The sequence below is a fragment of the Hevea brasiliensis genome, chromosome 7 (assembly GCF_030052815.1).
Source record: "Hevea brasiliensis isolate MT/VB/25A 57/8 chromosome 7, ASM3005281v1, whole genome shotgun sequence".
Lineage (NCBI taxonomy): Eukaryota > Viridiplantae > Streptophyta > Magnoliopsida > Malpighiales > Euphorbiaceae > Hevea > Hevea brasiliensis.
Window position 1 is genome coordinate 93,472,097 of NC_079499.1, and position 72,089 is coordinate 93,544,185.

The 72,089-nt window shown below is 35.3% G+C and overlaps 2 protein-coding genes across 5 annotated transcripts; one reads left to right on the forward strand and one right to left on the reverse strand.

Annotated features, from left to right (window-relative positions):
• Positions 1 to 22,672: 22,672 nt before the first annotated feature.
• On the forward strand, positions 22,673 to 33,335 carry LOC110647362 (uncharacterized). Of its 3 annotated transcripts, none has more exons than XM_058150179.1 (8): positions 22,673 to 22,882; positions 23,057 to 28,310; positions 28,418 to 28,668; positions 28,748 to 28,892; positions 30,016 to 30,214; positions 30,303 to 30,629; positions 30,743 to 31,443; positions 32,238 to 33,335. In XM_058150179.1, the coding sequence occupies exons 2-8, from the start codon at positions 23,235 to 23,237 to the stop codon at positions 32,898 to 32,900; spliced, it is 7,362 nt and encodes a 2,453-aa protein (XP_058006162.1). In that variant the 5' UTR covers positions 22,673 to 22,882; positions 23,057 to 23,234; the 3' UTR covers positions 32,901 to 33,335. The 3 variants fall into 3 exon arrangements, with proteins under 3 accessions (XP_058006162.1, XP_058006163.1, XP_058006164.1); XM_058150180.1 differs by having other exon boundaries at positions 30,746 to 31,443; XM_058150181.1 differs by having other exon boundaries at positions 23,057 to 28,301.
• Positions 33,336 to 34,665: 1,330 nt separating this feature from the next.
• On the reverse strand, positions 34,666 to 37,509 carry LOC110647369 (caltractin). 2 transcript variants are annotated; one of them, XM_021801165.2, is made up of 7 exons: positions 37,369 to 37,509; positions 36,661 to 36,787; positions 36,546 to 36,582; positions 36,430 to 36,457; positions 36,029 to 36,181; positions 35,852 to 35,954; positions 34,666 to 34,917 (listed from the first exon to the last, which is right to left on the reverse strand). In XM_021801165.2, exons 1-7 carry the CDS (start codon positions 37,390 to 37,392, stop codon positions 34,853 to 34,855), a joined length of 537 nt encoding a protein of 178 aa, XP_021656857.1. In that variant the 5' UTR covers positions 37,393 to 37,509; the 3' UTR covers positions 34,666 to 34,852. The 2 variants fall into 2 exon arrangements, with proteins under 2 accessions (XP_021656857.1, XP_021656858.1); XM_021801166.2 differs by having other exon boundaries at positions 37,390 to 37,445.
• Between the last annotated feature and the right edge of the window lie 34,580 nt (positions 37,510 to 72,089).

Consider the following 72,089-nt stretch of genomic DNA (forward strand, 5'->3'; position numbering starts at 1 on the left):
ACATATTATGATTATGAGATTTGGCAGATTAGCAATAGCAATAGCTTGTTTCAACCCATAAATGTATCGCTTTAACTTGTATACTTTAGAACCATTAAGTCATTTGGTTTTATAAAAAATGAGGATGAGTCATGTGTATATAAGAAGGTTAGTGCTATCACATTCCTTGTCTTACATGTGGATGACATTTTGTTGATGGGTAATGACACAGGTACATTGACAGCTGTAAAGTTGTGGTTGTCAGATACATTCTCCATGAAAGACTTAGGGGAGGCAACCTATATTCTTGGGATTCGCAACTATAGAGATAGAGCGAAACGAATAATTGGTTTATCCCAAAGTCTATACTTAGAAAAGGTGTTAAAGAGGTTTAACATGCTTGATTCCAAGAGAGGATTGTTACCAGTGAGACATGGTATCCACCTTTCTAAAGAGATCTCTCCAAAGACACCTGAAGAAAGAGATAAAATGGCCAAGATTCCATATGCTTCAGCTATTGAAAGTTTGATGTATGCAATATAGTGTACTAGGTCGGATATAACATATGCTGTTAGTTTGACTAGCAGGTATCAATCCAATCCAGGTTTGGAACACTGGATAGCTGTCAATAATATCCTTAAGTACTTTAAAAGAACTAAGGATTTATTCTTGATATATGGAGGTTGTGACTTGCAATTGGATGGTTATACTGATTCTGATTTCCAATCAGATATTGATGATAGAAAGTCTACCTCTGGGTATGTGTTCATTTGTAATGGAGGTGTAGTCAGTTGGAAGAGTTCTAAAAAGAGTACGACTGCAGATTCCACTACAGAGGCTGAGTATATTGCTGCATCAGATGCTGCAAAGGAAGTTGTTTGGATAAAGAACTTTGTGACAAAACTTGTAGTAGTTCTTTCCATTGAGTCAGTAGTTCCACTCTACTGTGACAACATTGGAGCAGTCATACAGGCTAAGGAACCCTGGTCTCACCAGAAATCCAAATACATAGAAAGGCACTACCATATTATCAGAGAGATAATTAGGCGAGGCGATGTAGCTATGTAGAAAATAGCATTAGCTGAAAATCCAGTTGATCCATTCACTAAGCCTATGTCACAAGCTCAGTTAGACCGTCATCTTGAGAAAATGGGTCTAAGATATCGTAATGAATGGCTCTAGTACTAGTGAAAGATTTTTAGTAGTATGCCCTAGAGAATATCATTTAGTATGTATTTTGTACATATTTTATTAATAAAAGATATTTTCACTTTTCCGTTTACATAATATATTTATGTGTAATAGAAAAGGTCCATTGATATTTTGTTAGAAATTCTATTCTTAAGTTGTTAAGAATATGAGTGACAGTATTTCTAGCACAAAGTATCATAAATTGGTTCACAATCGATGGTACTTCACAATAAGGACAGGACTTATCCAGAAAGATTGTAATCATGTTTGTTCCCAAGTTATTTATATGAAATGTAAATAAGATGGAATGGTGAGTCTCATGCCATATAACAAACATGATAGGCACTTATGCATGATAAGTAGGCTAAACCAGTGACATTTATAACAAGCACATAGAGTTTACTCTTGTCAATGCATTGTCATAAATCATATCAGTGCATATAATCTTTAGACCTGAGATAGCATAGTTATTTTGTATATAGGTGGTTTGAGTTTGATACTGCTTTCATACTTGTACTGTGTATGGGTATATGGGCATGTGTTGGCTTCTACCAGTTGTATATGGAAATAGGTGTTGATCAAAATGGAATCTGTTACCTTAAGTAAATAGGGATAATGTCACACCCTACCCCTCAGGAAGATGTAATATGATCTCGTAGTACATCTAATGAATTACCGTACTTCACCTACCGGTAGCCCATTAATATACTACAAGGGATTTTAAAACAATTTTCTTACTTTTTCTAAGTGGTGAGCTTTTATAGCAGGTATTAAAAATATTTACTTAAAGTTAAAGACTAGTTAAAATTTTTGTCCATTTTTATTTTTATGCAAACTTTGAAAAATTTGCAGCAGAGTGCCGTCTATATTTGGGAAAAACAGTTCTTCAAACATTTGTAAAAACACTTTCAATAATTCATTTCATCAAAATCAACTACTACCACAACACAAATCAACATTATTTCTCCCAACTCCATAATTCAAAATAATTCTCAATTCAATTGTCTTCAAAAATAATATTAAATAACTTCATTCATATTCCACTAAAGAAAAATTAATTTACATTCATTAGAAAACTCAAAAATAAGTTTGAACATTACAATAATTTGCATTTCATTACATACCAAAATAATATTACAAGAGTTTTTGTACAACTGCTTAAACAATTTACATACATATAATTACATGCATATATCAAAATCTAATATACAATGGTATACCTATTATATACCCGAAGCTAGTCATAAGCAGTCTTCAAGGTGTAGCTGCAGGAATCTCACTCAACTGCTCTATCTCTACTCTCACCTGCGACAACATACAAAACTATCGCTGAATGGTAAACTCAATGGTGCACAACTATAATTTAAAATGTAATACAATATACATTGACAATAATTATACCAAAAATTTTGGAATCTTGAAATTTAACCAATTTTCAAATGTCAAAATTTTCATTGCCAATAATAATAGTCACTTGTTAAAATAACCTTGATCAAAATTTCAATTTGTCAAATCACAATTGAACAATAAAAATAGTTCCTGCAATTATGGAAATAAACAATTATTTTAATAAAATCATTTATGCACAATCTCATTTAAAATCACAATTTCTCATCAATCAAAACCTATTCTTTATCTCACTAACTATGCAAGACTAATCCAAAAGGGTCATCTTTGGGGTGATTCTAACTCCCTACGATCAGGGAGATCAAATTGGGATTCTAACTCTCTATGGTCGAGGAGGTCGAATCATCGTGCACAGTATACAATACAATAATGAAACTTCCGATGGCTCCATAACAAAAAACTTAGATCTAGCCTCTAATAAGAGGAGAATCTAAGCCTGTGCACATACCATGGTATTCAAAACAAAACAAAGCTAACTCCATTGTCTCATCAAAAAATGATATAAAGACGAGTAATAACCTAGTTAAGCATCTATAGTGAGATATAAAACCATATCATGCATTTTTTTGTCCTTTTGTGAGCATAAATCACAACACAATATTAATTCAAGATCAATTCCAATATTCCATAATTTTTTTATGCTCGTCACAATCCAAAACAAAATTTTGTATTTGATTCATGCAAATTGCCGTCATAATTTAAAACATAATTTATCCAGTCCAAAACAATATTCAATAATTGTTGAAATAATATTTCACAAAACTAAACTCATGCTTGCTATACCAATTTCAATAATCATTGAAATAAATCCCATAATTGATAAACATGGTGCATAAAGAAAAATAAAATCATTTAATTACGTAAAATATTCAAAACAAATTCAATAAAAAACTAGTTGTGCACAAATCTCTTTTGTTGACTCAATTTACTCAAACTTTCGTGTCTCCTTCGAAGATCCCTTTCCAACTGAAACACATAAATTTAAAGTGATTCAGTATCCATTTCTAATACTTAAATTCCAATAATATCTTTGCAGACTTATCCAATATCCTACCTATTACGGTTTATAATTTTCAGGTCTTTCATATTTTAGTGTATGGTGGCACTATTCATGGCACTATTCAAGTCAAAATATTGACTTTTCTATACTTAATAGGTTTATTAGTTCTAATTGCACCCATATACCACATTTTGGATGTCAATTTTATTGGCATTGATTACTAATTCAATTTCTAAGTCTCCTAAGAGAAATTACAACTTTTCAGTTTTAGTGTCCTATTTTGTATTGTTCAATTAGTCAAGTTTTTATGGGAATTTGGCTAAGTGTCCTTCATTAAAGTTATTCTTTATTGTCTTAGCTTTAATTCCCTTTTTTAATCACTCCATTTAGAGTTTTTTAGCCCAAGTTATGCTTATTTGAATGGGGCTGGCCGGATTTGGTATTACCTGGAATTCTTGACATTTTCTGGATATTGGCAGTTTTTGGTATGCTGACTGCATGTGAGTTTTTGGATAGGTTATGGTCAAAATTTGGGTTTGTTTTCTTCATCAAATTTGCAGTTCTATGTCTCAGATTTCCATCGGTATAAGATTCAGGTCATTTGGACCTTCCTAGACCAAGTTATGGTCATTTAAGTAACTACTGTTCATTTGGTCATTTTTATACAGGGCAGTGTGCCCTAATTCAGATTTGGCCTAATTGTTCACTAAGTTATGGTCATTTTCTGGACATGATTCCAAAATGAAAAATGTGCCATTTTGTGTCTAGTTTCATTCTCAATTGGCCTCACACCAATTGGGTTGGTAAATTTTTAGTTTTGATCCCTCAAAGGGATCTAGGTCAAGATGCCTGCAGATTGACCCTCACCAATCCGAATTAGAACTTGTTTCCAACAATTCATACACATCACAAATGGTCACAATTAACCATTTCTCAACTCAAATAAGGTTAATAACATCAATTGACCAATTCTCAACTTTTTCTCTAATTTTTCATAAGCTCAAAACCCTAGCCACACATAAAGTTCAATCTAATGCATTCAAAGTGTATATTCATGATCTATTCACCTATTTCACATCAAATAACCGTTCAAACAACTCAAACTCATTCATTTCAAATCCTAACCCTAGCTAGCCAAAACTTCTATTTGGTCCATCAACAATTGTTTTTGTTTGATTTTAAGTTAATTTCTAATTTAATTAAGCTACAAACACAACAAATAAACTAAGATTTTCAAATTCAATTACTTACCTCCACTTGAACTACAATTTATCAATTTCTTCCCTTTTCCTCTTTTCTTTTCTTCTTCAATAGTTGAACTAAAGTGCTAGAACAAGTTTTAATTTAGTGGATTGGGAAAATTATGGCCAAAGTGAGGGTTTTGAAAAGCTTTAATCAAGCTTCCATGGAGGTTTAGTGAGTGAAGGGAGAGAAAGTGAGGGTGGACGTCCAAAAGAAGAAGAAGAAAACAATTTTATTTCTTTTGAATTTTCAACTTTATTAATTCATAATTATCCCAAAAGTTCAATTTTTAATATTAGATTTACTGTATCATGCTTATGTCATGCATGATGTAAATAAACCTTTTTCTTTCTTTCTTTCTTTTTTCTTTTTACATTTATTTTTTTTTTTTGCCATTAGTTCTTTAATTTAATTCTTGGTCCCAAAATTTTCCTTTCTCCAATTTTATTTGACAGTTAGATCAGGAGTCAGCTCTATGGGTGAATTGACCAAATTGCCCCTCGCCAGTTCAATCCGATTTGCAAATAATTCAATGTTTCTTCTGGATCCCTAACCTAATTATTTGACCTGCTTAATAATTTTTTTTTCTGTGATTTAAAACACTACATATATATATATATATATATATATATATATATATATATATATATATATATACACACACACACACAAATAGATGAGATGCAAACAGTTTATCAAACATACATCAAGATTTCGAAAAAAAAAACCCATAATAAATAAATAAAAATATAATTATATAAAGAATAATTAAATTATCAAAATCAACAAGTGAAAAGACAGAGATCTTAATAAGCACTATATTTAATATCCAAGAGAAGTAACAAATGAATTTATTTTATAATATTAATAAATTTTATTAAATTTTAAAATTTAAAATATAATAAAGAATAGATTATTTATATTTTTTAATTAGTTTATATATACATGTTATTGAATAAAAGAAAAAGTAGAACCAATATTCCATATTTTTCTTTAATTTAAAAAATTAAAAGGATAAATTGACTTAAGTGAATTTTAAATAATTATTATCTCTATATTATTATTTGTATATTAATTAATCAATATCTTTTATCACGTAGTATATTAATTAATAAATATCCTTTACTAAGTGGCATTTATGAGCTTATTTGTAAGCTTCCGTCTTAATATATATATATATATATATATATATATATATATATATATATATATATATATATATATATATATATATATATATATATATATATATATATATATATATATAAAGGATAATGCAATGGCTTCTTTCAACTAATAAGATACAAATTAGTATCAAATTTAATTTTATATGAAAGGTGCATTGTGTAAGATTTTGCTCGAGCCAAAACTAATTTTTTTTAATGTGATCCAATGTTAATTGATATTTACTTTAATTAAAATAAATTCTAATTTTAATTATATCATATTAAGTCTTGGATATATATATATATATATATATATATATATATATATATATATATATATATATATATTGGTCCTTTCTCTATCAATAATATCATTTTTTTTTCATAAAGTCAGAGATATTATGGTTATCTCAAAAAAATCTTCCATCACAAAAGTTTCAGCTTATTAAATTAAAGAGTCTCTCTTAATTATTACCGTAAATCAATTAAACTCTACATCAAGTACGTTTTCTAGATCTATGAAAATTTATTTGTTTAAGATCTATTATTATGGTGATAGTTAAATCTTATGTTTATTATTTACATTATATTTACATTATTATGGTCTATTAAGAATTATTTTACACACTAAATTTAGTTATATAAGGATTCTTATGTCAAATTTTTAGGGTAACGAATTATAATTTTGTTTAATTAATTAAAGTATTTTTCATCTTGCAAATCAAATAGCATAAGTCGTAAATGAAATAGATAGGAAGTTGCAATTGGAGGTCTAATAAACCTTGATTCTTGACTTAAGTCGACAAATACACAAAAGAAGGGAATTGGTGGGACCAAATATAAATAGTGCAAAGTAAAGGGGAAAAAACAAGAAGACAAAAAAAAAAAAAAAGGGAAAGCCATCACTTATTTTGCTCTCGTGCTCTAGCTGCCCTCCATGTTTCGCTCTCCCTCCCCCTCCTCTGTGTGTGTGTGTGTGTGTGTGTGTGTGTGTGTGTGTGTGTGTGTGTGTGTGTGTGTGTTTTCAGTAGGGCTTCTCTTTGATGTTTCTCTTGTACTCCTTTCTCTGCGGCACATGTCATTATCGTCGTCTCTATCTTTCTCCCCGAATGTAAGCTACACACCCCATCATTCCTTCATTTCATTTTGATCTATCTCTTCCACCTGAAAACTATAACACTTTTCTGCTTAACCTAAAATTTTGGCTTTTTTTTTTTTTTTTTTTGGGGTGGGGAGTTGAAGGGGAATCTAAAATCACAAGATTGGTCACATTTAATAGATCGCTTCAAAGTACCTAGAATTCTTATAAACAGTAAGTTGGATCAGAAAAATATGCGGTGTCCATTTATATGGGTTAGTGTTCACTCTCAATCAATTAAACAGAAAGATCTATTGTTAAATAGTGTTAACTCAACTCAACTAAGCCTTTATCTCAAAAATTTATTGAGGTCGGCTATATAGATTCTCTTTCTCCACTCTAAATGATTCTGGATTAAATTCTCGGAAATGTGTAATGCTTCTTGGTCATGTTGTACTACTCTCCTCCAAGTCAATTTAGGTCTACCTCTTCTTTTCTTTCTATCATCTAACCCAATGTGCTCTACTTGTCTAACTGGAGCCTCCATATATTTACGCTTCACATGACCAAACTATCTCAATCTCCCTTCTCTCAACTTATTCTCAATTGGCATCATTCCTACCTTTTCTCTAATACTCTCATTACGGACTTTATCTAGTCTAGTATGGCCACTCATCTACCTTAACATTCTCATCTTCGCAACTCTTATCTTAGACACATACGACTCCTTCATTGTCCAATACTCACTACCATATAATATAGCTGGCTGTATGGTTGTACGGTAAGATTTTCCTTTCAACTTATTGGAAATCTTGCAATCACATAAAACTCCCGTAGCACATCTCCACTTCAACCATCCAGCTTTAATCCTATAACTAACATCCTCCTCCCATACCCCATCTACTTAAAGGATTGAGCCAAGATATTTAAAGTGATTACTTTAGGGGAATACCACTCCATCCAAACTAACTCCTTCTCTATCACTAACTCGGCCTTCACTGAACTTGCAATGCATGTATTCTGTCTTCATTCTACTTAACTTAAAGCCCTTTGACCCTAGAGTACTTCTCTAAAGATCTAGTTTTCTATTGACTCCTTTTCGCATCTCATCTATCAAAATTATATCATCCGTAAACATCACGCACCAAGGGATACTCTCTTGTATATGTTTTGTCAATTCATCTAGAACTAATGTAAAAAGGTAAGGGCTTACAGCTTAACCTTGGTGTAATCCAACTGAGATAGGAAAATCTCTTATGTCCTTTTCCACTGTGCGTACAATAGTAGTTGCTCCTTTATACATATCTTTTAACACTTGTATGTACCTAATAGATACCCTCTTTTGTTCTAACACTCTTCATAAGATATCTCTTGGAACATTATCATAAGCATTCTCTAAATTGATAAAAACCATGGTAGATATTTCTTCACATCTTTATATTTCTCCATCAAGCTTCCAATGAAAAAGATCACTTCCATAATTGAACGACAGGGCATGAAGCCAAATTGATTGGGAGAGATAGAAGTGTCATAACGTAGTTAATGTTCCACAACTCTCTCCCATAACTTCATAGTATGGCTCATGAGTTTAATTCCCCTGTAGTTTGAGCAACTCTGTATGTCTCCCTTATTTTTAAAAATAGGTACTAAAATACTCCTCCTCTATTCATCAGGCACTTTCTTTGAGTTTAGAATCTTATTAAATAATTTAGTTAACTATCAAACTCCCATATCTTCCAAACACTTCCACACTTCAATTGGTATTCCATCGAGTCCACACGCTTCATCCACTTTTATTTTCTTAAGTGTTTCCTTTATTTCTGAAGATCTAATCCTTCTAGTATAATTCACATTCTTTTTTATTGCTCTATAGTCTATATTCATGCTATTACCACTTTGACTATTATTAAAGAGATCATTAAAATAATTTTTTCATCTTTCTTTAATGTCTTCATCTTTCACCAACACTTTTCTTTTTTTATCCTTAATGCACCAAACTTGATTGAGATCTTGACATTTCTTTTCTCTCCTCCTTGCTAATTTATAAATATCTTTCTCCTCTTCTTTAGTTCCAAGTTTCTCATATAACATTTTCAAGGCTTGCACTCTTACTTAACTAACTACCTTTTTTACCTCTTTCTTTGCTATCTTGTATTGTTCATACACCTTATTATTATCACACTTAGGTAATTTCTTATATCATTCCCTCTTTTTCTTCAGTGCCTTTTGTACTTCCTCATTCCACCAGCATCTCTCTTTTGAGGGTAGTCCATGTACTCTAGACTCTCCAAGTACTTTTCTAGCTACTTCTCTAATCTTTGATGCCATCTGTGTCCACATACCATTGGCCTCCACATTCAGCTTCCATGCTTCGGACTCGAGAAGCTCATTTTTGAACTTCACTTGCTTTACTCCTTTGAACTGCCACCACTTTGTTCGAGCTATAATATTTCTTCTAGCCTTACTTGAATTGTTCCTAAACTTGACATCCAAGACCACTAACCGATGTTAACTTGCTAAAGCCTCTCCCGGAATGACCTTGCAATCCTTGCATAGAGCTCTATTTGTCTTCCTGGTTAAGAGGAAGTCAATTTGGCTTCTATGTTGCCCACTTTTGAAAGTCACTAAATGTGACTCTCTTTTTATAAAGTAGGTATTTGCTAGTATTAGGTTGTATGTTATAGTAAAATCTAGGATGTTTTTCCCCTCCTCATTTCAACTACCAAAACTAAAACCTCCATGAACATTCTCATAACCTCGCCTATCACTTCCTACATGTCCATTCACATCTCCACCGATGAAAACATTCTCTTCATTCGATATGCTTTGCATTAGATCAGTCATATCTTTCCAAAACCTTTGTTTACTTTTACTATTTAGTCCTATTTGTGGGGTATAAGTACTAACTACATTTATTATTTCTCCTTCTAGTACTAGCTTTACTAGTATAATTATTTCTCCTTCTAGTACTAGCTTTACTAGTATAATTCTATCTCCTACTCTTTTCATAGCTATTATGACATCTTTCAATGTCCTGTCTATGATTATGTCTACTCCATTCTTGTTCCTCACATTTCTAGTAAATCACAGTTTGTATCTTGAATTACCCACTTTTTTGCTTTACTTTCCTACCCAGTTAGTCTCCTAAATGCAAGCAATATTCACCCTTCTCCTTTCCAAGGTATCCACAAGCTCCATTAATTTTCCTGTAAGCAATCCAATATTTCAAGTACTAACCCTGATTCTCTGCCTATCATGTTCCTTCCTAATTAATCTCCTTCTATAATATCTTTTATTATTCTCTATGCCTATCTTATGTTCTGTTCCACTATCTATTCATTAAATAGTGTTAACATGTGCACGAAAAGCCCTTGAGGTCAACAAGCCATAAGAAAACGAAACTTGTATTTATGATTGTCTACTCAAACCAAGAAGTAATAGACATCCACCAAATCTAAACCAAACTCATAAATTAGCGTATAAGGCATAGCATATGAAAATGAAAAGAAAATAAGAAAGTGATAGTATTCTACTTTACAATTGCAACTACTTTGGTAGAACTAGCACCATTTTTAGGGCTCAAGGCCCAATTTCAAAAGTATTTTGTACAAAGCAACATCAAGTTTGCCCAAAACTTTTAACACTACTTGAGGCCTCTGGAGAGAGAGAGAGAGAGAGAGAGAGAGAGAGAGAGAGAATTTCGAAATAAACCAGTTAACCATAGCCATTGGAAATATATAGAAGTACATGCTGATTATGCAATTAAAGGCAACAGATGTCATCATGTTAAGTCCTACAGAAAAAATGGTAGTGTTACCTTCTTCATTGGTAACTCATAATTAATCAGAATACGAGCAGAAAAGGGCTACTCCCCAGAAGCTAGAAGAAGAAGGCAAGCATGTGTTACAACTATCATATGAGATTTGTCCTCATTTTTTTCAATTTCTTCATCTCCAGATTGAATAGTGACATTCTAGTTCCACTTCATTATTGCTTGCTTAAATTTCTCTAATACTACGGTTCGATATGATTTAGCTAGGTCACCGTACTAGCATGAATAATATATTTGGAAGCTGTATTATCAAACATTTATAGTATGGAAACATTATAAAATCCAAAACAACTACCCTCAGAAGAAGAGCCCTGAAAGTTGCATTCTAATTGGATGGAAAAACAGATCCCTCCCGAAAACAACGCCATAGGGAGGGGGTGGCCACTGGTCCATGGCCTCTTTTTTTCCAAATTTTCCTCTTAGTTTTTCCACTTTGGCCTCCTCTCATTCCACACCCATAGATCATGGCCCCCTTTTGTATGCCACCTTTGATCATTTGTTCTTTACGTGATTACCACTACACACATTTAAAAAAAAGAAAAAAAGAAAATTTTATGCTGCTCTCTTAACAAATAATGCTAAATAAATTGATCAGAAATTTTGTAGAGTGAAAGACTGAAAGGAGAAGATGGAACCAAATTATTAAATATTTTTTCTCCATTTGTTCCTTAAATTTCTTTCCCCCCTGGGTTCCCTTATGATGTTTAAACTAACATGCAAAAATTCAAACCTAAAATACAAACCTCCATTTAATATGAAATGTGATACTCCCTCCATTTTGCATAAGGATTAAGAAAATAATTAGATAGCCTCATTTTATAAAAAAAAGTACTAATAATTAACTAAATTATTCTTAAAATACATCAGAATGTAGAAAAGTGATCAGAAGAAATAAATGCACTGGTAATAATAATAGATAAGGGTAAAGTTTAAAAAAAATAATTAATACTTTATTAATTTTCTAAAATGGCGAATAAAGTGGGACAAAAAATTTTTTCTAAAACATTACTTGAAACGGGCTAGGGGGGAGTATCACTTCATTGTATTTGGTAGTTTGGAAAGTCAATGGAGCTAAGCTGTATAAAGAGAGTAGTCTCTCTTCCTTCCCTATGCCACCCCCACAATTATTATATCATTTCATTTTAATTAGAAGAGTATCATAAATGCTTTTAAATCATGTACAGGAAGAGGAAAAAAAAAGAATGGTAGAATCTAAAAGTATAATAAAAAAAATCATAAGTTTGCCTATCTACAATCTCTGCTCATAAAAACTTCAAAGCTATACAACATTACCAAACATATAATACAATATCAATATTATGCATTCATGGTATAAAAAGAGGCTTCATTACAATATCACCAAATTCAGAAAAAGAAAAAGGATATACATTACAACACTATAAGCCTTTTTTAAGAAAATGGGTCAGACCTAACTCACCTAACTCGAGGAGTGTCCAAGACCTTATACACATTACCCTATCCCAAACTAATACCCAGATCAAATACATGAGAATTAGTTGGAGGCTTTGATACCATATTAAGAAAATAGGCCGATTTAACTCGCCTTAAAAAAGCTAGCTGAGGGGTATCTAAGGGGGCATATTACCTTATCAAAATAATAATACAAGATCACCAATTTTAAACAATTGGACCATGCGAACAAGCTTAAGGCACAATAAAGATTAAGGAAATTAAACAAGAATCTAGGCACTCAATTTACAAGACTAGCAAACTAACACTACTACATAGAAATAAACCAAAATGAACGTCATATACAAATAATACTCTTTACGTACTAGATGATTGGCATCATTATTATATTGAACTTAAAAATCAAATAAATCATAATGAAACCCTAAAAAGAAAGGGAAAAAAATTCGGTACCAGAGAATCAAGAGAAATGTAAGGGAGGTTAGAGACGGTAGAGCAAATGGCGTTGAGCTCGTCTCTAAAGCTGCAGCACACCACCATCAGCAGCCTAAAGCAGCACCCCGCAACGCCTAATAAGTCTACCAATGTCTCCTGCAGTTCAATGTAAGTCGATTTCTTTCAAAATTAAGCAACTTCATAACACAAAAAGAAAAAGAAGAATTGAAATATTAGTATTGAATAATGAGAGAGAGAGAGAGAGAGAGAGAGAGAGAGAGAGACCATTTTGAACTGGTGTCTGTCAATGGTAATATAGAAGTGACGCTGTTGACTGTAACAACTGAACAAAGGATGATATTTTCCATTGAAGAAGATAAATTACAAATATAAAATGAGAAATTTAAAGTAAATTTAAAAAAAAGAAAAAAAAAAGAAAAATTGCCTAGAGTGTGAAGTGGACTGAGAAGTAGGAGAAGTGACTTCAGTTGCATCCACTATTGCCATTTCTCACAAAGCACGAACTTAGCACCAAACACTCGTTAATTATACCAGGAGCTCTCTTTCTCATACAAAATTGGGCCTCTCTATAATATAAAAAATAGGTTTTACATGATTATAAGAGATGAGTGCACCTCACAATTTCCCACAAATATTGACATAATTTTTCACATAGTGTTGTTTGGCATTTGAAGTTGGAAGGCCAAAACTGCTATTCTAAATAAAAATATCATCTTAAATATTGTTCAAAAAAGCAATTTAAAACAAGCTATCTTGTTATTTTAATAGTATCATGGCTAAACTTATCAAATTTAATTTTAAATTATTTTGTAATATTCCTCAACTAATATATTTAAAAAAATGATTTTCTAAATAATAATTTCAACAGTAATACCGAACAAGTTTATCATTTTATTTCAATCAAGCGGTGTCATTCTATATGTAATCGCGCATAAATTGCTAAAAATAAATTAATGGTCTAAGGAGAAAAAATTTAAAACTTTTTAGTATTTACAATTATAATCAAAATTTTAAATTGTTTGTAATATATTCCAATGTTAATTAATTATCACAATTGTAATTAAGGAACTAAATTGAATTTCAAAAAGTTAACAATAAATAAATAAATAAATATATATATATATATATATATATATATATATATATATATATATATATATATATATATAAAGCAAAGAGGTATATCTAATAAAATGACACGTAGCACTTTCTTTGAAAAGTTTGCCACATGTCATTTTCCATATATACTCTCTTTATATTAATTATTATTTAGTTTTTTTATTTCTCTTTTAATTATCATTATTATTTACAATAGTATCTTAATATTTATGATTTAAATTATTATTTTCTTTAAAATTTGATTTTTAAAAAATTAAGACCTCTTATAATCAAATGTAATATTTAAAAATTATTTATATTATTTTTTTATAAATTTATTTATGCAAAAATATTATTTACAATATGTTGCCCTTCATAATAATAATAATAATAATAATAATAATAATAATAATAATAATAATAATTTAAAAGATAATAATAATAATAATAATAAAATATCATTGATGGCGATTAGTTTAAAAAAATTGATCATTAATTTGTAATCTCATAATCATTCATAAATATTCTCCTTTATTAATTATTATTTAATTTTTTTTATTTCTGTTTTAATTATTATTGTTAGTTACAATACTACCTTAATATTTTTTATTTAAATTATTATTTTCTTTAATTTTTAATTTTTAAAAAATAAGATATTTTGTAATTAAATATAATATTTAAAAATTATTTATATTATTTTATAAATACTAATTATTATTTAATTTATTTATTTCTCTTTTAATTATCATTATTATTTATAATACTATCTTAATATTTATGATTTAAATTATTATTTTATTTAAAATTTTTAATTTTTAAAAAATTAAGACCTTTTATGATTAAATTTAATATTTAAAAATTATTTATATTATTTTTTTACAAATTTATTTATTCAAAAATATTATTTGTCACATGTTACCCTCTATAATAATAATAATAATAATAATAATAATAATAATAATAATAATAATAATAATAATAATAAGTCATTAATGGCCATTAGTTTAAATAAAATTGACTATTAATTTATTATCTCATAATCAATCATTATATAATTTAATAAACATTAACTTATTTCATAACTTTAGTAAATATTTTTATTACATTGTTATATTTTTTATTATTTTTACTATGAAATCTTTATTTAAAAAATTGAGAGACAGAAATTATAGTTTATATAAAAAGTTATAAAAATAAAATATAGAGATTTGACTTATTTATAATTAGTATGTATTATTTTTTATGTTAATAATTTAATATTTTTATTATATTATTATATTTTCTATTATTTTTATTATGAAATCTTTATTAAAAAAAATTAAGAGACAGTGTAGTTTATATAAAAAGTTATAAAAATAAAATATAGAGATTTAACTTATTTATAATTAGTATATATTATTTTTTATATTAATAATTTAATATTCTTTTTATTTCACTTTCTTAAGATTAATTAATACTTATTATTATTATTATTATTATTATTATTATTATTATTATTATTATTATGGCAAACTTATGATAATTTAATTGAAGCGGCCAAGTAAATAAAAAACATTTTACTATTATAAAATTGAATATGAATGTTTGTTACTATTTTTCAATTAAATAATATTTAATTATAAATTAATTTTTTATTTAAATATATTTCATTTGTTTGTCAATATATAGTATGTCATATGAGACATTTAATACACATCAAGCACTATTTTCTCACCAAATATTTTTATTTTACCTAAATACTCTTAAATCTTTTTTTGATTTGTAGTATTTTTTATTATTTCTTTTAAAATTTATTAGTTATCATTCTCAAAATTTATTTATTTAAATATATTTAATTAATATTTCTTTAATTATTAATTTTTTCATATATTTCTTATTTAATATTTCTTAAACTTTGAATATTTTATTTCATTATAATTACATATCGAATGCAATTATCACTGATATTTTAATTATCTATATTTTATTATCATTAGTTTTCAATAGAATTAATTTCAAATTTTAATTAAATATCTATATTTTTATGTATAAATTATCTCTCAACTATATTTTTATATAGAAGTAAAATTTTAAAAATAAATTGTAAATATAATTACATTGAAAATTTAACTATAAATAAAGATAATTAAAAACAATTAAAGTTATAGTATCAAAATTATGAAATCTATTTTTTGGAAAATAATATATATTTTTTATATTTATTATATTAATAGAAATGACAATATTTTAAAATTTTAATTTTTATGAAATATATTTATTTTGTATTATAAATTTATGTAAAGTGATAACTTTTTTTATCAAATAATTGTTTTATAAAAAATATATAAGAATGATAAAAAAAATTATACTTAAATATAGTATTTTTTACAAAAAATATAATGGAATGTTATTTTTAATTAATAATAATGTTATATATTTTCATTATTATTAAAATTTTAATAAAATAATTCAATTTATTATTAGTAATTTAATTTTTTATTATATTAATAACAAAAAAATTATTTATATATTTTTAAAATAATATTATTTTTTTCATTAATTTAATGTATTTTCTGTAATTTATAAAAAATAAATATTGATTTACATAAATTATTAGATAAAGTATAAAAATTTCATAAAATTTAAATATTTTTTGAATAAAGTATTTTTATTACATTTTAAAGGAAAATAATTAGGAAAATTACTATTAATATATATATATATATATATATATATATATATATAAAGAATTAAATAATATTTTAATTAATTATATCATAAGTTGGTTAAAAATTTATTATTATAACAAGTAAAAATTTATTCAAATTAAATTAAATAAAAGAAAATTTTTTAATTTAAAATTAGTTTAATAATAATAATTTATTTTATTTAAAATATAATTAAAAATTAAATTAAAAAATAAAAATTATAAATTATCCATTATTATGCTAGTTATGATATATTCTTTAAAATTTTATTTAATTAGCAAATTATTACAATAATTTAAAATTTTTATTTATTATATAAAATATAATATATTTTATTTTTATTTTTAATTAAATTTTTAAATTAAAAAGTTATTTTTATTGATTAAAATTTATTTTAATATAATAAATAATTTAAAAATTACATAATAACAATAAAGTAATCACAAATAATTGCATCGCAATTTTTTTTAAGTTGTCAATCATGCAAAGTAGTTACATTATAATCAAAGAGCAATTATAAAATATAACTTCATGAATTATATTATAATTTATCATTAATTTTCTTAAATTTAATTCGATCTTTTTTACTACAATTATGAAAACTAATTAAAATTAGATTATCCCTAAAAGAAAAACTAAGATTCCACTATAAATACACATAATTTAAAATTTTGTCTATAATGATAAAATCTTAAAAATTTTGAATTTTTTATTTAATGAGACTAAAAAAATAATAATAAACTTTCCACAATTTTTAAAAAATTTATCATGTATGATATAACTATTAACTTTTTAAAATTTAAACTATGCTTTCATTAAAAATAATTTGCATATCGAAATTATTTTATAAAAAATATTTTTTGTGAAAATATTTTTTTATTTTATTATAATATTAAATAAATGGTACATGTTTTTATACGCATAGATAAGTGTTTTCATTTTTAAAGAAGATTGCCAAATCTATAAAATATTTTTTAAAAACAAAGAAAATCATTTTTCTTAAAAATAGTTTAAATTTCTCTTTAATTAATAAAATATTTTCATTAATTATTTTTTAAATATTTTAGATATTAAAAAATATAAAAAATATTTTTCATAAAATAAGTAGAAGCTTAATAATTATAAATTTAATGGCACATTGAAAGAGAGAGAACTAAGACCATACTTTCTATTTTATTAAATTGTTTGCCTTTCTTACATTAAATTTGTTGAAGCCACGGTATTATTTGATAGAAATATAATACCAACTAATCACCTTATTATATTTCTGTATAATATTAATATTATTAAAATTAATAAACAAAGTAAAACAACATGAAATTGTATGAATAATACAAATTCTAACTAAAACTCTATTTCATATCCATAAAATTTTTTAAAAAATAAATTTTAAATAATAAGAAAAGATCATAATGCAAAAAATAAAGGTAAATATCACACGCAATCACTCAACTTTATAAGTATTTTTATAAAAATTATTAAATTTGAATTTTTTTTTTAATAAAACTTAATGAATTTTAATTTAGTTTCATAAAAGTTATTAAAATGTTTCTAATTTAACCTACTGATTTGTTAATTATTTTATAAATAAAATTATTTTATTTTATTAATTTCTTAAAAAAAATAGAAAATATAAAATACATCAAACTAATCTCTCATTGTCAAACACTCCTATTTCTCTCCGTTTCTCCTCTATCAATAATCACTAATTAAGTAATTTTAATTGTAAAATAATTTATAAACCAGTAGGTTAACTTGAAAATCCTTAATTTATAATCACAATAACTTTTATGAAATCAAATTGAAATTTAATAAATTTTATGAAATAAATTATAATTTAGTGATTTTTATAAAAATACTTACTACGTGTGATGATTACATACAAAATAATGACTAATTTCTTCTAACCTTAGGCAGTTGGGCATGAATTTATTTAATATTCCCCTTATAAAAATTTTATGAAAATACTGAAATAATGAGGAATAAATTCTTAAGTATCAATTTAAAAAAAAAAAAAACCATAATCATGTCTGAAAGTATTAAAAACCCATAAAATTCTCCCTTCGTTTTTCAATGTATTTGCCATTGTGTGTAATAAATAAAAATGGATAAAAAAATTATTCTATCTTTAATTATATATTATTTTTTATGACAAGTTATATTATAATTAAATTAAATTATTAATATGCAACGCTAATTTAATAATTAAATTAAATGTAATAAAATAAAAAAATGGTATTATAATAAGTCTTTAAAAGATTACCCCAATAAATATTAACAAAATGTATTTTGAAATTACCCAAATAAATTATATATATGTGTATTTTTTGGAATTAAGAAAATATTATTCTATATTTAAGTAAGTGGAAGTATATTAATCAAATAAAAAGCTATAAATGTATGAGTAAAAAAGAGAAAAAGTGAGACTATAAAAATTCTATAATTAAAATATAATTTCATAATTTTGATATTTTTATAAATATATAAATTGAATCATGTATTTTTTAGAAGTTGAGTTTATAATAAAAAATAATATTAATATTATTATCGATAAAATTAATCTAAAAATTTAAAGATTAAATTAAAAAGTTTGGTCAAAATTAAAAAAACTTATAAAAGTTTGATTTATTTTTTTATCATTTGACCTCCTTCTTCTTCTCTCCCGCTTCTTTTTCTTTTTTTTTTTTTAATTTATTTGATATTAATAAAATTTTTATTGCCTGCAAAATAATGGTATTATTTTAACCTTTTTTATAATATTTAATTAATACACTTTATTTAATAATATTAATAATAATAGTAATAATAAACTTTTAAGTGAAGATAACAAATATGCTATTTTAGCATTAAAAGTCCTTTTAGCAATTTTTCTCATAAAATTAATTTAAATATGCAACCATAGGATGTTCCAAATTCATTCTAAAAAGAAATTGTGTTAAATTCTTTTTCTAAATTGCTAAACCCTTGATTTCTTTGTACATTAATACAACAACACCATTTAAGTATTAATCACAAACTAATTAGGATCAACTGTATAAATCATTTTCCGTCATTCAGCTTTATTAAATAATAGGTTTATATCAATATCTAAACTTTTAAATCTCTTAATACTGTTTTCTTTTAAATTATTTTAGACTTTACTCTTTCCTTCTCACTTTTTTACCTACTAACTCATTACATTTTTATACTGGACTATCTTGATTCAACGTGTTGTACATGATCAAATTATCTTAAATAATCATCTCTCTTTTTATCTTTAATATATATTATATGCATATTCTAACGAATGTGATCGTTCATAATTTTATCCATTATTATGCTATTTATTTGTAAGTTAATAGAAACATTAATGTCTCATTATAAAACACATCAAAATGCATATATATATATATATATTGATTCCTACATTAATCCATGTGAAAAAGTCTCAACATATTGAGTGGTGGAATATATTTGAGTATACAAACTCTATAAGATAGGAGAGAGCATTTGATATGTTCTATTTTAAATCAAACCAAAATCAAAAAATTGATTTCTTGTAAAATGTTAACTAAAATCAAACCAAATTTAGGGAAAAATCGAATCGAACCAAACCTATTCAGTTTAGTACAATTTGGTTTGTCATTTCACACAAATCAAAAGCAAAAGCAAGAGAAACTCAAATTGCAGATGAAAATCACAACACATTTTACAATTTCAAAACAAGAGAAACTTAAATCACTAACACATTGCACACATAAAAAGTCACAAATCTTGGATATGAGTACATATCACTAACACAACAACAAAAATCACAAAGAAGAACTCAATTTAACTCAAACATTGTATCACGTTTTATAGAATCAAACTACACAAATATTTCGAATACAACACCATTCTTGAACATGTAGGCGAGGCAAACCCAGAAGCGAGGCAAACCCATGGCCAGATTGTTGATAAGAAAAATCCATGAACAAATGTGGGTGTGAGTTGCAGGTGAGGCAAAACCATAAGTGATGTGAAGCCTGTCACTATCGGTGTGGGTCTCTGATGAGATGCAGCCCGCAGGAGACAACAGTGAGAGGTGAGACATATGCCAGTGGGTGGAAGAGAATCATGATATCATGGAGTGGAGGTAGAGGAGACATATGTCAGTGGGTGGAAGAGAATCATGATATCATGGAGTGGAGGTAGAGGTGAAGAAAGAATAAAGAAAAAAAAGAGGAGGATAAAGAGGAGACGTTGGGTGGAGGGTGAAGAAGAAGAAGGAATTGCAAGGTCAAAGTAGGGATGGGACAGGGAACAATAAGAAGAAGTGATAAGACATAGGACATATGATATGACATATATATAGAGGGCCTCAAAATGACATAGTATAGGAATTTTGGTTCAATTTGTTTTTCTTTGATTTTTTATGAAATAACCGAATTGAACCAAATAATAAAAAGTGTTAAATATTATAAACCAAACTGTTTAGGCGAAAAATCAAACAAATTAAATCGAATTGATTCGATTCGGTTTAGTTTTTCAGTTTAAATGGAAAACTGCATACTCATACTATAAAAAGGTAGGAAAACTAAGATAAACTAGCCATTTTGCTCATGCATCGCACTGATTATTTATTATTTTATTATAATAATATAAATTTATATGCATTTTTATATTTTATATTTTTATAATTATATTATAAATTTTGTTAATGATAAAATTTTCAATTAATTATAAATTTATTTTAAGCATGGATAAATAAATAAGTTGATTAATATATTATTTTTTAAATTATAGACATAAGCTAACTATGATTTTTATGGTTTATAGTCATTAAATGATTTCAAACTTTGAATCTTTTATAGGAACATCTATTATTTAAAACACTATATATATTTATGCACATAAACAAATGAAATACAAACAGTTTATCAAATATAAATAACAAGATTTTGAAAAAAAAAAATATAATTATAAAAAGAATAATTAAATTACTAGAATCAACAAGTGAAAAAAGATAGAGATTTTAGTAAGCACTATATTTAATGTCCAAAAAAAGTGAGAAATGAATTTATTTTTTAGTATTAATAAATTTTATAAATAATAGATTGTTTGTATTTTTAATTACTTTATATATACATGTTATTAAATAAAAAAAATAGAATTAATATTTAATATTTTTTTAATCTAAATTTAAAAATTAAAAAAATAAATTGACATAATTAATTTTTAAATAATAATTATTTTTATATTTTTATTTATATATTAATTAATCAATATTTTTCATCACGTGACACGTTAATTAATAAATATCCTTTCACGAAGTGACATTTATGACCTTATTTGTAAGCTTTCACTTTATAATATATATATATATATATATATATAAAGAATAATGCAATGACTTCTTTCGATTGATAAGATACAAATTAGTATTAAATTTAATTTTATATGAAAGGTACATTATGTAAGATTTTGTTAGAATCAAAATTAATTCTTTTAATGTGATTTAATATTAATTAATATTTATTATAATTAAATAAATTATAATTATAATTATATTAAATTAAGTCTTAAATATATATATGAGTTGATTATCTCTTTATTAATAATATCATATATATTTTTTTATAAAATTAGAGATATTTAAATTATTTTAGAAAAATTTTTTGTTACTAAAATTTTATGTATGAATCAAGAAGGATTAAGAGTTAGAAATCATTTTATTAAATTAAATAGTGTCTCTCAATTATTATCGTGATTTAATTAAATTTCATATCAAAATATTTTCTAAATCTGTAAAAATTTATTTATTTAAAATTTATTATTATGATAATAATTAAATTTTATATTTATAATTTATATTATATTTATGATTATTATCGCACATTAAAAATTATTTTATACACTAAATTTAGTTATATAACCATTCTTATGTCAAATTTTTAGTGTAACGAATTATAATTTAGTTTAATTAATTAAAGTATTTTCATCCTGCAGATCAAGCAAAAGTCATAAATGAAATTAGATAGGAAGTTGCAATTGGAGGTCTGATAGACCTTTGATTCTTCACTTGAATCAGCAAATACGCAGAAGGGAATTGATGAGAACAAATATAAATAGCGCAAAGTAAAGGGACAAAAAAACCAGAAGACAAAAAAAAAAAAGAAAAAAAAAAAACCATCGCCTATTTGTCTCTCGTGCTTTAGCTGCCCTCCGTGTTTCGCTCTCCCTCCCCCTCCTCTGTCTCTCTCTGTGTTTTCAGTAGGGCTTCTCCCTGACGTTTCTTTCGTACTCCTTTCTCCGCGGCGGACGTCATTATCGCCGCCTCTATCTTTCTCCCCGGAGGTAAGCTACACACCCCATCATTCCTCCATGTCATTTTGATCTGTCTCTCCCACCTGAAAACTATAACACTTTTCTACTTAAGCCAAATTAAGCCAATATTGCTGTTGTTGCAATTTTTTTTTTCTTTTTTCTAATTTTATGATTTGAGGTTATTTGTTTATTTGGCTTGATCAGGGTTAGAGGGAGTTTCTGTTGATCTTCATTTACAGTTAGATCTGTTACGATAGAGAAAGGAGCAATTTTTTTGCTTGAAAGCGGAATAATATTAAGGTTAGGGTTTTTTGTGTTTATTTGATGCGTTGGCGGGATCCGAGGCTGCCAAACGGGTTGATAATCTGGGTGGGACCCTGAGATGGCCAATCCCGGAGTCGGCAACAAGTTTGTTTCTGTGAATCTCAATAAATCCTATGGTCAGCAGCATTATCATCAGCATCACCATAATAATCAGCATCATTCAAGCTCATATGGTTCAAACCGCAACCGCCCTGGTGGAGGTGGAGGAGGGATGTTGGTGCTTTCGCGGCCTCGTAGCTCGCAGAAGGCTGCTGGGCCGAAACTTTCTGTTCCACCCCCCTTAAATCTGCCATCGTTGCGGAAAGAGCATGAGAGGTTTGATTCGTTGGGATCAGGTGGGGGTCCTGCTGGAGGTGGTATGGGAAGTGGGCCTCGCCCTAGCTCTTCAGGTATGGGCTGGACTAAGCCTGCCACAATTGCCGTTCAGGAGAAAGAAGGATTTGGTGTTGGTGGTGATCATACAGTTGATGACACTTGTAATAATCATGGTATTGATCAGGGATTGCCTGGTGTTGTTAATGGAGTCAGCAAGGGTAGTGGTAGTAGTGTGTATACTCCTCCCTCTGCTCGGTCGGCGGTGCCTGCAGTTTCTGTTCCTTCCCAGGGTTACCCAGTGACAGAGAAAGTCACAGTTTTAAGGGGTGAGGATTTCCCTTCATTGCAGGCTACTTTGCCAGCCACTTCTGGGCCTGAAAAGAAACAGAAAGATGGTTTGAATCAGAAACAGAAGCAGTTATTGGGTGAGGAATTGGCTAATGAGCGGAATAGTTCCCAATTGAGCACAGTTGTTGAAATGCGTCCACAATTGCAGTCAAGGAGTAACATTAACAATGGATTGCAAGAGAGTGGTTCTGAAATTCGTGGTTGGGATGGTTCAGGCCTGCCTGAGAAGGACCGAAGGCGGCAAGACTACTTTTCAGGACCATTGCCTTTAGTTCGGTTGAACCCAAGGTCAGATTGGGCAGATGATGAGCGTGACACAGGACTTGGTTTGGCAGACCGGGGCAGGGATCATGGATTTTCCAAGAGTGAAGCTCGATGGGATATGGATTTTGATTTCCCAAGGCCAAGTATTTTGCCACAGAAACCTGGACATAATCTCTTTGACAGGAGAGGACAACATGACAATGAAACTGGAAAGATTTCTTCCAGTGAAGTCACTAAAGTGGATACTTATGGGCAAGATGTGAGAATGTCTAGCCGAGATGGACGGGAAGGAAACTCATGGAGAGCTTCTTCACCTCTTTCGAAAGATGGATTTGGTGTCCAAGAGGCCGGGAATGAAAAAAATGGTATTGGCATAAGGCCATCCACTCTGAACAGAGAAGTAACCAAGGAGAATAAGTACACCCCATCACCTTTTCGAGACAGTGCTCAGGAAGATGCTGGAAGAAGGGATTCAGGGTATGGACAAGGTGGGAGGCAGTCTTGGAATAATAAGATGGACTCTTTTGGCAGTCGACAGCCTGAGTGGAACACTCGAGAGCGTCATGGAAGTGAACAATACAACAGATACAGAGATATTTACCAGAATAACTCGCTATCCAAATCATCTTTTTCTTCAGGTGGTAAAGGGCTTCCAATTAATGATCCAATACTGAATTTTGGTAGGGATAAGCGCTCATTCTCAAAGAGTGACAAGCCTTATCTAGAGGACCCCTTCATCAAGGACTTTGGAACTGCTGGTTTTGATGGACGAGATCCCTTTTCTGGGGGGCTTGTTGGGCTTGTTAAGAAGAAGAAAGATGTGCTTAAACAGACTGATTTTCATGACCCTGTTCGGGAATCTTTTGAAGCTGAACTTGAGAGAGTTCAGAAGATGCAGGAACAAGAGCGGCAGCGGATAATGGAAGAACATGAAAGAAGTATGGAGCTTGCTCGGAGAGAAGAAGAGGAGAGAATGCGGCTGGCTAGGGAACAAGAAGAACGGCAGAGAAGGTTGGAAGAAGAGAGACTGGAAGCCATGCGGAGAGCTGAACAAGAGAGACTGGAAACCATGCGGAGAGCTGAAGAACAAAGGATAGCTAGAGAGGAGGAGAAACACAGAATTCTTTTGGAGGAGGAGAGGAGGAAGCAGGCTGCTAAGCAGAAGCTTTTGGAATTGGAGGAAAGGATTGCGAAGAGGCATGCTGATGAAGTAAAGAGTGTTAGTACTAATTCTTCTGGTGTTACAGATGAGAAGATGTCGGCGATGGTATCAGAGAAGGATGTTTCCAAGGTGGTAGATGTGGGTGATTGGGAAGATAGTGAAAGGATGTTAGAAAGGATCACAACTTCAGCGACTTCTGATTCCTCAGGAATGAATAGACCATCTGAGGTGGTTTCTAGGCCTCACTTTCCTAGAGATGGCGCTGCTATCTTTTTGGACAGAGGTAAAGCTGTGAATTCATGGAAGAGGGATTCATTTGAAAATGGGAACAGCTCAACTTTTCTTTCACAAGATCAGGAGAATGGTCATCGCAGTCCTGGGCGGGATACATCTATTGGTGGAAGAACATTTACTAGAAAAGAATTTTATGGGGGACCTGGATTCATCCCATCTAGGACTTATCATAAAGATGGTATTCCTGATGCTCATATGGATGACTTCAGTCAGATCAAGGGTCAGAGGTGGAATATGTCAGGGGAAGGAGATCATTATGGAAGAAATGTGGAAATTGAATCTGAATATCAGGATAACCATAGTGAGAGGTTTGGCGATTCTGGATGGGGACATGGTCGTGCTCGTTGCAATCTGTATCCTCCATACCATGAACGGATGTATCAAAATCCAGAGGCAGATGGGCTCTATTCTTTTGCAAGGTCACGGTATTCCATGAGGCAGCCTCGTGTTCTACCCCCTCCATCTATGAATTCAATGCTTAGAAATCCTCACAGATCTGGTAATGACCGTCCTGGCCCCTCGAGTTTTCGAGAAAGTGAGATGCATTACAATCATGGAGCAAGAAATGAATCTTCTATGCAGACAAGGTATGATAGCAGCCACCAAGAGAATGTTAGACACACTGTAAGAATTGATGCCCAGCAAGAGCATGCTGATAATGAAGAGCGCAAACTAGATAGGAACACAGCAAGATGTGACTCACAGTCCTCGCTTTCTGTTTCAAGCCCTCCTGACTCACCGGTTCATCTATCACATGACGACCTGGATGAATCTGAAGATTCTCTAGCATTATCAGGCAGTGAAGGTAAAAATGTTTCCTTATTGGAACAAGGGAATGAATCTACAGCCTTACCTATTGAAGCTGGGAATGATCATATGATGAGTGGCTCAAGTGTTGTCTCTACTGGTGATGATGAAGAATGGACCATTCAGAACGATCAACAGTTGCAGGAGCAAGAAGAATATGATGAGGATGAGGATGGTTATGATGAAGAAGATGAAGTTCATGATGGAGAAGATGAGAATATTGACCTTGCCCAAGATTTTGATGGTGTGCATGTAGAGGAGAAAGGTTCTACTGAAATGATGGACAACTTGGTTCTTGGCTTCAATGAGGGTGTAGAGGTTGGGATGCCAAATGATGAGTTTGAAAGAAGCTCAAGGAAAGAAGAAACCAAATTCGTAATTCAACAAATTTCTGAAGAAGAACAAGGATTCTTTGATGGGATGCGCACTGATGGACAATCCCATCAACCTGTGGATGGTTCTACTCAAGTGAATGTTGATAATTCTTCCAGACTCCTCCAGGAAACTGAGAAAGCAATGCAAGATTTGGTAATTCAACCTAAAAATGCTCTGCAAACATCGTGTAAACTTATGGATCATGTGGATGTTTCTACTAGTTCTGGTTTGTCCACTCAGCCCCAAGTCTCATCTTCTTCAGGTCAGTCTGTCCTGTCCAGTGGTCCCTCTGTTCTTGGTCAGCCTGAGGTACCTGTTAAGCTCCAGTTTGGGTTGTTCTCTGGCCCTTCTCTGATACCATCACCGGTTCCAGCCATACAGATTGGTACTATACAGATGCCTCTTCATCTTCATGCACCTGTTGGCCCTTCCCTTACTCAAGTGCACCCATCACAGCCTCCTCTATTCCAATTTGGTCAGCTAAGGTATACATCTCCTATTTCACAGGCGATATTGCCATTGGCTCCGCAATCAATGTCCTTTGTTCAGCCGAGTGTTCCAACTAATTTTCCTTTGAATCAGAATGCCAGAGGTCCTCTGCCTGTTCAACCTGGCCAAGAAACTTCTGCTCATAATCTTATGAAAAGTGACCTTTTGTCTGTTTCAATGGATAATCAACCAGGTCTTCTTCCTCGGAACTTAGATGTATCTCATGGTCTAGCTTCAAAAGAGGAAAATTCTTTGTCACCGAGAGAAATTTCTGGTAGCACTCTAAAAATGCTGCAGGGGCAAGGAGAGTTTTCTCATGTAAATGATTGCAATTCTGGGCCTGAATCAGGATTTCAAGTGGAAGATGCATTTGTGAAAAATGTTAAAGCCTTTTCCACTAAAGAATTGGAGAGCCAGCCTCAAACTGTGGCAGCATCATTGCAGTCGGTTTCTAAAGAAAAAGCTATAGGTACCTCAAAAGTTCGGGGTCTAACATCAGGAGGGAGAGGGAAGAGATATGTGTTTGCAGTGAAAAATTATGGCTCAAAAACATCATTACAGGCTTCTGAAAATTCTCGCCAAGAATCTAGTGGATTTCAAAGACCTCGACGCCAGCGAACTGAATTTCGGGTTCGGGAAAGTGCTGATAAGAGGCAATCTGCTCGGCTTGTTTCATCTATCCCATATGGGGTTGATGACAAGTCTAATAGCAGTGTTAGGGGTGCTGGAGGAAAAAGTATCTCAAGGAGGGTGGTTGTGCCTAATAGACAACCAAAACGGCCATTTGAATCAGAAGGCTTGAATACACAGGCGGCTGGTTCCCAGGAGGTAGATTCACAAAGTAAGGCTGAAAAGGGAACTGGAAAAGAATTTCTGAAAAAGAATCAGAGCATTTCACATCCTGGAGAGAATGTTGATGCACCTTTGCAAAGTGGAATTGTGCGTGTTTTTGAGCAACCTGGCATAGAAGCTCCTAGCGATGATGATGATTTTATTGAGGTGAGATCAAAGAGGCAAATGTTGAATGATCGCCGTGAACAGAGAGAGAAAGAAATCAAAGCAAAGTATCAGGTCTCAAAGGTTCTGTTGCACTTGAACTTTGAGTCACTTATCTCTTATATTGCAGTAAGTAAAACATTTCTTAGTTTTGCTAACATTTCTTAGTTTTGCTATTTTTTTGATGCCAGACGCCACGAAAACTTTGTTCCAGCTCACAAAGTACTGTTGCATCTGTTACATCAAACAAAATTTCTTTAGCAGTTGGTGCAGAAGCCAACAATATACACAATGATTATGTTGGCACCAATGGACATGGCTTGGAAAATGTTGAAGTGTCTGCAGGATATAGTGCCCCTATAGTGTCCCAATCATTGCTGCCAGTTGGATTTCCTGCTGTGAAAACTGATCCCCAGGCTGATATAAGATCCCAAACAATGAAGTAAAAACTTTTTCAAACAACTTTGTATAGGCAAAAATTGCATGCGTAGATGTGTAAACCTCATATTTTTCTTGTACAGGTCCTTCGAAACAAGCGCCTTACCTGCTGTATCTGGTAGTGTTAAGAACCTTACAACAGGCTTAATGTGTGAGAACAAGAATAAGGTTCTGGATAATGCCCAAACATCTTTGGGCTCTTGGGGTAATTCCCGGATTAATCAACAGGTATGCAAATGTTCTTGCTACTATTTTGGCAAGCATTGTAGTAACTGGGATATTTAGATGTTCCTCTTCTGTTACTTACTATGAATAAGAAGTTGATTAGATTTGCATCAAAGAAGCCGTTTTGGAAGTTCTTGTGATTGCTTGCTGTTGTTTTTATTCTCATTGTCTGCCAAATGTTTCTGTTTGTTGAATTTTAATTAGTGCTTGCCCCAAAATCTCTATTGCTGCTTGCTACTAGTTGATTTTTCTTCATTGAGCTCTCTCTCTCTCTCTATCTCTCTCTCTCTCTCTCTCTACATGTGAGTGTGTATGAGTAAGGCTTAGTGATTTGGCATGTAATTCTTACGTGTGAGTGTACATGTGCAAGTCTTCATACTTGTCTCACTTTTGTGCTCTCGCATAAGTCTCATTAAATTTATTTTGTTGTATGGAGAGGAAGTGGGTAAAAAGTTACGAGATGAAATACATAGATTTTTATTTTTGGTGCAAATGGGAGAAAATTGAATTCCTCTCGCTTTTACTGTCCTCCTGTTCCACCATTATCAAACAGAGGCTGTGTTCATTAACATCCTGACCAGCTGCTGCCGAGCTTGAGACTGCTTAATGTATTTTTTCCCAGTTGTATTTGTGTCTTATCTGTTTTGTTGTGCTTCTGCTGTATATATTTTCTTTTTATTTGAATGCTGATGTAATTCTTTGCGAAATGCTTTGGTGTGTGATTTCCAGAAACATCAGTGTCCTTTTAGATACACTTTTGCTGTGTATTTTTATAATTTAAAGTCATTATTAACTAATGATGCCTTGAGATAAGTTTTTCCTTAAAACTTTTGGACTGACTTCTGCTATTGTACATCATCTTGCTATAAGCTGCAGAAATGGGCCGGAAGATTCAGCAGAATAAACAAGCTGATAAATGTTGTTGTTGTTGTTGTTGTTTTTTTTTTTTTTTTTTTTTTTTTTTTTTTTTTTTTAAATTCTGCTCTCTGTAAATTAGTTGTGTGACAGTTTTGAGCTCTTTGACCTTGTTTTCTTTCAGATAATTTTTTTTTGGCCTTTTCATACTGTTGTAATCATTAATACATCTTTTTGAACAATGAAAAACTAATTAATTTTTATCTAGTAGGTTATGGCCCTGACACAGAATCAACTTGATGAGGCTATGAAGCCTGCACAGTTTGATGCACATCCTTCTATTGGAGATCCTTCTAAATCAGTTGGTGAGTCCAGCTTGCCATCATCATCGATGTTGGCTAAGGACAAGTCGTTTTCTTCTGCTGTGAGTCCTATCAATTCGTTGCTTGCGGGGGAGAAGATTCAATTTGGTGGGCATTTTCCTTCCTTCAAACTTGTGTATATTTTTAGGCATTTTTATTGGCTCCTTTTGAATTATTTTGTTCATTTAATCTTCAGGTGCTGTCACATCTCCAACAGTCCTCCCACCTAGCAGCCATGCTGTTTCCCATGGGATTGGCCCTCCAGGTCCTTGTCGGTCAGACATTCAAATTTCTCTTAATCTATCCTCAGCTGAAAATAATTGCTCTCTTTTCTTTGAAAAAGAGAAACCCTCCGATGAATGTGCTCATCTGGTAGATTGTGAAGCTGAAGCAGCTGCCTCAGCCATTGCTGTTGCAGCTATAGGCAGTGATGAGATTGTTGGGAATGGGCTGGGTATGGGCCCTGTATCTGCTTCAGATTCCAAAAATTTTGGTGGTACTGATATTGATGGAATAACAGCAGGTGGCTTTTTTTTTTCCTCTGCAATCTTTATAGGGAACCTGCACTTATGTTTCCAATATGTCCCTTTTAGTGTGGTGTTATACTGTTATGAAACTGTTTTTTACTTATTTTAGCAGGTTTATCTGGAGATCAACAGTTAGCTAATCAATCAAGAGGTGAAGAGTCCCTTAGCGTTGCTCTTCCTGCTGATCTTTTGGTTGAGACACCACCAATCTCTCTATGGCCGCCTTTACCAAGTCCACAGAATTCTTCTAGCCAGATGCTTTCTCATGTCCCTGGAGGTCCAGCTTCCCATTTTCCATTCTATGAGATGAATCCGATGTTGGGGGGATCTATCTATACTTTTGGACCACATGATGAGTCTGCATCTACCCAATCGCAGCCCCAGAAGAGTAATACTTCAGTTTCGAGACCAGTTGGGACCTGGCAACATCATTCTGCTGTAGATTCATTCTATGGCCCTCCGGCTGGTTTCACTGGTCCTTTCATCAGCCCTCCTGGAAGCATTCCAGGGGTTCAAGGTCCTCCACACATGGTTGTGTATAATCATTTTGCACCAGTTGGACAGTTTGGACAAGTTGGCTTGAGTTTCATGGGTACCACCTATATTCCATCTGGGAAGCAACCTGATTGGAAGCATAATCCTGCTTCTTCTCCGATGGGTGTTAGTGAAGGGGACCTGAATACTTTGAATATGGTTTCTGCACAGCGCAATCCCACCAATGTGCCAACACCTATACAACATCTTGCGCCGGGATCACCTCTCTTGCCCATGGCATCTCCTCTGGCCATGTTTGATGTTTCTCCTTTCCAGGTAAAAGTTATCATTAGTGATTTGAAAAATTATGTGCACTGAATCAGTTCCCTTCAAAAAGTAATCTAATTCAATGCATTTTATGTAATTTTAAGATTCCCAATAAATTGAAAGGAAAATTTTACCGTACAGCCATACGATCGGCTATGCTATATGGTAGTGAGTGTTGGGCACTGAAAGAGTCGTATGCGTTTAAGATAAGAGTTACAGAGATGAGAATGTTAAGGTGGATGAGTGACCATACTAGACTAGGTAAAGTCCGTAACGAAAGTATTAGAGAAAAGATATGAGTGGTGCCAATTGAAGATGAGTTGAGAGAAGGGAGATTGAGGTGCTTTGGTCATGTGAAGCGTAGATATACGGAGGCTCCAGTTAGACAAGTAGAGCACATTAGGTTAGAGGATAGAAAGAAAAAAAGGGGTAGACCTAAATTGACTTGGAAGAGAGTAGTACAACATGACCTAGAAGTATTATACATTTCTGAGGATTTAACCCAAAATCGTTTAGAGTGGAGAAAGTGAATCCATATAGTTGACTCCAAATTTTTGGAATAAAGGTTTAGTTTAGTTGAGTTGAGTTGTGTTTCTTCTCTTTCCTAAGATTTTTTTTTTAATTGTATGGGAATGTGTTAAGGTATGCACGGGTCATTGAAATATTTTAGAGGTTTGACTGGAGGATTTGTTGATTGCAAACTTCGAAGGCTGACAATGTTTCCTTTTCATGAAATTTGATATTTAAGTTTATGGAATAGTTTATACTGACATTAGATATTTGATTAAAACTGTTGTGTCCAGTCCTCTCCTGACATGTCGGTCCAAGCTCGATGGTCACATGTTCCTCCATCACCTCTTCAATCTGTTTCTGTATCAATGCCATTGCAGCAACATGCAGAAGGTGCGCTTCCTTCTCAGTTTAACCATGGGCAAACTGTTGATCAACCATTAGTTAACAGCTTCCAAGAGTCTCAGACAACTAAGTCCTCTGACAACACCCTGAACTTCCCCATAGCCACTGATGCAAGTGTCACCCAGTTACCAGATGAACTGGGGTTGGTAGACGCATCATGCTCCACCAGTGCTGGAACTTCAACACTGAGCACTGTTGCTAAGAGTTCATCTACTAGCAACATTCCAGATGCTGGCAAGATGGATGCGGTGCAGAATTGTAGTGGGACCAACAGTCGCAGCTGCCAGAGTACAAGTTCTATTTTCAAAATGCAGCCTTCACATCAGAGGAGTACTTCTGCCCAGCATTACAGTAATTCCTCTGGCTATAATTATCAAAGAGGAGGTGGAATCTCTCAGAAGAATAGTTCTGGGGGTGAATGGTCTCATCGTAGGATGGGATACCAAGGAAGGAATCAATCTTTGGGTGCAGAAAAGAGCTTTCCTTCTTCAAAGATGAAGCAGATTTATGTGGCTAAACAGACTGCAAGTGGAACACCAATGGCTTCATGAATAGAAAATATTAAATGAGGTTTTTGGATTTAGAAGTTGAAAGCATCGGGGACTGAAGTATCTTTCCAGTGTAAATTTTGTTTTTGTTCTAATATTTTTTTTTTTTTTTTTTTTTTTTTTTTTTATAATTTTGACAAGGGGAAAGTTTGAGATTTGGATAATACTGGTCTCAGAATTGATATGCCAGTCTTTCTCAGGGGAAGTTAGCAGAGCTGGTTGAGCACATCTGTTCTGGGAACCTGCTACGCTATTTCAAGTATTGTGTGCTAGCTCGGGGGTTGTTCCTTTTTTTTTGTCGTCTCTTTGTTGGCTGCACAAACCTAATTGTAATTTGTTGGGATTGATGTATTAAAATTATTGAGGATCCAGCTGGTGTGTTCTTGATGCTGCTAATGATAATGATAAATGTGGGCTAGGGGAATTGCCTTGTTTTAATTCACTGTATCCCAGCTTTTTATCCTTGTTCTACATGTATAAGACAATACGGTAGACAAACTTGGGCCTAAGGTAGTGCTTGGACTGAGTTCTATTACAACTCTATTAAGCCTTATTGCCAGCTCAATGATGATTACAATTGGTTTTCTGGAAACACTGTATTGTATTCTTAGCCGGTTCTGTGGCTGTTTGGCTGACAGTGTCCAGAGGTTGTACCGTTTCACATGCATTAGGGCTATAATCTTTCTCGTCCTCTCCTCCCTAAATTTGCGGAGCCAATTATGCCACTTTCTACGCCCAGTTTCCTCCAGCCCTGCTAAATAGGACAATGCACAATTCTCCTGCCCACTCTGATTACTCTCCTTTTCCTTAACTAGACTTTCCAAATCAATTACGCTTTGTTTATAAATTTATAAATGAGATGGAGATAAATAACGCCTTATTCATGGAGGTAAGAGAGAGAAGAGGAGAGAATAAAGAAACTTTATTTATTTATTTGATATGGGATCCAATGTCTACTGAAGTTTGTAAGTGGGTCTTATTTTTTGCTTAGTAAGGTAAAAACATTTATTTCTCCAGTAGAATATATTTTTGATATGACAGAATTCTCACTCGTCATTATAAAAGAAATAGTTGAATGATTAAAATTTAATAAATTAAACTTTTTGGTTAAATTGAAATTAAATAGGTGATTATTGATGTAATTTACTCTATTCCTAATATGCAGGCTAAACGAGACTTTAGTTATCAAAGCTAGCTATCGTGGCTCCCAATTCACCAGAGATTCCTTCCCCTCCAGAGAAAGAAAGTGCATGAATGCAGTGAAGTCCACTGGCGGTGAGGGTTTATGCCCAGAAAATGCATTTGAGGTTTCGTTGCCAGGAGTCTTTGGCTGCTATACTTCAAGACTAGATAAAACAACCAACTGCCAACTACCCACACATAATTGGTGCCTAGAGAGGAGCAGAAGGCAAAGAGTCTCCATAGCAGAACCAACATTGCCATCCCACCCACCTTGTGAGATTCAGTGGAATCCAAGGTTCCCCTGAGAGGGACGCACCTATCCCATTATAATTTTTTTTTTTTCTAAAAGCTGAAGAAAATTGGATTTATTTGGCTTCTTGTAGATAAAAACACATCTCCCATCATTAATGAGGCGTGGACAAGCCCACCCAATTGTTTAAGCCTACCTAATAATTTCTCGAGATTGCTGGAGCAGTTTTTTTTTTTTTTCAATTATTTTTTGTGCACAAATCCATGAAATTCAATGGTATCCTATCAAATAAATGTAAAAATGAAAGGAAAACGAAAGAAAAAAAAACAACTAAGATTCGTCAACACAGTAACGATAATACATGTAAACAAAACCAGTTACACCATAAATCATTATTGGAAAGAAAACAAAGGAAAGAAAAACTTTATTTCTACATACATATTACAGCAATAGCATGGCATGAAGGCCCAGAAATAAACCCTTCGCATAGGATGGACCTGTTGTCATCATGCTGAACTTCAATCTAGTATCTATATGCTGTCCTCTTCATCATCCTGAAGAAATCATCAATACCCACTTCTCTATCACCTGCACGTTTCATAGAACATCAACCCCATTAATATGCAAGATGCAAAAAGTATCTCAAACTTATACAATTAAATGGAAAAAAATTTGCTTGCAAACACAATATTTCAAATTCATAAGACTAAACATCTTGTTGTGTCCCTAAATTTCAGCCCGCAACACCTTATAACCACCTAAATGACACAAGGTATGGCAGGAAGGCCCCAAGAACATATTAGCATACAAAAACGTCAATGTCTCTGTGCATGTGAGTGCAGAGTATAAAAGACAGACATTCCAGACATCACAGTACCATTCCTATGAATAAATGAATAGGAATTCTTTAAAAACTACACCCAAGGGAACGATGCATCACACCTCCAATAAAAGCATTTCATTTCCCTAAACAGAGTGAATTGTTATTACATAATGTGCTGCTTTGTAATATTGATTTCTGGCTCTGGCTGTCACCATCATTGCAAAGTTTGACATGCAACAGTATTAAAAAAGTGCTAACGTAGTTGTTAAAGCAGGCTATTTATTCCATCATTTTGACTATCAAATTCAAAATTTGACTTCCTAAGCAAAAATATAAGCGATGATACCTAATAAGAAAAAGAAATACCCTCATCTCCTAATTTCTCCTCTTCTACTAAAAAATTCATCTTGTATCAAAAAATTAGAGAGAAAATCTTCCACCTGACTTACATTTTCGGAAACTATATACTTATGTGCATACAATCTAGTTTACAGGCAATTATTATTTTTTTAAAAGAATCATCAAGTTTAGCAAAAAACATATTATAAATAGATGAAATCAGACAAAAGAAACCACAATAAATACAAAAAAATGAAAATTTAACAAAATTCATAAGATAATATCATCAAGAAGAACACAATTTCAACCATATCACTATTAAGAGTTCTGCAAACTACATCCAACATACAGCAGACTTACCATCTCGGTCTGCTTCATCAATCATCTCTTGAATATCTCTGTCAGTGAAGTTCTCACCCAGCTCCTTTGCTATTCGCTTAATATCATCATGAGATATCTTTCCCTGAATCAAGTGAACAAAAGAATAAGTGCTCAACAAATAGAAAAACAAGGACGGACAAATTAAGAAAATCCCACATTGTTATCTTGGTCAATAATGCGGAATGCTTTCATGAGCTCCTCTTTAGTATCCCTTTCTCCAATCTTGGCCGTCATCATATGCTCAAATTCATCATAATCAATTGCACCACTGCCATCCTTGTCCACATCTGCAATCATTTGATTGATTTGCTGCAATGACCCATTTAAATAATATGTAAACTGTATAGTCGAGTTTGGAAAGAAATTTGGAACAAAGAGGAATCTATCATGCTCACAAATAGAGAAGAAGGTAAATCAGGTAGGAATTTTCTTATTTCTTATATGTCCAAAAAAAAAACAGTGATTAGCAAAGATATTACAAAAAAGAAGAGCATTCCAAAACAAGGCAGGAGAAATGAACACGTCAACATGTTCATATACTAGGATATAGAAGGTACCTCTTCTGTCATTTCGAAACCGAGCGCCCTGTTATAAGATGATTTTAGTTCCAATATTTTCATGGCTCTAAATTCTAAACTAAGACAATATTATAAATCTGATGGGATATTCATACCTCATGGCAACATTCAACTCCTTGGCATCAATAGTGCCTGGACAACATAGTCTAACAAATAAATAAGAAAATCAAGTGCATGATAAAAACATATAGCAACAAATGTTTGCAGTACCTGAGCCATCAGTATCAAATAGCTCAAAAGCTTCCCTAATTTCTTGCCTCTTCTGTTGACTTAACCCATGATGACGTGCTCTGGGTTTGTAATTGTCCTTCCTAGATTGCCCTCTGTAAAGACTTGCCTGTAGAGGCATAATGCATCTTCATGAAAATGTATAATCCAAAAAGTAATTGTCTAACTTTTATTGACATTTGAAACAAGGATTAAGGAACTGATGTTCAATTCTTGAATATTGAAGAATGTAGCATAAACATAATTAACTACGTAAATAATAACAGGCCTTTAAACAATGAAAAATTCAATCATTTTCATTGCAGAAGGGCTTCAAAAGGGTTTTACAAAAAAATAAAGAATCTCATCAGGCAATGACTACTGACTAGAACCACATAATGGGTAACAGCAGTTTAACCTAAGTCAAGCACTGAAACAAAAATCCAATCCCTGGCTGATATTTCCAAAATACAACCAATTCCCCGCTTTGAATTTTCTACCCATATATTTACGAATCCAAACGTATATAAGAAAATCCACAAAAATATCACTTCTAACCAGAACCGATCGAGTGAAATTTTCAAGTTCCTAATCATCTAAAAGATTCAAACAGTTTTAAGTTGGGTTTTAGAAACTAGCAAAATCATACAGAGATTAATTAGTAGAAAAAATTAGCAAAAATTAAATTAGGGTTTCGAGTGAACAACAAACCATTTGATTTCCAGAGAATACCATGCTATTCCTTACGCGCTCGAGAGAAATCTTCAAAAAGGAGCCCGAAATTTTTCTTTACACATTGGAATGGAACCCTTCGATTTTTAAAGATAGTGGCACACGATATTGGGCTGAAGGCCCGTTTGTCGAAATTCTTTTCTTCTCAATACCAAATGGGGCTGCAGGCCCACTCTTCCTGTTTATTATTTTGATAAATCCAATAATTGCAATTTCTTTTATGGGTTGAACTGTTGCCGATGTCAAATTCAATCTCAACAGGGTTTAAGGTATCCTTTAATATTTTAATTAGTTATTTTTTTATTTATATTATTTAATAATATAATATTTATATTAATATTTAAAAGTTAAGCTGGGTGATTCATAAAAGTTACATATTTTAACTTTTTTAAAGATTAAGAGATCGTTTTAATTAGGGTCAAATGTCACTATTTTTACATTTAACAGTTAATCTAACAAATATTTTTATCGATTATTTTTATTTTAAATTATTACATAAATAATTAACTACAAATAATTAATATCTAATAACTAAGAGCTATTAAAACAGTCGATAGCAAGTAAAATAACTAACAGTTACTATAACAACTGATATTGCTGAACATGGCTAGAATGGTTTTGAATTGTAAAAAATTTGGAATAGATGTATATGAAAATTTTCGTTGATTGGCTTCTCTTTTATTTCTTTTATTACATAATTTGAAGCTTAATAAATCTATATAAATAATTGAGGAATGGCCATTGAAGAGTAAACTTGAACCTGTGATATGTGGTCCTCAGGAATATGCTCTTGCAACAAAAATAATTGAGGTAGAAATTGGAGGGATCATTAAAGTTCATGGGGTAAATCGAACACAAACATCCATTTATATGGCTGGAAATTGCAATTATGATGCAAACTGATCTATGTTTAGTTTGCATAGAAATTAGTATTAGAATTAGAATTGAATGAAATAAACAATGAAATAATTAATTTTTATTTATATTTAAATCATTGCAGAATCAAAGTGTTTGATTTAGAATTAAAATTATTTTATCAACCTAAAATTACTTTTTTTTAATACATCTTTTATATGTTTCTTTTTAAATTTTAATTATTTATCTAAAAATACAAAAATAATATTTTATGTATTTCTTAATTATAATTGTTTAATTTTATCTAGTTATAAGAAAATATAAAAATATTATTTTTTTAATGACAAAGTTATTATTTAGCTTTTACATTTTAATAAAACCAACTACTTGATTTTTATATTTTAAAAATATACTATTTAGCCTCTGTATTTTGTATCCGTTAAACTCTTTAGTCCTTCTATCAAATTCTCTATTAGTCAATGGATTTTAATAATAGTCAAAGTATTATTTAGTTTCTGTATTTTAGTAAAACTAATTAGTTGATTTTTATATTTAAAAAAACATATTAATTATATTCTATAATTTGATTCTATTAACTTTTGAATCCCTCTAAATATTTTTTTTATACCCAAATGTCCTAACCTCTATCCCTTATTCTCTCTTACCCTATAATTAAGTTCTATTAGCTCTTTAGTTTTACTAAAATAGTAGTTTGGCTGGTATTGGCTAATGGGAAAATTGATGAAGGGATAAACAGTTTAACAAACAAAAAAATAGAGTAACTAAATAGTATATTTTTCAAAATACAGATACTAAATAGTTAGTTTTATTAAAATACAGAGACTAAATAATAATTTTTCTTGTTATTATAATTATTATAATTTTAATATTTAATATTTTTAATAAATTATATGAAAAATATAAAAATACTATTTTTTATTTTAATTGATAATGTTAAAATAAAAAATTGAAATATCCTAATAAATATTAAGATTAAAAAGAGAAACTGTGATTTCTTACTTGTGAAAATTAGATTCCTTAATTTATGGAAATAAAAAATAAAAAATGAGTTTTCAAACACTTACCAAGGGAATAAAACCCATAACTTTCCAATTCTAAATCAATTTTTAGCTAACCAAATGGGTCTTGAGTGTATTGTATTGATATGCAGGCCATAAAACAGAAGAAGCTGTCCATTCTAAATTATCATGATCTCTTGTTACCATTTGTGAGCAAAGTAAGGAAACTTAAAGGCACGACATTTTATGGGTGACGGACAATATTCTTCCTAACTCCTAATGGTACATTAAGGCCAGTAGCCATCGAGCTGACTCGCCCTCCCATGGATGGAAAACCTCAATTGCTGGTTCTAGTGGCTAGCAAAGGCTCATGTCCTTGCTCATGACTTTGGTTATCACCAATTTGTTGGTAATTGCTATCTGACATTTCGTCAATCTTTGTATCAATCTACTTTTTGTTGCCAATGTTGAGAATTTAAGCCTAGATGCCTATCAATACACAATTAGACCGAGATAACATAGAAAAATTGAAGTGCTTTTATGTTGAACTTTTGCAGGTTAAGAACACATTGTGTAACAGAACCTTATATAATTGCAACCAATTGACAACTCAGTGTGATGCACACAATTTATAAACCGATACACCCTTATTTCTAGTATAAAATGGAGATCAATATGCAAATGGCATTATTGAGTCCTTATTCTTTCTAGGAAAGCAGTCTATGGAGCTAAGCTCTGTTGGCCATGATAAATGTGGAGGTTTGACTCTCAAGCACTACCCAAAGATTAATTGGTAACTTGATTGCAGGCTATTATCCCAAGTAATAACCTTCTCTTTTTCACTCTTTTTGTTGATAAGATGAATTTCAATATTTGCTAATTGCTAGGGGCATGGCTGTTGAAGATAAGACTGTTTCACACCACATGGCCTAAAACTTACAATTGAAGATTATCCATTTGCTAAAGATGGTATAATTTTATGGGACCTCATAAAAAATTGGGTATGTATCAACACTCTTACTCTATCGACACAAACTATTTGTAATTGACACAATTCATTGCTTCCCCTCTTTCCCCTTATCCCTAGAGGCAGAGGCTATCATTCATGACGTTAGAGGCTCCAGGCATAACTAACCTTTGATTGTAACTAGGTATTAGCCTAAATCTGCTAATAGGTGTGCAAATTTGGTGGCAAATTGTAGTAGAATGGGTTCTCTTATAAGTGGTTGGATTACCAATCCTCTAAAATAGTTATCCCCCTTACTAGTGGAGGAGCTTGTGTACTTATTTTATCATAAATGAAATCCTTATTTTCGATTTAAACAAAAAAAAATTGTTCAGTGTGGTGCCTTGAATTCTTAATAGTTAAGAATTCTTAATTTTCAAGAAATACAATTGCTCGGCAAAAATGTTGGAAACAAGACAATTTGACCTAATAGCTGTCAATTTCTTGTCTTTGGCAAATAAGTGTTGGTCCCACACTCTATTAGACTTTTCTACTTCTTAATTAAGAATTGTATAATATATAACTAACATTTTCTTGGCTATGATTACAAGCTAGCAAACTGCTAGCTGTGAATTATGGGTCGGCAAAATTATTCTTTTGATTTAAGTTAACTTTGAATAACTATATATAAGACCAATACTTAACCTTTAGAAATATAAAAAATTTTGAGAGAAAATGTGTAATGCCCTGAAAAAAATAAAGAAAATAAATAATTAATTAATTGCATTATTTTGAGATTTATTTTATTATTTAAAAATACTCTTATGAAATTATTTTGAAGCTCTAAAGTCAAGTTTTGAATTTTGATTTTAAATGTATTTAACTTAGAATTTTATTATAACATTATTTTATGCTAATAGCATAAATGATAAATATATTATTATACTCCAAAAATAAATAGTATCTTAACTACATGAAATTGATTTTAATTAAAGTTTTACTATTCATATATTAAATATATTTTAAATTGTTGTTTTAATATATTGTGTATTATTATTATTATTATTATTATTATTATTATTATTATTATTATTATTATTATTATTATTAAACTTAATTTAATTGTAGAATAATATTTTGGACTATATTGAAAAGAATTTTGGACCTTATTGAAAGAAAATAAAAAGTTTAAGAATTTAAATAAAAAAAAAGAGAGAAGTTAAAAGGTAACGTGCAGAACCCCCCCCCCCCCCCCAACTTTTTCCTTATCTCTCTCTCTCTTTCTCTTTTTCATTTTCTTTCTCTTTCTTTTTCGGCCATAACTTCCTTCTCTAGTAACCATTTTTGACGTTCTTGATATCAAAATGCTTCTCTTCTCATGGACATCGTATAGATACCAAGTTTGCGTCGTATCATTTCCCGATTTGTGCGAATCAAGCTTCAGAAGTTTTAGTCCATTTTGACTTCTAGGCTAGCTCTCTTCCAAACAATAATTTCTGCCAAAAATCTGATACCACTAGCACGCTCCACTCGTCGAGAGCTTTCCAACGACACAAATTTAGAATTTTTCTGACATCAAAATTTCAGTGAGTCCCACAAAATTAGTAGTGATTTTTCGGGTCTTTAATGAGTCTGTTTAATTAAATAAAAATTATATTATAACTCCTGGTGTTGTGGACTTCGCATATGTATTCTCATTCTGAGGAAATTCTACTGGCGACCAATACTGCATTTTCGGACCGGACAGGCAGGCTGCTAGACCCACTTTCAAAGTGGGTCAATATTATAGTGTTTTCCACCATTTTCAGACACTTTGCACTCGTTTCAGGTGTCAGAATTGGCATAGGTAAACCCGAACTCTAAATTGTCCTTTTTACCTAATGCGGGGTTTATAATAGAAATTCATAAATTATCCATGAGTAGCTAGAAAATTGTAATTCCTTTTGCAATAATATAATAGCATCGTTAATGACTACTGGCATGTTTATAGAATTTTTGATATTGGTTTGGATAGTTTTTGTAAAATGTTAGTTTTAAGCCTTATAACTGAATTGTATACTTAGAAATTGCCTAGTTTGAGGGGCCCAGGAGGGGCTGTATGATATTGTTGTGATGTGGGCGTAAGTTATTTGAGTTTAGAAGTGTTGTTTGAATTGCCTTGCAAGTTGGGTAGGTCCTAGGTATAGAAAAAACTCTGCCAGATTTCTGGCATAAATTAGGATGTCTTTAACTCTTTAAATTCTTGTTTTGTGTCAGCACTGATAAATTCATAATATAATTGTTTAGGTGATTAGGGTTAGCCTTCTTCTTTCGCCCAGCCGCCGCAGTGATATCTGATGGATCTGTGAGTAGATATTGATTTTATTTATAATTTCAATATTATTATATATTAAAGGCATGCTCATGCATTCACTTATAAATATATGTATGTAGTTAAATACTAAGCACACCTTGTGTTGCATTTTTATTCAATGAAATTATTATGGATATCGCCTTAAGGTAATTTGGAGCTGTGTGCGTGTATCGGCATGCGTGTGGTGTGATTATGGATATGGGTAGGATGGGTAGTCACGGCTGGAGTTTGACTCACTAGGACTCGATCCTTATATGTGGATAAGTAGGGGTGAGTACGGCTTTGAGTTAATTTCGCTGACCCTCGCATTTGGATTATTAAAAGAAATTTCAGCTCGAGTTGATATCGCTGGCAGGTATTGAAACTAAGAGAGCTGTATAGGGGATCAACTCCCATATATATATACATGGATGTGACACATGGGTGTGCGATTGCTCCAAATTATCTTTTGTACGAATGTTGTTTGAATTATTTGAAATATTTATACATATTACATTTCATACCTAGGAATGCTTTAGGCTTAGATAGTTATAGAAATTATATTTAAAATCAATATCTCACTCTATGAGTCGAACGCTCATTCCTGTTCAACTATTTTTCCTCAGGTGACAGGAGGGCTCTTTGAGAATAACCTACTTTCTTTCTCATAGGTTTACCAGAAGAACTATAATTGTGTTTTTATTTCCTTATTTTATATTTTAGAATTCTGCATGTACCAGTAGTATATTAATCTTTTATGGGATTATAATAACTCATTCATTTGGGTGTTGTAAACCTTTTATGTGATGGCGCTTGGATGAGGGAGCTGAGCTCCCATTGAATTATTTATCTGTATGAGGATTATAAGGGTGAGCTGAGCTCTCCAAATTGAGTTATTTTGTGTTTACAGGTTAGGTGAGCTAAAACTCCTCGTTAGATAGTCTAATTTATGGCTGAACTCTGTCCATTTGTTTTCTTGAAATTAAACTATAGTTATGGGCCTTTTGGTTGGGCTAGGAATAGTTAGGATTACTACAAACTTTGGGATCCTTATGCTGACCCAAGTCCTAGTGTCGATCTGGCCCAGAATTCAGGTCGTGACAAAGTTGGTATCAGAGCTTAGGCTTTAGATTTATGGGAAAGTGTGTACCTAGAGTTGTCACATACAAAGTATAAGATCCTGTTTTGTCTTCTTTTGTAATTCCTTATTTATAGATTCTGCATTTTTCTTTGGGTAGTGTAAGAGTGCTTTAGTTTAGTGGTTCAATTTTTATGGTGTACATGGTGATGTGGGTTAAAGTTAGCAAATGTGTTGAGGTTTGCCTTAGGAATACATACACCAAGAAATATTGTGTTTCTATCATAGTAGGGCTAAATGGTGTGCCTATCTAATGTAAGGTATGAGTACATAAAGGTGAGTTATGGCAGTATAGTTGCCTTAAATAGGGATGAGGATATCACTGCTGGCAGTCATTAGTTGATAGCCCCATCAGAGTAAGTTTATGGTATCAGTGGGTTTAAGAGAGATAAGAGATTAGGAGACCTGGTTTGTTGGGATGTACCATAATAACTATGTAATGTTTTCGATATTTGTGCTATAAGCTATAAATTATAGTACTGACATAGAATTATTATGTAGAACTACGTGCATCCCTAATGTGTTTCCTAAGGGTGTTTGCAGACAACCTTTGTTTTGGTGCAGTTATGTCAGAACAAAGTTCTAATTTTGCAAAGGAGTTTGGAACTCCTAAATAGGGGTTTAAAACCCTTGTGCTAGGATGTTAAAAGATTACAATTGGATGGTAACTAGAGTTAATGACTCAGTCACTCTCATATGAGCTAGAGTTATATCAGGAGTTGCCATAAGATTAGAGGTTTTAGTATAGTCACAAAGTAATGGTAACATTCACAGAGTGGGACCATTTGGTCTCAGGTATGAGATCTTAGTTTTGTCATTACAGTGTACTTTTTGCCTAGAGTTTGATAAAGATAGTACTCCTTATGTGATAGTGAAATGTTGAGTGCGGTTTTGCTTCCTAAAGTAGATCGAAGGCTATGAATAATATTATAGCCTATGAAAAGATGTTTTTGAAAAGTTTGTAGTATGATAAGAGAGCTGATAACCTTACATAGTTGTGGCAATGTGGTAGATATGGTACCTCTTTTACTGTCAGTTGTGTTGTAGAGTATAGTAATATCCTTCAAGAGAGACAGCAGATTGTTATCGGTGTTGGTGACCTACCGAATGGCATCCTAGGTGGGACTATAGTATGTGATAGAGAGTTGTTGGCTCAGGTGTCCTAGAGGGGTATAAGTTTCACTGTAAGAAACATAAATGATCAAATCATGATGGATGTAAAGCCTTTGAATTTAATAATGGATTTGGGTACCCAATATCTTAAGTTTTGGTGAATTGAGTGGAAATGGGAAAATAGTATCCTTGTAGATCTCCTCCTTGAGTTAGTAGATGGTAGCCTGTAATCTAATAGACAAAAATAAAGATTGCACAGTGAATGTGCAACTGCTAATCCCTGAGTTCCTTCTCAGCTTCTTACTGCTTAAGATAAGAGTATACTCTAAGCAAAGGAAAGGGTAAGGAAAGTAGGTCAACAAAGATAAATCATAGGATATTAGTAGATAGATGAAGTGTAGAAAGGAAGGTTAAAATAGTCGGTATAAATGTAGCAATAGAGATAGCCCGAATGCTAGTGGAAGTACTAGCTAGAGTAGTCAAAAGACCAATTCTGAGTAACATTGAGGTGTAGATGACTTGGTAGAGATAATAAAAAGGTATAAGTTACTAATATGATAGTTAGGTCAAGAAAAATAATAGAGCTAAAAAGTAAATAGGTCAAAGTTTGAATTTGGATAAGATAAAAAGGAGTTAGCCAAAGAACAAATAGAAAGGCTCAAATTATGACAAGATTAGGAAGAGTAGAGTTAAGATACAGAGGATGCAAAATGCAATTCTAGGAAAGGTAAATGAGGTAAACAGAAAAGTAAGAATAGAGAGCTTAGAAAAGGACAATATTAAGAAAAACTTTTATCAAGGTATAGAACCCAGAAGTGCAAAACTCAGAGTAGGTCATTATTGATGTAGTGTTAGGAGCCTGAACCTGAAGCTCAAAGTTGCAGGATTTGGATTAGACTTTGTCTATTTTCTGTCCCCAAGGTAGAATAAGAACAGTATGAGAAAAGTTAACAAAAGTATGCAACCAAAGTAGGTAGCAGCTGTAGGGTGTACATTAGTAGCTTAAACTGTCTTAATAGGCAGAGAAGCAAAGTTAGTAGGTAGTAATTTGAATAAAAGTCAACCTATGTCTGATGAAAAAAGAATAAGGGATAATGACACATAGGCTTTAGGTTAGACTATTGAGATAATGAGAAGGTAGTTAAAGATTTGTTATGAATGTTAGGCGAATGTCTTTAGTGTGATAAAAAAAGTCACTTTGCAGTAAAGCAATAATGACAGAACAACAGTAGGGGTAGAATAGGAAGCGACAGATATAGGTGGTTATAAGTCACTTGAAAGTTCAAGGATCAAAATAATGGTTATAGGTAAGGGTGGAGTTAGTACTGAAAGAATCTATTAGTGAGAGATATCTTTTAGAATACAGTAAAAGTCATGGGTGTAGACACCATATTTTGGTCGGCCTTTAAATACACAACTTATTATAATGTAATTTTAATTTCTATGAATGAATTTCCCATCTTAATATCATCCGATCTCAATAAGTTACCTAAATTATGACTCAATCACAGGTCACTTATCTGAATTCAGTAATGGTTCGAATCGTTTCTCAAATAAATGTGACTTCAGAGTAATTCGACCTTGCGCACAGTTAGGTAGTTCTCCGATCTTTTCATTGTATGTTAAGTTTTCAAAACTATGTTTTCATGCACCTTTAAGTTAGGTTGGTCTCTTTGCTTTTATTCGACCTATTCTAATCGATGTCCGATCTTCGGATCATCCAATCTTGTATTCTATTGTTTTTCGATCTTACTGTGTTCAAAAACCTCAAAATTTTAAATTGCGGTTAGTTTAGTGATCAGTTATTTGACCTGAATTGTTCAAACACCATTAATAAAGTTGATCTGATATCTAATAATTATTCCAACCTAAAGCACTTCAATTATGATCTGATCTCAAGTTACCTTTCTGATTTTATAAATCACTCTTCCAATTTTTCAAGTTTCAATAGATATTCGATCTCAGGGCTATCTGTTCTCATCTTCGTGTGTAATGTTTTTTTTTTTTTTTTTTTTCAGATCTCTCTAAGGTGTCGTCTTATGTTTTAACCGATCTCTGGATCATTTAGTTCTACGTTCAACTTTGTTCAATTGATTGGTAGTTAATTCTTTCTGATCTATTTGGTACTTGTGAAGGAGCGAAAGCATGAAAAACATAAGTTTAGATTATTGAATTCAAAAATTTTTCTTCTAGCGTCACATGCATCATGCAAGATTTATTTTTATCTATTTGATTTCCATGATAAACAACATATTAAAACACTTTTAATATATTTTTGGATCTACATTTGCCATTTAAGATTTTAGAATTAACAGATTAATTCTTTAGAACCCTAGATTAGAACAAGAACAAGTGCACTAACCTTTTGATGCACTGCAGTTGTGTTTGGCACCTTCGGGATGCTCCTAGGACACTAGATGTTGTCCCTCTTACTTGTCTATACCAAGATCACCAATGACAGTCCCTTGAACAGCTTCTCAAGCCTTTCCAATTAATTAGAAAATCTGGTTTTGCCTTTAGAGATGTTATAGATGCATACAGGACACTAGAAATGATTTCTAGTATTTTTAATTCAAGAGAATGTTGGCAATTCTCTTTGAATTGATGAGAGATGAAGAAGATGAGAGGAGAGAGGCTCAAAGGTGGCAGCACCAAAGAGAGAATGAGCATATTGTTATTTTTCTTTTCATCCTTGTAGACACCATATTTTGGCCGATCACCAAAATTAGTAAACCGATCCCGGGTACTAAGTCTCCTTTGGGCAGCTAATCACATTTCCGATCTTTCTTTGATAGGCAGTCACATTTCCGATCTCTCCTCACAAAGAATTGAATCAATGCTAAGTTCTCACATCAGTCAAAGCCTTACCAGTCTATCATTCACCGATCTCTCAAGTCAATAGTCAAATATCCTGACCAGTTAACCACATTCCCGACCTCTCTTGTTAGACGAAATTGAACTAACACTAGATCTTTGCTGCCAGTATTCATGGTTGACCTCCCTTTTAAAAAGTTTCGGAATAATCAAGTTAAGGTTCCAATTCGGTTTAATGAAGATCCTGATCTTAGATGTCCAAGCCAAATTTTCGATTAAGTTCTGTTTAACGTTGGTTCCTTACCAATCTCATTCATACTGTGTTTTCCGATCTCTCACACTTAGATTAATAATCACTTTCAGTTGTTTCCATATACTCAGACAAACAAGGGTTTAGAGATTTTCCGATCACAATCATTCGTCAAACAAAAGAGTCATTCCATTTCATTTCATTTCAGAATTTGTACAAGTTATTCGGCTAGGGGATCACCCCCAGCCTGATCTACATTTTGCTCATCCTCTCCCTCCTCCTCACTATCTTCACCATCGCCCCCAGGAGCCAGGTCGGCCATCCAAGAGAAGTCCTCCTCTGGGTAACGCTTCTGGAGTTCGGCCAAGAGGTCCTTGTGAGCATTCACATAGGCTCCGGCTATTCCCGCCACCATCTCTTCGTCTTTCTCCTTAAGCTCCCCGTCTTTCTCCTTAAGCTCCTCGATGAGTTGAGCGACCTGAGCAGCTTCGTTGGCCTGAAGCGCCTGGACTTCTCCGAGAGCACGATTCCTTTCAGCCAGGACATGAGACTGTTCGGCCAGCTTGTCTTCATAGAACTTCGCCCGCCCCTCAACTTGAGATATATAATCCTGAGCGGATGAGAGTTGGGATCGGAGGGAAGCCACTTCCTGATTCTTCTTCTCGATCTCCTTACCCAGACGCTGAGCCTTTTCCCGAACCATGGTCTGATTCACCAGACACTCCACGTTCAGGCTCATGGATCGAGTCAAGATATCATCAAGGCTGTTCGGGGATAGCCTGTCCCGATCCTCCCGAAGGAAGATGGAAGACCCCAAGACTTTGGCAAAACCGGGGTTCTCCCGAACAGTCCGGTTATTCTTCAGGGAGTCGATCAGTGTTTGAGCGCCACGAGAAGAGGCCCTCACAGAAGATTGAGAAGGACCCCTTTCTGTGCTTGGAGCAATTGGAGGAGGTGGAGGCTGCTCTTCCGATCTAGGAGGAGATCGGACAGCTTCTGCGGTCGGCGGACCCGAAGGTTGAGGCGGGTCCCCTTGTACTTCCCTAGGTTCATGACCGGGTGTTCGAAGCATTTCCGAACGCTTCATCTCCTTTATTCTCCGGGAAATCTCTTTGTCTTTCTTCCGCTTCCTGGAACCCTCACCACCCGCCATACCTGCACAAAGAAGAGGTCAGTGAGATCGCTAAGGTCCTGAGATCTGAGATATAGAAAATACCAATGCCGAGGTCAGAGAGCGGAAGTTCGCGATCTTGGCCGGTGATCAGCTGAATGGTCCAATGGTGCAGCTCGGCAGTCACCGCATTTAAACAGGAATACTTTTGAGTGGCAGCCTGACTCTTCAGATCCATCACTATTAAGCTTTCCTCCTGGTTCAGGGTAATGCGCTTCGGAAGCAAGGGCCCCTGGTACCACCAGCTACGGGGGAAGTCCTCAAAGCAGCTCGGATCTTTGCTCCTCAGAATGAAGAAACGGTTCTTCCAATTCTTAAGGGAGGAGGGCAGATCGGTGAAGAGCCCGCAATGAGGCTTCGCCTGAAAGAACCAGTGCTCGTCGTCCTTTCGGCGAGTTAGCCTGTGCAGTTCGGCGAACACCTTAGCCGTAGGTCTGATTCCCTTAGCTCGGCATAGGCCTCGAAAAGCTACTAAGATCCGCCATGAGTTGGGGTGAACTTGAGCAATACATACTCGGTGAAATTTCAAGACCTCCTTGAAGAAATCGTCCAAAGGGAACCGCAGACTGGCTTTTAATTGTTCTTCGTAGACCATGATCATATCATTCTCCTTGAAGAAGTGATCGACACGAAGATCGCCGTGGCACTTAATTAGCTCGAACGAATCAGGCCGAATGTTGTATTCTTGGCTAAACGATTGTAGGTCGGTCTCCTGAAGGACCGACGGTAGCTCATCTATAGGAAGATTTTCCCTCCTTGAAGAAGGTACATGCCTTGATGGTGCGATCCGCCCCCGAGCTGGAACGGAGACCCTAGGAGGTTCTGGTTGCCCGACCACCTCTTCTTCGTCAGACGACCACGAGAACTGAATAGAAGGAGGGCTCGTCGCTCTCTGACCTTCGGCACCGCTCATTTTCAAAGGAAATAAAGAACTTAAACTAAAAAGAAGATCAAAGCCCTTACCGGAGTCTGATCGGCGTCGGAAGAACTTGAGAAAATGAGAGAACTTCGAAGTTGTGAGCAAGAGACTGAAAATGGAATGAGAGAACAACTGGCTAGCCCCCCACCCCTATTTATACTAGTCCGAGCATTTAATGCTCACGAGGTTCCAGGCAGTGCATCGATTAACGGGATTCGCCAGCTGTTCTGACACGTCTCTCGAACATTCCGAGATCGGTTAACTGGAGATCGGCATAATAAGTTGAATATTTTGAATAAAGGATTAGTTAAGAGTCATTTTGTTAGGAACCAGATCGGACAAATATATCAGAGATCGGAAAATAATCAATAAGATAATAATTGGAGAAACAAGATTTTTATTTCCAAAAGATCGGATTATATCATTTGGGCGATCTCTAGGGATCGGATTACAATGAAGGTCTAACTACATCATTTGGGCGATCTCTAGAGATCTGATTACATTGAAGGATTACATCATTTGGGCGATCTCTATAGACCGGTGGAACATCCTATCTAAAGAGTCCCAGGTTTATAACTGATCCCAAGGGTGTCGCCGACCGGAGCTTAATCCGCTGTCGGAACACCCAATGTGGAAGGAAACTGCTGTCGGAACACTCAATGTGGTGAGAAGCCAAATGAACTTGAGGAAGTAACCGCCAAGGGTCAGCGGAGCATTAGCAATTTGCTCGGCCAAAATCAGTTTGTCGATTATGCCAGTTGAACAACTCGGGATCGGCACGGTCGAGGTCCGCAATCCAGATCGGTCAATTAACCCAGTCCTCTCACCATCATCAGACAAGGTTATGCGGTCACCGGGGTCGTAAATTTTCAGTCGAGAAATAAGGAAGTCCATCGGAAAAAGATCAAAAACCACAATCATGGCCGGAACGACCGCCGGAGCAGCTAGAACAGGAAAAGTAAGGAGGAAGAGAGGAAAATCAGATGAAGGAAATGTCTCTGTCATCAGGGGTATATATAGGGGAAAACGGGCATTTATTGCTGAGCAGAAAACGAAGCGAACGCTTCGGGAATCGAGGGGAAATTAATGCTTTGACCAGACCGGACCTGAGAAAGGGAAAGATCGGAATAATAGATCGGAAGATGGGAGATCAGCATGAGAGATCGGAATAGGAGTGTAGGAGGGATCGGAAGGCAAAAAGAATAAGACAAATCCCAAATAACCGTCGTCAGAATCAGAGCCGAGGTAGTTAAAGCGTGGCAGACGAGATCTCCACCGCACGCCTAAGAATCGCCCGCAATCTTGACAGTGCGGGGTATGTCATGACAGTCCTGTACATCCCAATCTCCACCGTTGATCTCACTTGTAAGGACGAACCCGGAACCCTTGGATCAAGAGAGAAGACGACAATACCAGCGTCTTTCGCTCTTAGCCCTCAGATCGTTCCGAACAAGAAGGTTTGGGACCGTCAGATTGAAAGAAGAAAAGGACAAATGTTCTGAAGAGTGATCTCAGCCATTCATTTTGATTCTCTTTAGTTTCTGAACGTCCGATCATGTCCTTCGAAATCTTGACCCTCCATCTCCCTCAAAATAAATCCTGACCCTTCATGGGGAGCACCCGATTCCTATAAATACCTGCATGAAAAACTGTTCAAAGGGGGGGCAAAAAAAGAGAGGTAGTTATTATAGCGGAAGAACTCTAAAACTTCATTCAGTTTGTTACTCTGCTGCTTAGAAGTGTTGATTGGAAAGACTTTGGAAACTAGTTTTCTGAAGTGTTTTCTTGAAAAGGATTCTGAATATTGGAACTCTACATTTTCAGTTTGTTCAGTATCTGGTCATACTCTCACTTTTCAGCCTTTTATCATCTCTGTTTTCATTTCCGTTGTCCAAGCTCAACTTCATTCCACTCGGTTTTTATCTTAATCTGATTGCATTTTAGCTAAGCACCCTTCAGTTCACGACGAACATCAGCCCTCAGGCTAATCAGTCCGCTGTCTTATCACTATTTGCTACCCCGTAGTTATTTCAATAGATTTGGCTCCTTACAGGTAAGAGCTCATATTGCAGTTTTATTAAGTGTTTACGTTTATTTTTCGCACTTTCTTTGTTCTTCTTACGTATGCGATTTTCTCCAAGTTCATTTTGTGTAAAAGGACCCCAAAGAATGTTACTCTCGAGTTATCTCTTTAGTGATTAGTTCATCATTTTACTAATCTTCATCATTTCTGAATGCAAGTTTTCTAGCTCCTAGTGGCGTGTGAGTGGTTGGGTAGAACGTAGGTAACTGCAACTTAAGGGTCTCTTTTAAAAGAGAGAGCCTGAATAACACGTCAGGAAAATAGCCAAACTATTAGGCTGACGTAAACGGCAATTCAGCAAGATGCCATAAAGTGGAATAAAACCAAAGTAAACGAAACAGAATAGGTCGGACATTAATAGGTATTGGTAAGATGACTACATGGAAGGTCGGTAAACCAAGTCTAGTATCCCCTGTTTAGTCACAAGGTATCAAGAGGCCTTATCCCCAGTATCTTTAAATGCCAGAATCCTTAGCTTTAGGCTCTTGTAACATGTAGCTGAAATTAAAATTCGGGAGATTGGAAAAGTCCCTTTCAGGCTCCTGTTAATCTAAAAGAGGTCGGAGGAGAGTTCCGATCCTCACCTAATTTTATAACAAATAATTTAATAGAGATCGGAGGAGAGTTCTTATCCGGTCTCAACTCAAAATTTTAATAAATATCAAATAGAGATCGGAGGAGAGTTCTTATCCGGTCTCAACTCAAAATTTTAATAAACGTTAAAAAAAGATCGGAGGAGGATTCTTATCCGGTCTCAACTCAAAATTTTAAAAAATATTTAAAAGAGATCGGAGGAGGGTTCTTATCCGGTCTCCACTCAAAATTTTAATAAATAACTTAAAAGAGATCGGACGAGAGTTCTTATCCGATTCTCACACCTAATTTTAACCTACACGCAAAACAAATCCAAAACCAAAAATGATATGCGATGTCAATTCACTAAGGTTGTCTCATTTGCTTATGTATCTGGGTAATCCGAATTTAGTGAAAGATCAAGTATTCCTTTTGTCAAAAGGATTGACATTTCCATTCAAGCCCTCTTAACTAATTTATGAAGAATGAGAAATTAAATCTACTCACCCTTATTAAGGGACGAGGTGGGGTGCCTAACACCTTCCCCACCCGTTCACGGACCCCGAACCTAGAATCTCTGTCTTGAAGTGGTTTCATTTTAATTTATCTTCTAAAATGGTTTTCTTTAGTTTCCCTCAAAACTAAGGTGGCGACTCCTCACTCTTTCCCACTTCGGTGAGTGATCGTCTAGGCGACCGCAAAATCCCTTGCGACAGCTTGGCGACTCCACTGGGGAGCAACATTAAAGACTGACTTAACCCCGATCTAGTGGTCCAAAAGTAGATTTAATTTTGTCAGATCAAATTATAGTTAGATGGGCTCATTCGGCGATGTTTTATACATTAATTATTGTTATTGCTGCTAACTATTTTGTTTGTTTTGCCTGTTCTATTTCCTACAGTGCTCTTCATTTCAAAAAAGGGAAAAAAAAGGGAAAAATGGAAAAATAAAATCCCCCTGAATTGGGAAGAGGTAAAGGTGTCCCTTCACACACTGAACACTCACACAATGTCCTCACACACTTTGGTCCTAACCCGGGCTTTCTTACCCTTTTAGGAAAGTAGGAGGGGGTCATGTAGCGGTACCCGTGGGTTTTACCCCGTTAGTATCCGTGAAGGCTTCTGCTCAAATTGAAACTCGTTCTATCCACTGTGATACTCGTGGAATTTTCCCGATAATATCATGGGGGTAGAATGGGGCTCTCTTGTTCTGATGAGGGCAATTTGGGAACCTGTGGCTTTTAGAAAATTAGACCTTGAGCTAAACTATCACATTAGCTGAAAACCGTAGTAAACTACCTTATAAGATAGAACTATCCGAATAGGTAGCGCTCATCCGGTATTAGGAGTCTCCCTATTATAGGACAAAAGGGGCATACTTACTCTTATCCTGCTCCGCTTTAATTTCCTTTTGTTCATTTTTGTGAGGGTAATCTTGAATTTTACTGAAACACCTACACATTTTCCTACTTTGATAAATGTGTCAACAGTATGATTCAAAATTACCCAAGTTTATCTTGCTAACGGGTTTTTCCACAGGCGTTACCAAACCAAGAGTCTGTAAAAGGATAGGCATCATTTTTATCATGGCATCCTCGAGTCAGTCGGCAGAAGAGGTTCAGAATGCTAAACTTTGGTCCAAATCAGCTCGTAGTCCAGTACCCCCACAAAATGATGTTTCCAAGGCACATGTTAGCTTACTACCTTCATTGGATCTGAATGAGATCAAGGTCAGAATGAACAGCCTCGAGAGTCTGTCCAATGGATGGAGGTCGCTTCCCGATCAGGTCAAGACACGATTTGAAGAGAAGCATGGGAGGATTGCAACCTTAATGCGAGTTAAAGTCCAAATCCCGGCATTAAAGGCCATGCTGTTGGTTTGGAATCCTAAGTACGGGGTATTCTCTTTCAATGATATTGATACGGTTCCCACTTTGGAGGAATATCAGGCACTACTAGGGATTCCTTATTCATCGCAGAATCGGATCTACCTACACCTTGAGCATAGGCAGACCTGGAAACGGTTAACACATTTGTTGGGTATTCCTTCGGAGGACGCGAAGTCAAAAGAAACTGTCAAAGGAAACACGCATGGATGGTATTGGACCTACCTCGAGAAGCGGTTAGATCAGTACCTCCAAGAGAAACAGTGGGATCAAGCTTCAGTAGCACTCGCCTTGGGAATCTATGGTCTGATTTTGTTTCCAGGGCCATTGGGAATCATAACTTGCAGCGCGGTGGAAGTATTTTGGACGGTAGAAAGGCAGGGGATCAATCCGATATCGGCAATTCTTACGGAGACCCTGTTAACCCTTACCTACTGCAGAAAACAGGGCAAAGGGTCCATTAAGTGTTGTTCTCAGTTGCTATACCTCTGGATTCTCAGTCACATGTGTCCCGTGGAGACAAAGGGATTGACTTAGTACCTTGACCAGCCTCCCATTGAGAAGATGACCCGGTTAGTAATCAGTCCGAAGAATGAACAGCAGTGGTGGAAGCGGATTTTGAGTTTCAATAGCCATGATTACTGTTGGAGGAAGCTGTGGACCTCATGCCAACCCGTTTTGATCGGTATGGGAGGTAATCAGTCGGTACTCCTAATCGGAGTAACCGGATATACAAGTTACACTCCGGCATTGGTAATGAGGCAGTTTGGCTCAACGCAGTCCATGATCAACATTGAAGAATATCACCAAGGTCACTTCTACCATGAGCTCAAGGAAGAGGAAGGATTGAAACTGGCTCGCAAGTCTTGGGAAAACATTACTCTGATGGAGAGATCGCCTAAAGGCCCAAGTGCCTTGGGCGATTATCTTGAATGGAGGGCTAACAGGGACAGAGAACACTCAACTACAGAATTCGAGGACAGCAACCCTCGCCAAAACGTCCTATTAGAAGAAGCTGATAATCGTCTGCTTGACTCATTACAAAAAGCAAACACCGAGAACTCACAACTGCAAGAACGAATGAAACAGTTGGAGGACCAACAGCAAAAGCTTAAAAGAAGAGTGAGAAGACTCAAGGAAGAGGCAAGGGCCGAAAGGATGGGGTTCGAAGAGCAAGAAGTACACTGGGAAGAGGAAAGAGACTCTCTCCAAGCTGAGGTAAAAGAAGTGAAAGTGCAGAATAGTAAGCTTCAGGAAAAGATGAAATACCAAGAGGTACTCGTTGAAGAGTATAAACAAGAAAACAAAAAGAAGAAGCTCGAATTGAAAGAGCAGGCACTACTCATCAACGATATCTTGAAAGAGTGTGCTAAGGAAAGAAAGGAAAAGGAAAAACAAGCTGCTCTCTACCAAGAGTTGAAAGAGAATGTTGACCAGCTGGAGAGAACAATAGCACGGGGAAAACAAGAATTATTACCTGAATCCGAGTAAGCTCTCAAAGCATTCGACCCTGCCAAGCAAGAAGAAAGGTTATATGAGTATCTCAGAAGATGTCATCTTATTATAAAGAACCTTCTAGAGCCTAGGCCAATGTAGAGGATATGATGTACAAATTATTCAATCAATGAAATGATTTTTGGACCATTGTTTAGCAAACTTGTGAATGAATAATATGACTCCCGTAGGAACTCCCTCGCTAGGGTTATGTGAAAAATTGAATGCGCTATATGGACAGGTATCATAAACGCGCATTCAATCCGATCGCATTGATCGGACTATCGAACGATGCCATGATAAAGTTGATGCGATTATCCTTTTGCAGATTTCAATCTGGCTCTTAAATGCCACTGTATCCTTCGTCCAGACCAGGACTTTTAGTTTCTTTGCAAAATTCAAATTCATTTAAAATTTTCTTCTTTATCCCTTACAGGAAAACAACATTGCTTCGAACAAGGCAAGTCTGACCAAGCACGCGATTCAACCCCAGCGAGTGTACTTAACAAGATCCCGAACAAAGAAGATAATGGAAGATCAGGAACAAGTACAGAACCTACAGGGGCAAGTGTCTGAACTAAAAGACCAGGTTTCAGAACTTATGAAGCTGATGAGGGAGATGACCCAAAATAAGCCAGCTTCAGACCTTAACCAACCATTACCTCCCCCACCTCCTACAACGGTTGATTCTCACTACGCTTCAACCTCTTTCACTTTCCAGCCACCAATCCAGGATCCGACAGTCACTGTCAATCCGGTTCCACTAAGTAATGAACCTCCTTTTTCTTATTATCCAGCCATCCCGAATGCCGAACCATCCCTTTCGGTCCCAAACCCTCCAAATCATTCTACCCCTCATTTCCCAGTTGGGGGAGTACCTCACACAACAGGAGGAGAAAGTAAGATGAGAGAAAATGAGAAGCTGTCCGCTCTGGAAGAGAGATTGAGAGCTATAGAGGGCCTAAATATGTATGGCTCAGTTGACGTGGCATCACTAAGATTAGTACCAGATGTGGTGGTGCCGCCCAAATTCAAGGTCCCCGATTTTGACAAGTATACTGGGAATTCGGACCCTCGAATTCATTTGGCCACCTACATTGCCAAGATGTCCTCTATGACAGATGATGACAGACTGTTAATCCACTTCTTTCACGAGAGCCTCTCTGGAGCAGCCCTGAGGTGGTGCGTTCAGTTAGACAGGAGTAGACTGCGCTCCTGGAAGGATCTAGCCGAGGCCTTTTTGAAGCAGTATAAATTTAACTGCGATGTGGCCCCCACAAGGAGGGATCTTCAGAATCTGGTGCAGAAAGACCGGGAAAGCTTCAAGGAATACGCCCAGAGATGGAGAGAAAAGGCGGCGGAAGTACATCCCCCGGTGACCGATAATGAGCTATGCTCTCTGTTTATCGAGACTTTGAAGGCTCCCTACTTCAACTTGATGATTGGAAACACTTCCAACAGCTTCTCTGACATCATCCAGGCAGGTGAGAGAAATTGAGGCCAACTTAAGAATGGGACGACTGCAGGAGTCAGTTGAGAACCCTGCAAAGAAGACTGCCAGCTTTGGCAAAAAGAAGGAGGGTGATGTGCATTCTGTCACCCGTCAAAACAATTATTCCCCATTCCCTTATCGGCCATATCCTTCCTCTCATGGCCAAACCATCGCAAACATTCCGCCTCCTTTCCCAAATTATCCACACCCACGCCCACAATATCCCCCGCCTACAAATTACCAACCCAGACCTCCTCCTCCTGCTCAACCAAGACCACCACAAAACAACCCCAGGCCACCAAGGAACCCTGATCCTCCTCTTCCCCTCCCGCTCAGTGAAATATACCGATACCTTGTCGGTATAAACCAGATAGTACCAGTTCCCCTAGACCCAATTCAGCCACCGTACCCTAGGTGGTATGATGCCACTGCCTGTTGTGAATATCATGGAGGGGCACAAGGGCATTCAACTGACAACTGCGGGGCACTCAGAGGGAGAGTGCACGCTTTAATCCGGAACGGGTGGTTGAAAATTGAGGGAAATGGTTCCCTTCCCAATGTTACCTCAAACCCGTTGCCCAATCATAATGCGGGCAATGGAGTAAATATGATAGAATCGGATGGAGAGAGGTTGGCACCAAGGGTAGACGAGCTAATTCCTCACTTTGAGGAAATTTTTACCATGGCTGAGGAGCAAGAACTGGGCAACTGGATAGCAGAGGACATCCCTGTACTCAATTTCGAGTAAAGTACCTTTGGTTATCTACACTTGATCATTCTGTCCATGGTGGCAAGTGTAACTCTGTAAATGGACCTTTTTCTTATGGCATAAACATTAATGAATTAATAGCGCATTTTAAATCCAATTCTCTTTTTCTTCCCTTTTGAATTCCATCCTTATAATATGTTCTATTTTTATTCATTCAGGACCATCCATCAATTAACACCTAATAATCCAATAGACTCAGAAATTCCTCTGGTTAATTTTGAAATCCCCATAACTGCCATTACTTCAAGTGATTCTGAGGAATACCTTACAGAAGAAAGAGGTGAAAAGGATGAGCCCTCCCTAGTGCCTTGTGGAGACGAAACGCACGCTATAAACTTAGGCACAGAAGAAGTAAAAAGGGAACTTAAGGTAGTGGAGAGTGAAGAATTGGGAGATATGATCGGTTTACTCAGAGAATTCCTGGATGTATTTTCCTGGAGCTATGATGATATGGTGGGTTTGGATCCCCAGATAGTGACGCACAAAATTCCCCTAATCCCGGGGACAATCCCGGTAAAGCAGAAGTTAAGGAGAATGAATCCCGACACACTGCTCAAAGTTCGGGATGAAGTCAAGAAACAGTATGACGCTGGGTTCCTGGAAGTGGTTAAATATCCCCAATGGGTAGCTAACGTCGTCCCGGTAATGAAGAAGGACGGGAGAGTCAGAGTGTGCGTTGACTACAGGGATCTTAAGAAAGCAAGTTTGAAAGACGATTTCCCTCTCCCCCACATTGATGTGTTAGTTGACAATGCTGCGGGATTAGGCAGGTGTTCGTGTATCGATGGGGCATCAGGGTACAATCAGATCCCAATGGACGAGGAAGACAAGGATAAAACTGCTTTCATCACTCAATGGGGAGTATTTTGCTATCGGGTCATGCCTTTCGGGTTGAAGAATGCCGGGGCTACTTACCAGCGCGCAATGGTCACATTGTTCCACGATATGATGCATAAAGAAGTAGAGGTATATGTGGATGATATGATCATTAAATCCAGGGGAGAAGAGAGCCACGTTCAAGTGATGAGGAGGGTATTCGAAAGGCTAAGGAAGTACTAGCTGAAACTGAACCCTGCTAAATGCATATTCGGAGCTAGATCGGGAAAGTTGTTGGGATTCATAGTAAGCGAGAAAGGAATAGAAGTAGATCCAGACAAAGTTCGAGCGATTCAAGAAATGCCATCCCCAAAAATAGAAAGGGAGGTGCACAGTTTAATGGGAAAGTTGAACTACATTTCGAGATTTATTTCCAATCTCACTGCCAAAGCTGAGCCTATTTTCAGGCTACTCCGGAAGAACAACCCTACCCAATGGGATTCAGTTTGTCAAGAGGCTTTCGAGACAATCAAGCGGTATCTGTCAAACCCACCAGTGTTGGTTCCACCCGTGGCGGGGAGGCCTCTGATCCTGTACATGGCAGTCCAACAGAGTTCTATGGGCTGTGTTTTGGGACAACATGATGATACCGGCCGAAAAGAGAGGGCCATTTATTACCTGAGCAAGAAATTCAACGAATGTGAGTCAAGGTACTCTTTCTTAGAAGAAACTTGCTGCGCGCTAGTCTGGACAGCGAATCGCCTCAAGCACTACATGTTAAATCACAAGACATGGCTCATCTCCAGGATGGATCCTATCAAATATGTATTCGAAAGCCCATTCGTGCCAGGTAGGATAGCCAAGTGGCAGGTTATACTCTCCCAGTACGGCATAGTCTACATGACCCGGAAAGCGGTGAAAGGTAGCGTCATCGCTGACCTCCTAGCAGAAAATCCTATCCAGGATTATGAAGCTCTGGATTTTGAGTTCCCTGATGAGCATATTAATGAAGTAGACTTCGAAGAAGAGGGACCAGCTGATGTGTGGGAAATGTATTTCGACGGAGCTGTCAATTTGTCCGGTAATGGAATCGGAGCTGTATTGATATCCCCAGATGGGAAACACTTCCCGATAACGGTCAAGTTGAGGTTTGACTGTACCAACAACGTCGAAGAATACGAAGCTTATGTGATGGGTCTACAGGCTGCCATCGAAATGAAAATCAGGAAGTTGGAGGTATATGGAGACTCAGCCCTCATCATCTATCAGGTCAAGGGAGAATGGCAAACCAAGGATCCCAAGTTAATCCCATATCAGAAATACCTACTGGAGCTGGTTGAGAAATTCGAAGAAATCTCTTTCACCCATCTTAGCAGAGACAAGAATCAATTTGCTGATGCTTTAGCTACTCTAGCCGTTATGGCTCAAATCGAAGAAGGGTAGATGATTCAGACATTGAAGATTAAGGCAAGAAGTGAGCCATCTTATTGCTTCATGATTGAAGAAGAGCCTGATGGAAAGCCTTGGTATCATGACATCCTGACCTACTGCAGAACCAGAGAATTCCCTCCAGGGGCCAGCAGAAACGAAAGAAGAATGATCCGAAGAGTAGCATTGGGATACTTCCCCAGTGGGGAAACCCTATACAAGAGGAGCTCCAACGGCGAATTGTTGAGATGTGTGGATGCAAGGGAGGCAAAGAAAATCCTTTTCGAGACTCATGAGGGAAACTGTGCGACCCATGCCAATGGGCACATGATGGCTAAGCAAATCATGCGACGGGGATATTTTTGGAATACAATGGAAAAGGATTGCATCGAGTACTTCCGAAAGTGCCATAAGTGTCAGATTTATGCCGATCCAATAAATGTGCCACCTCACAAGTTGTTCAACCTCGTCTCACCATGGCCTTTCGCAATGTGGGGCATCGATGAGATTGGTCCCGTAAATCCCAAGGCATCCAATGGGCACAGATTCATCCTTGTGGCCATCGACTATTTCTCTAAATGGGTCGAAGCAACAATGTATGCCCACATTACACAGAATACATTCCTCAAATTCCTCAGAAACAACATCATCTGCCGGCATGGTCTCCCGAATGAAATTGTCACTGATAATGCCAAGAACTTGAATGGTCCGAAGATTCAGGAATTATGTGATCAATACAGAATCCGACATCTCAATTCCTCCCCATACCGTCCCCAGATGAATGGAGCGGTGGAAGCTGCGAACAAAAATCTCAAGAGGATAATCCGGAAAATGACGGTCACGTATAGGGATTGGCATGATATGCTTCCCTACGCTCTTCACGCATACCGAACTTCCGTGAGAACCTCAACCGGGGCAACTCCATACTCACTGGTCTACGGGATGGAAGCAGTATTACCTATTGAAGTTGAAATTCCTTCCCTAAGGATTCTGAAGGAGTCAGGAATTGATGAGTCAGAATGGATCCAGTCAAGGTTGGATCAGTTAAACTTGCTTGATGAGAAAAGGTTAGCAGCAGCATGTCATGGGCAGTTATACTAGATGAGAATGGCTAGAGCATTTGACAAAAATGTTCGCCCGCGCGAATTCCAACCCGGGAACCTAGTTCTGAAGAAAGTGCTGTCGAATCAAAACGATCCCCGGGGCAAATGGTCACCAATCTATGAGGGGCCCTATGTGGTTAAAAAGGCATTTTCTGGAGGAGCCTTGATCTTGACCCACATGGACGGCGAAGAGTTTCAGAGACCTGTGAATGCTGACACCGTCAAGAGATACTATGCCTGAACCAAAAAAAAAAAAAAAAAAAAAAAGAGTAGGAGTGAAAACCCGAAAGGGCGCTCCTAACAAAATGTGTGAAAGAAGGCGAAAACCCCGAAGGGGCGCTTTCTGCAAAACGAGTAAAGGATGAAAACCTGAAAGGGCGTCCTAAAAAAAAAAAAAAAAAAAATCTAGGGGTGAAAACCCGAAAGGGCATCCCAAGAACCAAAAGGGAGAAATAAGGAAAGAAGCATGAGACCGAGAAGAGAAATAAACCGTCGTGACATGAGGCTTCAGAGAACTCGAAATAATGGCAGTTAAGGGATTTCAGAGCCAGCCACAAGAAATATGTGAGATCTATCCTTGTACCCTTCCTCTTTGAAACTCTATCTTTGTTTTTATTAAAACCATAATAAAGTCATACTTCATTCCTTATGCTTCTATCTTTCTCTTATATTTATTCTTTAACATTATCCCTTTGCAATCTAGTTATTTAATGCGCTATTAATTAGTTAAAATTTTTGCCATAAGATTAGGATTTAACAATTGATAACCTCACGTACTTTACTATGAGATTTACAGGAAGTAAAAAAAAAAAAAAAAAAAAAAACTAGAGATGAAAACCCGAAAGGGCATTTCTAGTTATATACACGAAGGGAAAGTGAAAACCCGCAAGGGCGCTTTTTCGGGGAAAAGTCGAAAACAGAAGAAGGGCATTTGAAGAGTGGGGTCATGGGTCAAGTCTTGCAACTCGTCCTCCATTAATCTTTAGCCTGCGGGATTCTGTTAAGTACACTTCATGGGGGAAGAACTTCTTGTGTCCGGATCAGGCTTGCTTTGTGAGTGCAATTTAAATTTCCTGCTGATTTTAATTTCCAGCATTTACATTTCCTGCTATCAACCTCTGGTTCCTTGATCTAAGTTGATTTTAATTTCCAGCATTTACATTTCCTGCTATCAACCTCTGGTTCCTTGATCTAAGTTGATTTTAATTTCCAGCAATTTACATTTCTGCTATCAACCTCTGGCTCCTTGATCTAAGTTGATTTTAATTTCCAGCAATTTAAATTTCCTGTTATCAACCTCTGGTTCCTTGATCTAAGTTGATTTTAATTTCCAGCAATTTAAATTTCCTGTTATCAACCTCTGGTTCCTTGATCTAAGTTGATTTTAATTTCCAGCATTTAAATTTATGTTATCAACCTCTGGTTCCTTGATCTAAGTTGATTTTAATTTTCCAGAATTTAAATTTCTGTTATCAACCTCTGGTTCCTTGATCTAAGTTGATTTTAATTTCCTGCAATTTAAATTTCCTGTTATCAATCTCTGGTTCCTTGATCTAAGTTGATTTTAATTTCCAGCAATTTATATTTCTGCTATCAACCTCTGGCTCCTTGATCTAAGTTGATTTTAATTTTCAGTAATTCAAATTTCCTGTTATCAACCTCTGGTTCCTTGATCTAAGTTGATTTTAATTTCCAGCAATTTAAATTTTCTGTTATCAACCTCTGGTTCCTTGATCTAAGTTGATTTTAATTTCCAGCAATTTAAATTTCCTGTTATCAACCTCTGGCTCCTTGATCTAAGTTGATTTTAATTTCCTGCAATTTAAATTTCCTGTTATCAACCTCTAGTTCCTTGATCTAAGTTGATTTTAACTTCTGTTGCCAATCTCTAGGTCATTAACTTAGGTGTGCTTTAGTTCCCTAACTTCGAACACCTAATCGTCCAAAATATGAGTCTGAATCTTTACATAATTCCTACACTGAGATTTTTCCTTTAATAGAAATTATGTAAAGAGGGGCAGCTGTAGACACCATATTTTGGCCGATCGCCAAAATTAGTAAACCGATCCCCGGTACTAAGTCTCCTTTGGGCAGCTAATCACATTTCTGATCTTTCTTTGATAGGCAGTCACATTTCCGATCTCTCCTCACAAAGAATTGAATCAATGCTAAGTTCTCACATCAGTCAAAGCCTTACCAGTCTATCATTCACCGATCTCTCAAGTCAATAGTCAAATATCCTGACCAGTTAACCACATTCCCGACCTCTCTTGTTAGACGAAATTGAACTAACACTAGATCTTTGCTGCCAGTATTCATGGTCGACCTCCCTTTTAAAAAGTTTCGGAATAATCAAGTTAAGGTTCCAATTCGGTTTAATGAAGATCCCGATCTTAGATTTCCAAGCCAAATTTTCGATTAAGTTCTGTTTAACGTTGGTTCCTTACCAATCTCATTCATACTGTATTTTCCGATCTCTCACACTTAGATTAATAATCACTTTCAGTTGTTTCCATATACTCAGACAAACAAGGGTTTAGAGATTTTCCGATCACAATCATTCGTCAAACAAAAGAGTCATTCCATTTCATTTCATTTCATTTCAGAATTTGTACAAGTTATTCGGCTGGGGGATCACCCCCAGCCTGATCTACATTTTGCTCATCCTCTCCCTCCTCCTCACTATCTTCACCATCGCCCCCAGGAGCCAGGTCGGCCATCCAAGAGAAGTCCAGATCGGACAAATATATCAGAGATCGAAAAATAATCAATAAGATAATAATTGGAGAAACAAGATTTTTATTTCCAAAAGATCGGATTACATCATTTGGGCGATCTCTAGGGATCGGATTACAATGAAGGTCTAACTACATCATTTGGGCGATCTCTAGAGATCTGATTACATTGAAGGATTACATCATTTGGGCGATCTCTATAGACCGGTGGAACATCCTATCTAAAGAGTCCCAGGTTTATAATTGATCCCAAGGGTGTCACCGACCGGAGCTTAATCCGCTGTCGGAACACCCAATGTGGAAGGAAACTGCTGTCGGAACACTCAATGTGGTGAGAAGCCGAATGAACTTGAGGAAGTAACCGCCAAGGGTCAGCGGAGCATTAGCAATTTGCTCGGCCAAAATCAGTTTGTCGATTATGCCAGTTGAACAACTCGGGATCGGCACGGTCGAGGTCCGCAATCCAGATCGGTCAATTAACCCAGTCCTCTCACCATCATCAGACAAGGTTATGCGGTCACCGGGGTCGTAAATTTTCAGTCGAGAAATAAGGAAGTCCATCGAAAAAAGATCAAAAACCACAATCATGGCCGGAACGACCGCCGGAGCAGCTAGAACAGGAAAAGTAAGGAGGAAGAGAGGAAAATCAGATGAAGGAAATGTCTCTGTCGTCAGGGGTATATATAGGGGAAAACGGGCATTTATTGTCGAAGCAGAAACGGCTTAACGCCGTATCGAGGGGAAATTAATGCTTTGACCAGACCGGACCTGAGAAAGGGAAAGATCGGAATAATAGATCGGAAGATGGGAGATCAGCATGAGAGATCGGAATAGGAGTGTAGGAGGGATCGGAAGGCAAAACGAATAAGACAAATCCCAAATAACCATCGTCAGAATCAGAGCCGAGGTAGTTAAAGCGTGGCAGACGAGATCTCCACCGCACGCCTAAGAATCGCCCGCAATGCTGACAGGTGCCAGGGTATGTCATGACAGTCCTGTACATCCCAATCTCCACCGTTGATCTCACTTGTAAGGACGAACCCGGAACCCTTGGATCAAGAGAGAAGACGACAATACCAGCGTCTTTCGCTCTTAGCCCTCAGATCGTTCCGGACAAGAAGGTTTGGGACCGTCAGATTGAAAGAAGAAAAGGACAAATGTTCTGAAGAGTGATCTCAGCCATTCATTTTGATTATCTTTAGTTTCTGAACGTCCGATCATGTCCTTCGAAATCTTGACCCTCCATCTCCCTCAAAATAAATCTTGACCCTTCATGGGGAGCACCCGATTCCTATAAATACCTGCATGAAAAACTGTTCAAAGGGGGGGCAAAAAAAGAGAGGTAGTTATTATAGCAGAAGAACTCTGAAACTTCATTCAGTTTGTTACTCTGCTGCTTAGAAGTGTTGATTGGAAAGACTTTGGAAACTAGTTTTCTGAAGTGTTTTCTTGAAAAGGATTCTGAATACTGGAACTCTACATTTTCAGTTTGTTCAGTATCTGGTCATACTCTCACTTTTCAGCCCTTTATCATCTCTGTTTTCATTTCCGTTGTCCAAGCTCAACTTCATTCCACTCGGTTTTTATCTTAATCTGATTGCATTTTAGCTAAGCACCCTTCAGTTCACGATTTAACATCACCTCAAAGCTAATCACCATTGTCTTATCACTATTTGCTACCCCGTAGTTATTTCAATAGATTTGGCTCCTTACAGGTAAGAGCTCATATTGCAGTTTTATTAAGTGTTTACGTTTATTTTTCGCACTTTCTTTGTTCTTCTTACGTATGCGATTTTCTCCAAGTTCATTTTGTGTAAAAGGACCCCAAAGAATGTTACTCTTAAGTTATCTCTTTAGTGATTAGTTCATCATTTTACTAATCTTCATCATTTCTGAATGCAAGTTTTCTAGCTCCTAGTGGCGTGTGAGTGGTTGGGTAGAACGTAGGTAACTGCAACTTAAGGGTCTCTTTTAAAAAAGAGAGCCTGAATAACACGTCAGGAAAATAGCCAAACTATTAGGCTGACGTAAACGGCAATTCGGCAAGATGCCATAAAGTGGAATAAAACCAAAGTAAACGAAACAGAATAGGTCGGACATTAATAGGTATTGGTAAGATGACTACATGGAAGGTCGGTAAACCAAGTCTAGTATCCCCTGTTTAGTCACAAGGTATCAAGAGGCCTTATCCCCAGTATCTTTAAATGCCAGAATCCTTAGCTTTAGGCTCTTGTAACATGTAGCTGAAATTAAAATTCGGGAGATTGGAAAAGTCCCTTTCAGGCTCCTGTTAATCTAAAAGAGGTCGGAGGAGAGTTCCGATCCTCACCTAATTTTATAACAAATAATTTAATAGAGATCGGAGGAGAGTTCTTATCCGATCTCAACTCAAAATTTTAATAAATATCAAATAGAGATCGGAGGAGAGTTCTTATCCGGTCTCAACTCAAAATTTTAATAAACGTTAAAAAAAGATCGGAGGAGGGTTCTTATCCGGTCTCAACTCAAAATTTTAAAAAATATTTAAAAGAGATCGGAGGAGGGTTCTTATCCGGTCTCCACTCAAAATTTTAATAAATAACTTAAAAGAGATCGGACGAGAGTTCTTATCCGATTCTCACACCTAATTTTAACCTACACGCAAAACAAATCCAAAACCAAAAATGATATGCGATGTCAATTCACTAAGGTTGTCTCATTTACTTATGTATCTGGGTAATCCGAATTTAGTGAAAGATCAAGTATTCCTTTTGTCAAAAGGATTGACATTTCCATTCAAGCCCTCCTAACTAATTTATGAAGAATGAGAAATTAAATCTACTCACCCTTATTAAGGGACGAGGTGGGGTGCCTAACACCTTCCCCACCCGTTCACGGACCCCGAACCTAGAATCTCTGTCTTGAAGTGGTTTCATTTTAATTTATCTTCTAAAATGGTTTTCTTTAGTTTCCCTCAAAACTAAGGTGGTGACTCCTCACTCTTTCCCACTTCAGTGAGTGATCGTCCAGGCGACCGCAAAATCCCTTGCGACAATCCTTTCCCTTATATAGCTGGGTCACCACTTAAAACCCTTGCCACATGTCACCTTCTGATTGGCTCTTAGTTTAATTGACCTAATCACATTGTGCCAAGTGTCAAACTTAGATTTAATATTGACTTTGATCATCTTACATGATTAAAAGACAAATGGCAAGCTTATGTGTAGTGTCATGTGTCACCATCTTATGGTGCCACATGTCACCCTGTGAAATGACCAAAATACCCCTGTGTCATAATTTTGAGTTCTCAACCCAAAATAATTATTTCTACTCTTCTAATCAATTTATATCAAATATAAATTAATTAATTAATCTCTATTAATTAATATCTCATAATTAAATTCATATTTAAACACTTTAAATATAAATTTAACTTATACTATACATCCAATAACCTAGATTTGGTTTCAAGCCATGCTAGGGACTTTGCAATCTAATTGCAAACCAAACCTATTTAACTAATCAATTAAACTCTTTAACTAATTAATTAAATCACATTTAATTTGGTGATTATTTGTGTATGTGTGTGACTCACTAGGCTCATCACTAATTGACAATGAGACATGATATCAACTCTTAATATCATCAGAACTCTTTCTTACCATAAATGATTTCTCTAAATCATTTTATGCACCTCATAGACCATGGTTAACACCTAGCATAGCATGCCATGGCCACCCAACTAGTAATAAGTTTTACCTTAAATGAACCTATAATCATATGTTACCATGCACTAGAATCTCTCTGTTACAAAATCCCAATTCGAGCTGGAGTCATAGTTTATGTCAAACCCCATTTGCTATAAATATTATGTTCTCTTTTAATTTCAATTCTTGATTAAAAAGATTTTCTCATCAGAAACTCTTTTCTGATCAAATCTATCTGTCCTGGCCAGGAACTTGAAACATCAAGAACAATTAAATTAACATAGGATTTTATCCCTATTTACTTAGGGTAACAGATTCCATCTTGATCAACACCTACCTCCATATATAACTAGTAGGAGCCAACACATGCCCATATACCCATACACAGTACAAGTATGAAAGTAGTATCAAACTCAAACTGCCTATATATAAGATAACTATGCTATCTCAGGTCTAAAGATTATATGCACTGATATGATTTATGACAATACATTGACAAGAGTAAACTCTATGTGCTTGTCATAAATGTCACTAGTTCGGCCTACTTATCATGTATAAGTGCCTATCATGTTTGTTATATGGCATGAGACTCACAATTCCATCTTATTTACATCTCATATAAATAACTTGGGAACAAACATGATTGCAATCTTTCTAGATAAGTCATGTACTTATTATGAAGTATCCTCGTTTGTGAACCAATTTATGATACTTTGTGTTAGAAATATTGTCACTCATATTCTTAACAACTTAAGAATAGAATTTCTAACAAAATATCAATGGACCTTTTCTATTACACATAAATATATTATGTAAATGGAAAAGTGAAAATGCCTTTTATTAATAAAACATGTACAAGATATATACTAAATGATATGCTCTAGGGTATACTACTAACAACTTATACATGGTCTGATGTTTTCCCGATCTCATCAAGAAAAATGATCACAAAGAGAGATTATTCATTTCAAAAGATATGATTGCAAAGCCATTCAGCGGGAGGGTCTTCCCCAGCTCGATCTTCAGTTACATTTTTAACATTTACACTCTCTTCCCTCTCCTGTTCATCCTTACTCTCAGCCTCGACACCTGGGGCGAGCTTTTCCAACTAAGTAAAGTCTTCTTCAGGGTAGCATTTGACCAGCTCGGCAAGGAGATCGCTATGGGCGTTCACATAAGTGCCAGCTTCCTTCACTAGAGCTTCATCCTCCTTTACATTTATCTCTTGGGAGAATCAAGCTAGATCAGCAGCATGGCAGGCCCGAGCATCTTCAAGTTCCTTCTCTAACTGAGTCGTTCTCCCTTCATAAGATTTCACTTGCCCTTTAGGTCAACGATTTGCTCATTAGCAGCCGAAAGTTGGGCTTTCGCAGTCGTTGCATCCTGGACCGCTTTGATGATCTCCCTCCTTAAGAGATGGGCCTTCTCTCTGAGCATTTGTTGGTTCACAATCGCCTCTAAGCCTAAGCTCATCGTTTGGGTCAGAAGATCTTCCATGCTCTCCGAACCCATCTGATTCCAATCTTCGGGGAGGCAAATTAAAGCGCCTAAGACCTTGGCTAGATTGATAGTCCCCCATACTAAGCAGTTCCTCTCTAGTGATTGAAGTAGAACTTGAGCACCTCAGGAGAGAGGTCACCCGGCTAGGATCACCGGTCCCGAAGATCCGCCCTCTATACCCGAAGAGACTAGAGGTTGGGGAGGAGGTTTAGCGGGTTGAATGGGAGGCTCTGAAGTGAAGATCTCTACATTCGAGGTTGGCTATTCTTGAGTTCAGACCAGAGAGCTGGGCACTTCCACCAGAACTCGTCTCTGTGCCTTGGCAGCAGCAACAACTTCCTTCATCTCTAACACCTTCTGGGCGAGCTCCCTCTTTTGTTTATGACTTTCCTTCGCGGTCTCACTTCCTGCCATATCTGCACAGAAAATAAGTTAGTGAGTTCACTGGGATTAAAAGACTTCAGATTCAGGTTTTATCGCTCCCAGGGTCGAGATTAGAGAGCTATGGTTCAATGTTCTCATGGGCGATCACACTCATTATCCACCATTTCAGTTCAGCCATGATCACATCTGAACATAAGTATCTATGAGTGATCGCCTGGTTTTTCAGTTCCTTCACCATGGCACCCTCGACTTCATTCAAAGTGATCTTTTTTTCTAGCTTTGGGACCAAGTAATTCCAACTACATGAAATTCCCACAAAGCCATCAGAATCTTTGCTCCTAAGGATAAAGAACTGATATTTCCAATTTTTTAGTGAGGAAGGAAGATCGGTGAAGAGTCTGCCATTCGGCTTCGCTTGAAAAATAATAATTCATCATCTTTTCTCCGAGCAAGCCTATGTAGTTCGGTGAAGACCTTCATTGTGGGCTTAAGTCCCTTAGCTTGGCAAAGACCTCTGAAGGCCACCAGAGTCCGCCAAGAGTTCGAATGCACTTGAGCTACACTGACTTGGTGATACTTTAAGACGTTTTTATAAAATTGCTTCAGGGGGAATCGTAGTCTGGTCTTCAGTTGTTCTTCGTACACTACAATAAGATCCATTTTGTCGAAGAAGTGGTCAGCCCGAAAATCCCTATGACATCTAATGAGCTCGAAAGAGTCTGTTGGGAGATTAAATTCTTGGCTAATTGATTTGAGATCGGCTAACCCGAGGACTGATGGGAGTTTGTCCATAAGTAGATTCTCCTTTCTCGTGACCAGAGCCTATTTTTACTTTAGCCTGGCAGGCTTATTAGTGATCAAAACGATAGTTGTGGTAGGTTCGGATCGCCCACCTGGTTCGGCCTCATCACCTTCTTCGGAGGTCCACGAAAAGTGAACGGAGGGCAAGCTGGCAACTCTCTGACCATCGACACGCCTCATTTTCAAGAAATGGAGTTAAATTTGACTGGAAAAAGATCAAAGTCTTACCAGATAGTAAATCGGCACTGAAAAAGTTAGGGAATTCGAGAGAGAGCATTGAGAGGCTTGAAGAAATGGAGAGAGCAAAATGTGCGAATGACTCAACCCCCCCCCCCCCCAAATTTATACTGGTCCGAGCATTAAATGTTCGTGAGGCCCTAGGCGACATATTGATAAGCAAGAATTCCAGTCGTATTTCACTTTTACATCAAGAGAAGATTCGAGAGGGGGAAGAGATCGGATAAGTGAGGTCGATTGCGAGGATTGACCAGAAATATGATAGTAATAGGGTCCGGATGGAAGAGATTAGTTGAATAAAGGTATGACTAAAGATTAGATCGGATAAGGTTATGACGAGATCAGATTGGTTGAAGAAGGTATTAGTTAAGAGAGATCGGAAAGACAATCAATGCAATGCAAACAATAAAAACATAATGAATAAAATAAAAATAGAATGAATAAATAAAATGGAATTAAGCTTAAATAAAAGTCCATTTCATTTCCAAAAGATCAGATTACATCATTTGGACGATCTCTCTAGCCCGATCATTAATTACAGATATTCCTATCTACTCTACCCTACGCTCTACCCTTATGTCCACTGTTTGACACCTTATGATCTCAAGATGCCATTCAAGAGGTATGTGGAGATTGGGAGAGTAGCTCTCGTCAACTATGGTAAAGACCACGGAAAGCTCGGTGCCATCGTCAATGTCATCGACTAGAACTGAGCAATAATCGGGACCCCTGAGATGGTTAGGAGCTAAATGAACTTCAAGAGGCAGTCACTGATATCAAGATTGAAATTAGCAGTCCCCTTGCCCGAGATCGGCTTGTGGCTCGAACAGGTAAGCCGATTAAAGATCAGCACGGTAGTCATTTTGGACGCTAATCGGCTATTTAGTCCGGTTCCCTCGCCATCATCAGGTGACATTCTCATAATTCTCTGATCTCTGGTATCGTCCATTTTCAGGTGATAAGCAAAGAAAGTTATTGAAAAAAAATCAAAATGGCCGTCATGTTGAAAATTGGTGCCGGAAAGGTAAGGCATAGGGAATAACATGCCAAAAACAAACCAGAGAGAAAAATGTGAAGGTGAAAATGACAGAGTCTTCTCCCTAGTATTTATAAGCCTCAGTATTTAATACTTCTAGAACTCTAAGCGGCACGTTGGG

What these genes read in the sequence shown, in the direction of transcription:
- LOC110647362 (XM_058150179.1), top strand. Translation starts at nt 23,235, where the DNA reads ATGGCCAATCCCGGAGTCGGCAACAAGTTTGTTTCTGTGAATCTCAAT. An exon ending in CAAAGTATCAGGTCTCAAAG is followed by an intron (nt 28,311 to 28,417) that starts GTTCTGTTGCAC and finishes TTTTGATGCCAG; the next exon opens with ACGCCACGAAAACTTTGTTC. An exon ending in ATAAGATCCCAAACAATGAA is followed by an intron (nt 28,669 to 28,747) that starts GTAAAAACTTTT and finishes TTTCTTGTACAG; the next exon opens with GTCCTTCGAAACAAGCGCCT.
- LOC110647369 (XM_021801165.2), bottom strand. Translation starts at nt 37,392, where the DNA reads ATGGTATTCTCTGGAAATCAAATG. An exon ending in GAGTTGAATGTTGCCATGAG is followed by an intron (nt 36,458 to 36,545) that starts GTATGAATATCC and finishes ATCTTATAACAG; the next exon opens with GGCGCTCGGTTTCGAAATGA. An exon ending in TGATGAAGCAGACCGAGATG is followed by an intron (nt 34,918 to 35,851) that starts GTAAGTCTGCTG and finishes TGAAACGTGCAG; the next exon opens with GTGATAGAGAAGTGGGTATT.